At 57.6% G+C, this 60,948-nt stretch overlaps 2 protein-coding genes across 5 annotated transcripts in view; one reads left to right on the forward strand and one right to left on the reverse strand.

Annotated features, from left to right (window-relative positions):
• Positions 1-12,737, forward strand: part of SLC6A18 (solute carrier family 6 member 18) — a 20,262-nt gene extending 7,525 nt beyond the window's left edge. Inside the window, exons 3-12 of the mRNA XM_030813774.1 lie at positions 1-125; positions 2,717-2,898; positions 5,149-5,259; positions 6,315-6,427; positions 7,397-7,525; positions 9,290-9,446; positions 10,136-10,340; positions 10,800-10,959; positions 11,194-11,356; positions 12,440-12,737. The exon at positions 1-125 is cut by the window's left edge and continues 13 nt beyond it. Coding sequence (XP_030669634.1) covers positions 1-125; positions 2,717-2,898; positions 5,149-5,259; positions 6,315-6,427; positions 7,397-7,525; positions 9,290-9,446; positions 10,136-10,340; positions 10,800-10,959; positions 11,194-11,356; positions 12,440-12,634 — 1,540 coding nt within the window. The 3' untranslated portion in view covers positions 12,635-12,737. The remainder of the gene's footprint in view (positions 126-2,716; positions 2,899-5,148; positions 5,260-6,314; positions 6,428-7,396; positions 7,526-9,289; positions 9,447-10,135; positions 10,341-10,799; positions 10,960-11,193; positions 11,357-12,439) is intronic.
• Positions 12,738-19,556: 6,819 nt separating this feature from the next.
• Positions 19,557-58,113, reverse strand: TERT (telomerase reverse transcriptase). Of its 4 annotated transcripts, none has more exons than XM_030813885.1 (16): positions 57,822-58,113; positions 56,367-57,717; positions 49,120-49,315; positions 46,811-46,991; positions 45,940-46,123; positions 45,297-45,448; positions 38,232-38,327; positions 37,119-37,204; positions 34,499-34,612; positions 32,434-32,505; positions 30,205-30,393; positions 26,319-26,445; positions 24,872-24,933; positions 21,738-21,862; positions 20,740-20,877; positions 19,557-20,188 (listed from the first exon to the last, which is right to left on the reverse strand). In XM_030813885.1, the coding sequence occupies exons 1-16, from the start codon at positions 58,038-58,040 to the stop codon at positions 20,085-20,087; spliced, it is 3,396 nt and encodes a 1,131-aa protein (XP_030669745.1). In that variant the 5' UTR covers positions 58,041-58,113; the 3' UTR covers positions 19,557-20,084. The 4 variants fall into 4 exon arrangements, with proteins under 4 accessions (XP_030669745.1, XP_030669747.1, XP_030669744.1 ...); XM_030813884.1 differs by having other exon boundaries at positions 19,745-20,188; positions 45,297-45,452; positions 45,944-46,123; positions 57,822-58,040; XM_030813887.1 differs by lacking the exon at positions 30,205-30,393 and having other exon boundaries at positions 19,574-20,188.
• Positions 58,114-60,948: the final 2,835 nt, after the last annotated feature.

Below are 60,948 nucleotides of genomic sequence, written 5' to 3' on the forward strand. Positions count from 1 at the left end.
CACGCTGTCCTTCCTGATCAGCCTGTACTATAACACCATCGTGGCGTGGGTGCTGTGGTACCTCCTCAACTCCTTCCAGCACCCGCTGCCCTGGAGCTCCTGCCCACTGGACCTCAACAGAACAGGTGAGCTGGGCGCCGGCTGCTGTGTGGGTCTGCACACGGCCGAGAGAGGCATGCGCTGCAGTGTGCCCGGCATCAGAGCAGCTGCGGGTGGCGGATGCTCACCGCAGGGGGAGGGCTGGGAACCGGTTGCTCTGTGTGCACATGCACGTGCCTCAGTCTCCCCAGGAGCACACGTGCAGTCCAGTTATTATGACCTCCACGCTGTCCTGTGCTTCCCTGCCAGGTCTGGACCACCGAGGTCCCCTTGCAGCCCTGTGCACGGCATGGTCATGAGAGGGCACTGCCGTTGTTAGATTTAAGACTTTAGGCCGGGCGCGGTGGCTCACGCCTGTCAACCCAGCACTTTGGGAGGCCAAGGTGGGCAGATCACTTGAGGTCAGGAGTTCAAGACCAGCCTGACCAATATGGTAAAACCCCGTCTCTACTCAAAATGCAAAAATCAGCCAGGCATGGTGGCGGGCACCTGTAATCCCAGCTAGCTGAGAGGCTGAGACAGAAGAATTGCTTGAACCCGGGAAGTGGAGGTTGCAGATAGCCGAGATCATACCACTGCACTCCAGACGGGGTGACAGAGTGAGACTCTGTATCAAAAAACAATCGAACAAACAAACAAAAAACAGACTTTGGGTCCAGCCCTCAGCCAGGAGCTCCATCTGGGGAGATCCTCCAGACATGAATGACAGTTATATTTTCTTTTTTTTTTTTTTTCTTTTTTGGGACAGGGTCTCCCTCTATCGTGCAGGCTGGAGTGCAGTGGTGCGATCATGGCTCACTGCAGCCTCCAACTCCTGACTCAAGTGACTCTCCTACCTCCACTTCCCAAGTAGCTGGGACCACAGGCAAGTGCCTCCACACCCAGCTAATTTTTTTTTTTTTTGAGACGGAGTCTCGCTCTGTCGCCTGGGCCGGAGTGCAGTGGTGCTATCTTGGCTCACTGCAAGCTCCGCCTCCCGGGTTCATGCCATTCTCCTGCTTCAGCCTCCCAAGTAGCTGGGACTACAGGCGCCCGCCACCACGCCCGGCTATTTTTTTGTATTTTTAGTAGAGACGGGGTTTCACCGTGTTAGCCAGGATGGTCTCGATCTCCTGACCTCGTGATCCGCCTGCCTCGGCCTCCCAAAGTGCTGGGATTACAGGCGTGAGCCACCGCGCCCAGCCAACACCTAGCTTATTTTATTTTTTGTAGAGACGGGGTCTCAATATGTTGCCCAGGATGGTCTTGAACCCAAGGGTTCAAGTGATCCTCCTGCTTCAGCCTCCCAAAGCACTGGGATGACAGGCGTGAGCCACTGCACTCAACTGACAGTCATATCTTTCAATGACTTGCTCAGGAAGCAACTCTGCCTTTCTTTCCTTCCTGCCTTTTGCTAAAACTCACACTGGGCTGGTGCTGGATGAGGCCAGCCTCGGGGACCAACACTGAGTCTGCACCTGGATGTCCTGGGCCAGAGCTGGGCACCCTGGGGAGGCCAAGAGCCCTGGCTGTGCCGTCAGCCTCCTGGCACCTCTCTGAGTGTGGGTGGTCCTGCCAGGGTTCCTCCCAGCCACACTCCAGAAGTGGCCCCAGGACAGGCTATCTGCAGCCCGAGTTCCTGGGTGATGGTTTGTGGGTCCCAAATTCCTTCTACCTTGTCCAAGGTCACTTGGGGTCACTTAGACCAGCCTTTTGATTTTCAGGCAGGCCTAGAGGAGTTAAGTCCTCTCTCAATGCACACGGCAGGGCCCCACAACTGCCCTTCCCACATCTTCCCCACGCTCCACTGAAGGAAAATTTCCCAAGAAAAGGGCCCGGAGGGGCCAGCTCTGCCCACGCCCTTCCCTCAGCCAAGCGTGGGGCAGGCAATGCCCACTCAGAAATGGGCGGTGACAGTGCTTGGGTCAATGACTGGCAGGGCCTTAGAAGGAGACCTAGAAGAAGACTTGGGGCCAGAGGACAGTGTGGAGGGAGGAGCCCTGTGACATGGGCAGTGGCCCGGTCGGGATACCGGTAATCCTCAGACTTTTCCATGAGGGAGCCCCCACATTTGCCCAGTCAGGCGTCCCAGAAATGGGCTGCAGTGGGTCCTGAGAGACGTCGCAGGAGCCTGCTGTTGTCAGACGCTGCCTCTTGATCCCTGCATCAGCCTGTGGCCCCGTCAAGGAGGAAGTGGGAGTCACAGGACAATCTGCCCGCCTGGCCACAGCCTCACTTTCTCCCCAAGCACCAGCCAGTCACACACTTGACACATGCAGCCGCTCTCCATCCAGTGCTTCTGTGCCACCCTTGGGGGTCTGGGATGGTGGGTGGCAGGAGGAAGTGAGGGGACCAGCTTTACACGGTGACAGTGTTGTCCAAGGGGCTGCAGGCTGCCCCGGCTCAGCAGGGCTCATAAACCTTCGCAAAGTGGAGCTTCCCTTTGAGGTTCACTCAGCCTGTTCATTTTCACAGCCACATCTGTTTCTCCATCTCAGCCCTGGGCCCAGAAAGAAGTGAAAGGGCACCTCAGCCCAAAAGGGCAGTGTTGCAAGCAGCCCAGGGAAACTGAGCTCAAGAGCCACATGGTGAGGGTGCTACACTCCGTAGCCAGCCTGTGACAGGCCCCCGGTTTCAGGGTTCGTGGAGGAGTGCCAGGGCAGCAGCGCCGTGAGCTACTTCTGGTACCGGCAGACACTGAACATCACAGCCGACATCAATGACAGTGGCTCCATCCAGTGGTGGCTGCTCATCTGCTTGGCAGCTTCCTGGGCAGTCGTGTACATGTGTGTCATCAGAGGCATTGAGACTACAGGGAAGGTGAGAGCTGGCAAGGCCTGATCCCCTCTCTTGCTTCCTCCAGCCCCCAAGACCCCTCCCCATTGACCTGTGTTCGCTTTGTGTCTACAAGCTCTTACAAGGGGCATAAACATTTAGGATTGCAATGTCTTCTTAGGGAATTGATCCCATTATCACTGCGAAGCAAGCTTTTTTATCCTGGTGATATTCTTGGCTCTGAAATTGAGTTTGTTTTAAAATAGCCACTCTGGATTTCTTTGGGCTATGTTAACACAGTGTATTTTTTCCATCCTTTTTCTTTTAAACTTTTTGTATCTTTATGTCGAAAGTGTTTTTCTTGTAGACAGCATACAATTGGATCTGGCTGTTTTAACCAATCTGACAATCTCTGCCTTTTATTTGGGGTGTTTAGAGCATTTACATTTAATGTGATTATTGATATGGTTGGGTTTAGCTCTGTCCTCAGATGTGTTTCCATGTGCCCCATCTGTTTTTTTAATTCTCGTTTCCCTCTTTCTCTAGGTATTTTTCAGGATCCCGCTCTAACTCCTTGGTTGGTTTAGCTTTAACTCTCTCTTGTTATTCTAGTAACTGCTTTAGAGGTTACAGTCTACATCTCTAGCCTGTCACGGTCTATCATTAAGTGATCTTGGGGCATTCTATGGTCATTTAAGAATGTCATTGCATTTTATCCCATTTCCCTTCCCAGGCTTTGCGCTATTGTTGTCATACATTTTACTTATAACATGTTATATAAACAGCAAATGCACTGTTATCAGTTTTGTTTTAAACAAGCGATTATCTTTCAAAGAGGCTTAAATAATGAGAAAAACTGTATTGATGTTCACCCATGTGGCTTCCATTGGGAGCAGCAGAAAAGACCAATAGAACCTGAGCCTCCTACTTGCCTGGGCCCCTCAAGCAAGAAGAGTCCTCACCCTGTATTCTTGAGTGTGTGCTATCATCTCCAGTCTGGCATCACACATATGTGGATTCTTTTCAAATGACAGCGCTCAGTCCATGCACCCTGGACCGTGCCTCCTGACCTGTGGGCCTCAGACACGGGACCCCAATACCCCATGCCCTGTGCAGTGTCTCAGGACCCCAGTACCCCATGCCCTGTGCAGTGTCTCAGGACCCCAGTGCCCCATGCCCTGTGCAGTGTCTCAGTGTGCTGAGGTTGCCATTCCTCTTACGTGGAGGGCAGGGGCCTTCATGCTTGAGAGGACTGGAATTACTGAATTAGACAAAGCAGCCAGCCAGAAATTCCAAATAATCCTATTATAAAGGCCCTTAAAAATGCATCCCAAGCTGGACACAGTGGCTCACGCCTGTAATCCCAGCACTTTGGGAGGCTAAGGTAGGTGGATCACATGAAGTCAGGAGTTCAAGACCAGCCGTGCCAACATGGTGACACCCAATAAAAAAAAAATTAGCCAGCTGTGGTGTTGGGAGCCTGTAATTCCAGCTACTTGCGAGGCTGAGGCAGAAGAATTGCTTGAACCCGGAAGGCAAAGTTTGCAGTGAGCCAAAATTGGGCCATTGCACTCCAGCCTGGGCAAGAGAGTAAGACTCTGTCTCAAAAAAAGAAAATGCATCCCAGGTGATTCTGCAGTCAGTCTGTATTGGGGGAACTGAGGAGAGGAGTATCCATCTGTAGATGCTTTTCCATGTGGACGCCTAGTGTGCAGACCCTTGTCCACAGCTGATGAGAAGTGGGAAACAGCTGTATGTGGGCAGAAGGGGAACAGGGTAGGTGCAGCCAGGTGGGGGCATCAGGATGGGAGGAAGAGGACTCTGGCCACACAGAAGGGCTGAGAACTTGAGAGTGGACAGGAGGGAGGCCGGAGAGGGGACCAAAGAAGGGAAAGGATATAGTCAGAAACGAGGGTGGCCAGGAGAGAGGCAAGTGGAGGCGGTGGCTTGGGAGAGGGAGGCCAGGGAGGGGGTATGGCCCAGACCCCTCTTCAGGGCCCAGCCCCTTTGCTCAAAGGAGGCCTGAGTCTCCCAGATGGCCAGTGCTCCATGGGGCACAAACACGTAAACGAATGTGCATGTGACCGTCTCTGGTGAACCCCAAACCCTCCGAGCTTGCCCTGAGCCTGCACCCCACCATCCCCCAAGGTGCACCCCCATCCGTCCTGGTCGACCCCGTACCAGAGGCGGCTACTCTGACCACCAGGGCGGTGTCTGGAGCCTGCCTGCTTCTCTAAGGCTTGTGGACGGACCAGAGGCCATTCCAAGTCTCATGACTCAACCTTTTCTTTTAAGGTGATTTACTTCACAGCTTTGTTCCCTTACCTGGTCCTGACCATCTTTCTCATCAGAGGGCTGACCCTGCCGGGGGCAACAAAAGGACTCATCTACTTGTTCACTCCCAACGTAAGTGGGTCTTGGATCAAAGTTCAGGGCCTCCAGCACACACATTTCAGGGCCGTGGCCAGCAGCTCCCTCCCTCGCCTGGGAGCGTGAGAGGCCAGGAGCCACTCCAGCAGCTGGGCTGCCTGGTGGTCAGGGGTGAGGTTGGCCCAGGATGGCACAGGAGGAGGAGGGCCTTAGGAAAGAGGTCAGGTTTGGAGTGAGCCTGGGGCCTCAGGAGAGAGGTCAGGTTTGGAGTGAGCCTGGGGCCTCAGGAGAGAGGTCAGGTTTGGAGTGGGCCTGGAGGAGGACTTCGATCTGGGGCAGGTGGACTTTGGCACCTGTGGGACACCAAGTGGACATGGATGTGAGGGGTCAGGGGAGGAGCAACAGGGTTCAGGGAGAGGCTGGCTGGGGATCAGATGTCCCTGCTCTGAGCCCGACTCCACCAAGGGCCTTGTCCAGCTCCATGCACCCCACCAGGGAGCTACAGGAGCCAGAGCCTGCTCCAGGAGCCTGCACGGCTTCTAGAGCATTCCATACTATCCCAGATCACAGCACTCCCTGCCCAGCGTCCCGAGACAGTTTCCAGGGTCTGGTGTGGGAGTGGCCACCTGGGCATGGGCACGTATGCCCGGAGTCCTAGCAGAAGACAGAGGACACCTTCCCGGGTCCCCCAGAAGCAGAAAAGCCAGGCTCCGTGCATGGCATCCCTGCCTTCAGGACTTCAAATCACCCAGAACTGCCAGGTTAGAGAGGTCACAGTAAACATGCCCATGCAGGAGCTGCTCAAACCCATCTCCAGCCCCAAAAACCCTGCCAGCTACGTTCTCACGTGGGCCTGACCGCCACCGGCTCATTCGGCCACGTCCCGGACAGGGGCCTGGCATTTGCCGTGTCCAGAGCTGCCACTCCACACCTGCACCCCTGTATGGTCCTACCCTGTTCCTGGTGTCTGTACAGGTCGCACTTGCTCACAAGTGTCCCCAAAGCCGCCTTGGGAACATTCTGGAACAGTCAGGACCACCAGCTGGTGCGGTGTGCCTGCTGAGTGAGACACTCTCCCTGACTCATTCCAGATGCACATTCTCCAGAACCCCCGGGTGTGGCTGGACGCAGCCACCCAGATATTCTTCTCTCTGTCCCTGGCCTTTGGAGGACACATCGCTTTTGCAAGTTACAACTCACCCAGGTAGGCAGCCAGGTTCAGCTGTCCAGCCAGAGAAGCTTTGGGGAGACGCCCCGAGCACTTCCTGATCTCAGGATCACACTGTGGATCCAAGGGTGGCCTTGTGTGAACCTGAGATAAGAACCTCACGCCACGGCCTGGGGCCTCGCAGCAGCTCCCAGCACGTCCGGAGCTGGCTGCAGGAAGACAGCCTGGATAATCACACCCAGGAACCGGGGTGTAACTGGGCACGATACCAATCAAAATGCACATGACACATGGGGCCATAAAAGCCTCGATGGTCACCTGAAATAGACTCAAGGCCCATTGGTGGCGACGTGAGCAGGTACTGCTTTTATGATGTCATAATATGCACAGGGCCCTTCAAAGTGCAATTCCACGGATCATAAAATCCATAGCCCAGTGCACTGTGATGAACCTGAAACAAGCCTTATTTCCTGTGGCTGCCAGTATTTCTGCCCCCTTCAGAGGCAGGCAGTTTGCATGAGATGGGAGGGGCACGTTGGTCCCTGGGCAGCTCTGCCCGCTGGTGGCCTTTAGGGAAGGAAGTGCCAGCTGGGGCGCCAGGGAAGCTTTAAATTTTGTGATTGACACCTTACTTCCTTGAACTCACACTGGAGCTGCGCTGATGTGCGTTTCTCCTTTGGAGGTGATTTTCCAAAACATCTACATTTCAGATCCTCCATGAATGCCCTGCCTCTCAGCTTCCTGTGGGCCCAAAGGCCTTGGTCGGGGTGTGAATGGGTTTCAGACCCTTAGCAACCTTGAGCTGGGGCTGCTGGAGGAGACTGTGGGGAGGGGTCCGAGGCCATCCTGAGACTCCAGGACTGGCAGCAGCAGCCCCTGGGTCAGAGAAGGGGCACCCCAGGCGGGAGAGAGGGTCAAGGAGGGAAGCCCCCTCCTCACTTCCTCCCCTGGGTGAGGCCCAGTTACCGCCTGCAAAGCCCGTGATGAGCGTGTGTTTGTGCCCAGGAATGACTGCCAGAAGGATGCAGTGGTCATCGCCCTGGTCAACAGCATGACCTCCCTGTACGCGTCCATCGCTGTCTTCTCCGTCCTGGGGTTCAAGGCAACCAATGACTATGAGCACTGCCTGGACAGGTGAGCACAGGTGCCACGCCGGGCTCTGTAGGGCACAGCCACCAGGCAGGTGCCCGTCACACCGAGAATCCCACCGCATGAGGAAGGGTGGCGTGGGCACATTTCATTTCTGTAGGGTGTGGAGTGAATGGTGTCCCCAGAAGGTCACTTCCACCCAAAACGTCAGAATGTGACCTGGTTGGAAAAGGGTCTTTGCAGATGTAATTAAGTCGGATTGGTCCCCCTGGAGTAGGGTAGGCCCTAAATCCAATAACTGGAGTCCTTATAAGAAGAGTAGACAGACACAGAGGGGGAGGCTACGTGAAGACAGAGGCAGAGGTCGCAGCACTGTGGCCATGGCACCGGGACGCCTGAAGGTGCAGAAGCTGGAAGAGGTGGGAGGAGTCTCCTGTGCAGGCTTAGGAGGGGCGCGGCCTGGCCACACTGGGATTTCAGATGTCACAGTTCTCCAGAATGGGAGAGGATGAATTCCTGTGGTTTTAAGGCACCATTGCTGGTCGTTTGCTGCGGTGGTCCCAGGACCTGATGCAGTTAGGTTGTCCCCTGCACAGGCAGCTGCCTCGTCAGACCCACAGCCTTCTTAGAGCACCCGACCTGCTTGTGAACTACCTTCAGGCAGGTCCTTGAGAACCCACTGGGCAGATAGCATGTCCCTGCAACATGGGGTGACTCTGACCCCACCAGGGTACATGTGGCAGCATATGGAGACATTTTTGATTGGCCACACTTGTGTGAGGGGTGTGCCTGGCATCCGGCGGGGGGAGGCCGAGGATGCTACAGCAGCCTACAGTGTCCAGGACAGCCCCACCCAGAAAGTGACCGGCCCTGAGTGTTCCAACCCCAGCCTCCTGTGCTTGGGAGCAGGGCAGCACGTCAGCACTGCACCCGACGGCACTTTTCAATAGGGACGTCACCAAGAAAACGCACACAAAAGTGGAAAACATAGCATTCACAGGCCACAGAAAGGACAGCGCTTTACAGGATAAGCCGGGTCAAGAAGGCAGAGCTGGGCTTCGTTCAGCCCCAGCTGGGGACGTGCCTGGCGGGCAACTCCGATTTCTGCTCACTCTGAATGTCGCAAATAACCACAAAAGTGCACAAATATTGACTTGGGGTTACAAGCACATCTTAGTGAGCGGGTGGATAAGGACCAGCCACGCGCACAATGCCCTGCGCCGTGCAGCCCAAGCTGGCCTTGCATGCCACACGGGGCTGGAAGTGAGGGGAGGGAGGCCTCTCTCTTCAGGATTGTTCTAGGAACAGCTGGAGCCCCAAAAAGGTGTTTGCTGGTATAGATGTGCCCCGCCCTTGGCTGTCTGTGCTTGAACCTTAAGCCCCGAGGACAGAATGAGCCTTTGGCAGTGGAGACAGAAGGGCGGGCAGGTGGGCTGAAGTCCTCCCAGCAAACCTTCAGAAGCCCAGGTCCTTGTCTGCAGGGCAGCCCCTCACGGCGAATCAGGACCCACCTTTGAAGTGAGGAAGCTGCCACCACCCCCATCCCCTTTGCACTCATGGGGGAGTGCTCCCCTTCCAAGCCCAGGGGGGTAGAGAGCAGCTTCTCCCCCAACCCAGCAGTGTGCGTGGAGTAAACCGTGCCCCCACCAGTGCCGCCCTGTCACAGCACAGGCATCCACACGATCCCAACAGGGGCAGGAGGGGCCCAGCCTTCCCAGGGATGCTGTTCTTCCCGGCACCAACCAAGGGTTTCTCTGGATGTGTTTGGGAACCAGGGCCATGAGCCCACAGTCCTCTCTGTCCCCACAGAAACATCCTCAGCCTCATCAACGAGTTTGACTTCCCAGAGCAGAGCATCTCCAGGGACGACTACCTGGCTGTCCTCATGCACCTGAACGCCACCTGGCCCAAGAGGGTGGCCCAGCTCCCCCTGAAGGCCTGCCTCCTGGAAGACTTTCTGGATAAGGTACCTGCACACCCCCTGGGGTAGCCAGGCGGGGCCATCCACAGGAGCACCAGGGCCACGCTGGCTGTGCCCCACTGCCAAAGTCTACAAACAATTCCCACAGACCCAGGGCCAGGGCCTGTGAACCGAGGACCCTGGTCTGTCTTTGTCTCAGGTTGCCAGGCCTCCTGGAAATCCGAAGCCCCGGGGGCAGCTGTGTCCAGCAGACACTGCACCCAGCAGTCTTGGGGGTTGGGCTGACCCGAGAGAGTGGGCATTGCTGGTGCCCAGACCCCAGGAGAGGGGGGGGCCAGCATGAGGGTCACAGTGCCAAGGCATGGCTGGAGTCCAGCCACACTCAGGGCCAGTGGATGCCCAGACCTGGGGGCACAAGCGGGAGTGCACATCCAGGAGGCAGGTGTGGGATGCATCTTAGGGTACCTGACTCAAGGCATAAAAGGCCCTGGGTTCTAGGCCCAGCTGCCTGCTATGGGTTATTAAAGGGGAAGGACCCTCCCCTGCAGAGTTGCGCTTGCAGCCTGGTCTCCCAGAAGGCATGGCCAGCCCTGAGCCACCTCAGCCCGACACCAGGAGGGGTGATGTGCACTCGTGTCCTCGGCCTGGGAGAGTGTGTGTCCTGCAGGCAGGCGTGTGTGTGTGGTGGAGTGTGTGTGTGCATGGCCCGAAGCCTGGGGCTCTGTGTATTGCAGAGTGCCTCGGGCCCGGGCCTGGCCTTCGTCGTCTTCACGGAGGCCGTCCTCCACATGCCAGGGGCTCCTGCGTGGGCCGTGCTCTTCTTCGGGATGCTGTTCACCTTGGGGCTATCAACCATGTTCGGGACCGTGGAGGCGGTCATCACACCCCTGCTGGACGTGGGGGTCCTGCCCAGATGGGCCCCCAAGGAGGCCCTGACTGGTGAGTGCACAGCTCGGCCGCCCTGGAGGACCCGTCCCCGGCATCTGGCCGTCCACTCCCACCTGCTGTCCAGACGCCCCTCCTGGATGGAGAGCGCAAGGGGCTAAGCCTGAGTTCAGGGAAAGGCTGAGCCAGGCTGCTCCTTGCTGACAGCCATCATGGGAGAGCCGAGGGTCGGGTCGAGGGAGGGTCAGGGCTGCCCCTCCCCCACGGCCCCAGAGGCCACCTCCCCCATCCGCAGCAGTAAAGCAGGTCCTTCCTGCTCCTTGAGCACAATACAGGAAAGAGACTGGAGAGGGCAGGGATGGAGGGTGGGAAGCCCAGAGAAATCTCCAGCCCAGGTGCCCTGGCTCTCCCCGCTGTCCCAGGGCTGGTCTGCCTGGCTGGCTTCCTCCTGACCCTCCCCACACCTCCACCCCCCACCCCCTTACCCCCCACACCCCTCTCCCACTGCCCCAGGGCTGGTCTGCCTGCTCTGCTTCCTCTCCGCCACCTGCTTCACACTGCAGTCTGGGAACTACTGGCTGGAGATTTTCGACAGTTTTGCCGCTTCCCTGAACCTGCTCATATTGGCCTTCCTCGAGGTTGTGGGTGTCATTTATGTTTATGGAATGAAACGGTGAGCTGCTGCCCCACCGAGCACTCCTCTGGGACCCACCAGGGTGGGACGCGGAATGGCTGCCGGGCACAGGTACAAGCCGCAGCTACCCAGACCGCCGAGAATGTTCTGCCCTGGGGAGCTGCTGAGGCACCAGAGGGTGCAGGCTGGAACCCGGTTAGGGTCCGGTCCTCGGCTTGGAGTGGGTGGACCTTCCACAGGCCATGTGGAGCCTGAGCCCAGCATCTGGTGCAGGTTCTGCGATGACATTGCGTGGATGACTGGGAGGCGGCCCAGCCCCTACTGGCGGCTGACCTGGAGGCTGGTCAGTCCCCTGCTGCTGCTGACCATCTTCGTGGCTTACATCACCCTCCTGTCCCGGAAGCCACTGAGCTACAAGGCCTGGAACCCCAAATACGTAGGTCCTTCCGGTGGGAACCTGGGGAGTCCTGGGGCCCCTCGGGCTCGGTCTGGCCCCCATGGTGCCATCCAGTGCCCAATGACCCATGCGGTACACATTCACGTCCTAGTGACAAGGTGGCGTGGTCGCTTCTGCCTGGCAAACTGGGAAGTCGGGGATGTGAACAGGATGGGCTTTGTGCAGCGCCCCTGAGTGCCCACTGGGATCAGAAATGGCATCGGGGTGACCATGGGCAAGCGCCTGGTCAGTGGAGTGAGAAACTGAGCAGTGCCCAGAGCCCAGGGACCCCACACGGCCCTGGAGCTCCTTCTTGGGGATGTGGCTTCATCCTCCCTGACTGTGTCCTGCCCATGTGGCATGGGGACGGGCAGCTGGACAACTGCCCATTCCTGGTCTGTGACAAGAGATGTCATGCACAGACCCCTACTGCCACCCAGTGGGTCAGTTTGGCTGGAGGCCGTTTGCATACAAGAGCCTCCCAAGGAGGGATTGAAATGCCAGCCACCCTCTGAAAACGCCTCAGGAGCTCTGAGCAGCGCCGGCCCCTGACATACCGCGTCTGAGTCCCCGCTGGTGGCCGCTCAAAACCTCACCATGCCACCCCTTCTCAGGAACGTGGACGCCACTCCTCCCCAAACGTGTCTCGGAAAGTCCCTCCTTAGCAGAACACCAAGGACAGGTGAAGGAGGAGTGACCATGTATTTTTGAAGAATTTCCATGGTACCTGCAGCCGGGTGGGTGGTGCCACCCAGTGTATAGGGGAGAAAGCTGGGGACACGGCCTCCAACGATGCCCAGTGGGTTGAGGCCATGTAGCCCCTCTGGTTCCAGAACACGACACCTAGGCCTGCCTGGGGGAGTCCCCGGCCCCAGGAGAAGCTCAGCCCAGGTCCCCAAACTCCTGGCCCAGGGGAGCGGTGGTGTGCGGCCACAAGTCCTGGCCACTGCTCTGGCCGCGCCTTTTCCATTCCCACCCAAGTCCGGGTGGGCAGGTGGCTCTTGCCCCTTGATTGAGGAGCAGGGGGGTCAGCCTCACGGCCCAGGGTGGCTGGCGCCAGCTAGTGAGCCCGTGGTCCCACAGGAGCTGTTCCCCTCGCGTCAGGAGAAGCTCTACCCGGGCTGGGTGCGCGCCGCCTGCGTGCTGCTGTCCTTGCTGCCCGTGCTGTGGGTCCCGGTGGCCGCGCTTGCTCAGCTGCTCACCCGGCGGAGGCAGACGTGGAGGGACAGGGACACGCGCCCAGACACGGACACGCGCCCGGACACGGACATGCGCTGAAGCCGCCCGGAGCGGGCCGGGGGCGGGACCTGCATGGGCGGGTCTGTGGGTGGGCGGGGCCCCGCCCACAGGGCGGACCCCAATACACCAGCGACTCGACCTTGATGCGGCTGTGTACGCGTGGTTACTGCTTTCCCGACGCCGGGGCAGGGCTGCAGACCTAGCCCCCAGCGCTGCTGCTTGGGGCCCGCCCCTAGGGAGGTCTCGCAGGGCCCCGGCATCCCTGCTGAGCCCGCGGCTTGGGCGTCCGGCAGCGGCTGGGGTCCCTGCGCTTGACCGGGCTGGCTCAGGGATCTTCGCAGGTGCGGGGCTCCCCAGTCTCACAGACTGAACCTAGCCTGGCTGGTCTCTGGGGAAGAGCGGCCGCCCGGGTGGCCCAGGGGGGCCGCCTGCACCCCGGTTCCAGGTTCCAGGCGGGCTGTCCCCCTACAGCTCGCAGGCGGCAGGGGTACCCAGGACAGATGCTTCCTCCTGCCTGGAAGCAGGGCTGTGGGGTCTGGAGTCTGCAGTCTGGCTGACCCTTCCTGACATTTCTGAGAAACACTGTAGGTGTTTCCCAAACTGTCAAATTGTATTAAGGAGGTACCAAAAGGCTCCTGCTGTCCCGGGGCAGAGGGGCGACAGGCAGGAGCTCGCTCACGTGCGGCAGTCAACCGCGCCCCAGGCGCCAAGCGCACTGTGCAGCCCCGTCCAGCCCGCCCTGCTCCAGAGTACCCCGGCTCCACGCGCCACGCGCCTGCTTCCCTCCCTTCTCTCCCCCTGTTCCCTCCTCCCTCTTTCCTCCCCATCCTTTTTCCTCTCCTCCTTCCCCCGCAACAGCACCACGGAGCCAGGGATCAGGTCTCTGACTCGCCACACGGAGGGAGGCCCCACAGGTCCTGGCTTCCTGCCGCCGGGAGGGGCCCTGTGAAGACCCAAGACACCTGCTCCCGCTTTTGAAAAGGGCGCCAAGCCAGGCAGCACTGTCCGTGGTGCTGAAAAATCCCAGCATCAAGGCGCGGCCGCGGTTCTAAGCGTCCATTACACGCATTCTTGTCGGGAACCCGTCCTTGCCCACGGCCAGCCCAGAGTAAACAAAAGCACGTGCACCGCTACCCACCTGTAGATAAACTGAGTGCTAAACATGCAGTTAACGCTAGTGCACCCCACCCAAGCGCATCCTGAGCCCACAGCAGGGGAAGCTGCCCACCTAAGCGTGTCCCGAGCCCACGGCAGGGGAAGCTGCCCACCTAAGCGTGTCTCGAGCCCACAGCGGGGGGAGCCGCCCACCTAAGCGTGTCCTGAACCCAGGCAGTGGGGAGCCGCCCACCTAAGCGTGTCCTGAACCCAGGCAGGGGGGAGCTGCCCACCTAAGAGTGTCCCTAGCCCACGGCAGGGGAAGCTGCCCACCTAAGCGTGTCCCGAGCCCACGGCAGGGGAAGCTGCCCACCTAAGCGTGTCCCGAGCCAACAGGGGGGAGTTGCACTTTGTCCCTCCATCCTGCAGTCGTGATGCCCCCCACACCCGTGGTAAGGCAGGGGGACTTGAGGATGAACATGTCACAAAGGGAGTCAGTCCACTGGGAGATGGGGCTGCTGCAGAGGACAGTCTGGCATCCCCAGTTCAGCCTCACAATCTTGTCGCAACTCCATGCCTTGGGCCTAATAGCCAGCCTCTTCCATTGTAACTGACACAAACAAACTCAAACCAAATGGCCTTCACCAGCTCTCAGAACTGGCCAAGTTCGGGGTGGGCTTCCGGCCCTACTGGACCCAGGAGTTCAAGGATCCACGGGACTATATCCCCTCACTGTTCAGCTTTTTAAGTAGGGCATCTCCATGACCGTTCCAAAATCCTTTTGGTTCATGATCTGGGTGAGATGCTCCCCCTTCAGAGTCTAGACATCAAATTGCAGGGAACAGTGATTGCAGAGCCTGGAGGGTGGGGTGGAGGGAGGGGTGGTTCTCCAAAGGAAAGCCTCCAGAAGCCAAAGCAACAGCTGTGTTCCATAGTGTCACCAACTCACAGATGCAAAAGCTGGAGTAACCTGCTCAGAAGCCAACACTGCCAAGGGGCGTATGTCCCCAAAGGCAGCTCTTGGGACACCTTCCCCAACTCACTATAGGGCCTGCAAGTCCTGTCGTTGACCCGGACAAGAAAAACAGGCAGCTGTTGGCAGCAGTGGTGCTGACAAGCCACTCAGACCGAGGTTACATTTTGCGTCAATACCATACTTAGAAAATAACTAGGATGTGAGCAGGTGCCCCCTGCTCCCATCCTGGATCAGACTTTTGGGTGTAGCACATCCTAATGAGCGCTGGGGCTCTGCCTAGCACTCTGAATAGGGGGAGCTGGAAGCAGCATCATCTGTAGCCCCACCCTGAAGCTTCAGAGTCCTTGTCCAGCTGCCGAAAAGGGAAGGGGTGGGGGGCCAGGACAGAGAGGACACAGCGGACGCTCAGCCCTCCAGAAAATGCCATGACATCCATGTGCCTGATGCAGCCATGTATAAAAATGGGTAGAAAGGAGGAGGGACAGAGGTGGCCCAATAGGTGATGACGGGTGGACAGATGGACGCCCCAAAGGGAGGCAGAGGTGGTCTGTCCCATCCCATTGCCAAGGTTGTTCAGGGACAGGGGCTGAGGCCTCATGGGCTACAGAGGTACCCGAGCACCATCGAGGGAAGGGGAGACCAGGGCCAGGTGGTGAGAGCAGAACTGGATGGACTGACCCTGCGTGGCCACGCCCCATACTCAACACCTTCAACTTGTCCCTCACCCTTGGGAAAAACACTCCAGGGGCGGGTGTCTCAGACTGGCCAGTGTCGGGACAGGAATAAAATGCTCCTATCACCTGACCAGAAGTGGCTGGAGCAGAGGAGCTGTAGCTCCACCGAGCCCTCCCCTTCCAGGAGCAGCCATGTTGAACTGGAAATAAAGCCAGCTGCAAATGAGGCCAGCCGGCCCCGGAGATGGACACAGCTCCCGTGACTGTGGCGGTCACATGAGGACAGACTGTCCTGTGAGCTGGTTCCTGGCAGAGGGTGAACCCAGGGCTGCTTTGCCAGGCACAGAGGAGTCAGGGAGCACTTGATGGGAAAATGAGGTTCAGGGCCCAGTTTTCAAAAGCCGGATGGGGCTCATCCTCAGGGGAGAGCCTGAGGTCACCAAGAACCAGGGAAGAATGCACGAAGGACATAAGTGCAGAAGGAGAAGTGAGGTGGGAGGTCATGGAGGGCGCAGTCAGCACTGGAGCTGCCCCAGGACTTGCCCACCCGGCTCCAAGGGAAGCAGCCTCTTCCAGCAAGGGTGGGCCCTGACCTGACAGAGAGGACCCCACTGCCACGGCCAGGGAGCGTGAGTCTCCCATCCACACTGGGGGCTGGGGACGCACAACTCCAGGTGGCGAGCCCAGGGCTTCGTGCCGTGTCAGAGGAGAAAGCCAGTCAGGCTCCCTCCCGCAAGACTTGGTTCTTTCATGCCTGCATGAGGCTGAGGTGAGGCCCAGGCCTGTCATGATTCTTGCTCTCTGGGGCCGCAGAAGTGGGACCATGGAACCTGTGCATCCAGATGGCACCTTGGAGACCTGTCCGACCCTCCTGCAGGCCACAGCGGAATGCCCAACACCAGGCTCCACAAACCTGGGTGACCTGCACTCGCTGGGGGCTCTGGTCAAAGCTGGATCCAGGGTGAAGAGGCTCCATCCCTGCCCATCGTGTGAGGACCCCGCCAGCAGCCTCGGCCATTGGAGCTGGATGGGCACAGGAGCTCTGCTGCCCCAGCACACACATTTCATCATGACCCCAGGTGACCAGTACGAAGGGAGGCTAGAAGCCCCACTGTCTCTGTTCCTCTCTCCCTCTTGGCAGCAACTCCACCTGAGCTGTCCCACACGATCCCCAGGGGTGGGCTAAGAGTCTCATTCTGAGAACTGTCTCTGTACTCATTTTCCTGTGCTGGTATTCCATTTGCTGCTGTAACAAATCACTGGAGCTTAGTGGCTTAACACAAATGCATTATCTTACAGCTCTGGAGGCCGGAAAGCTGAAATGGGTCCCACTGGTCTGAAATCGAGGCGTGGGCAGGGCTGTGTGCCCTCAGGATGGGGAGGATTGCTTGCTTTTCCAGCATGGAGCGGCTGCCCCCATTCCTTGGCTGGGGGCCCCCTCCTCCATCTCAAAGCCAGCAGTGGCCAGTGGTCCTTCTCACGTCCCCTCTCTGACTCTCCCCTGCCTCCCTCTCTCACTTCTAGGGACCCTTGTGGTCGTATCAGGCCCACCAGATAATCCAGGATGACCTTAAGTTTGGCTGACTGGCAGCCGTGATTCCACCTGCAGCCTCCACCAGCCTCTGCCATGCGGGTGACACATTCACAGGTTCCAGGAGAAGGACGTGGGCATCTTTGGGGAGGGGCTGTAATTGTGCCTGCCACAAGTGCCTGGGCCTTCTGAAACCCACCAAAGTTTGGCAAGCCCCCTGCACAGCATCCTTCCCAGGCGAGCACCTGGCACCAACATCGAGGGTTATAGCGGGTGCAGGACCGGCAGGAGCGCGGGGCTGAGGCAGGAAAATAACCACTCCCTTTCAGGGGTCCTGGCTGGTGTCACCCACAGCCTCCACCCGTGCCTGCTTCTCCTCCCTTTCTGCTTTGAACTCACTCGCTCCATACACGCTTGTCTGTGGAAGGAAGCGGCTTGAGATGAAGTTCAGGCCTAAGGAAGTCCAGAGAGCTGGGGTTTTTCTTTCCCTTTAAAACTTTGTTTTCATTTTGCCCTGAGATTTGACAGTCTACCTAGCACCTAGCAGGCCTTCTTCTCCTTCTCCTTCTTTCTTCTTTCTTCCTTCTTCCTCTTTTTTTTTTTTTTTTTTTGAGACAGGGTCTCTGTCGCCCAGACTGGAGTGCAATGGTACAATCACAGCTCACTGCAGCCACGACCTCCCGGGCTCAAGCTATCCCCCCATTCAGCCTCCCAAGCAGCGGGGACTATAGATGCTGGACACCACGCCCAGCTAACTTTTTGCATTTTTTGTAGAGATGGGGTCTCCCTATGTTACCCATGCTGGTCTCAAACTCCTGGCCTCAGACAATCCTTCTGCCTCGGCTTCCCAAACTACTGGGATGACAGGTGTGAGCCACCGGGCCTGACCTTACATAGTGGTTTTTAAAAGTGCCAGGCAAGGGCAGTGGCTCACACCTGTAATCCCAGCACTCTGGGAAGCTGAGGCGGGAGGATCACTTGAGCCTGGGGGTTTGCGGCTACAGTGAGCCATGATTGTGCCACTGCACTGACAACCTGGGTGACAGAGTAGACTCCATCTCTAATAATAATAATAATAATAATAATAATAATAATAATAATAATTAATAAAAAGAGACCAATCAAAAAGTAGGTGCTTAGTGAGTTAAGCCACATCAAAGCAAATACCTTTTTTAAGGATCTGATACTTTAGCAAAAGATGTAAGTACTGGGTAAAATTTCAACAAGAAACACCTGGAGAAACAGGATTCTGGAGCTTCGTGGAAGGTGATAACTGAACAAGGGCCTGACCTGTTGGGCTCTGATTCAAACCCAGGTGTGCCTGAGCAGTGGCCTCTGCTCCCAGGAGTCCCGGCCCTGTTCTGTCCAACCTCCCACTGAGGTTGTCCGCCCACGGCGCCCGGGGCCGCTCCCTTCCGGTTTGCAGGGCAAAGGCGCCCCCAGGCCGGCTGCCAAGAGCCCCTCCTTCCTCACAGCTCCTATACGGGGGCTCCAGGCGCCAGCATGCATTTACGACAGTCTGTGGACTTGGGCCCACCATAAACACATTAGGTTCGGTCACTCATTCTCTGAAGCAGCAGCAATAAATGAGGCCATATCCAGCGGCCATAAGCCCCCACCCCGACACCAGGCACATCTGGGCTGCACTCAAAGCAGAGCCCTGTCCAAGGTGCACTCAGTAAGACCCGGCCATACCATGGGGCCCCACCAGGGACCTGCTGGAAGGCTCCGGGGCCGCTCACGCCGGGCCGTCGGTGTCATGTGGCCCAAGCCAACTTCTGAGGTGGGGCTGTTTCTTCACCCCAAGATTGCGTCCCTCTAAGCCGCCCCTCCTGTTCTCTGCAATCCTTCCAGTTCCTTCTGCCTGAGGAAGGACGTGTGTCCAGCTCCACTGCATGCCTGGCGCCCGCCCTGGGAGATAAGTCTGGATGAGACTGGGAGATAAGAGGATGAGAGACCATCAACAGCCCCACCTGGAAGCCTCCTGTGTCCACACCCTCCACTGCCCCACCCCACCCCCCTTCAGAGATCAGAATCCTGGTCCACACCCTCCACCGCTCCACCCTACCCCCCTTCAGAGATCAGAATCCTGGTCTACTCTGAAGAGAATAGCCAGAGGGGGAATGTGACTTTCAACCTGAGTTGGGGGGCTGAGGAGGAGGGATCCTGGATTTCATACAGGATGGTTTCATGCCCCGCCCCCCACCTCCATGAACACTGATGGCCTGGAGGGTGTGCACCAGGGAAGCACATCCGGATCCATGGCTGCAGGTGGGAGGCAGGGGAGGAGGGGGCCCAGCCAGGCTTCCCCATCTTCCCTGCCACCCAGACCAGCCCCCCCATCATCCCTGCCACCCCAGCTGGGCCCCCCTCACCCGTCACCCCAGCTGAGGCCCCCATCATCCCTGCCACCCCGGCTGGGCCCTCCATCATCCCCGCCGCCCAAGCTGGGCCCCCAGCATCCCTGCTGCCCTTTGGACCTGGACTTACTGTTCCCTCTTCCAGGGTGGGGGCTCCCACTGTCTACCCCCCACGCTCCTTCCCCTCCTGCCTCACAGCATCAGAAACCTCCCAGGCCCAGCCAGGCCATGGGCCTGCACTGACCACCACCCCGTTCACTCATACGCTTCTGTAAACGCATGCAGTGGTGTCTATGCAGTGCACATTAGGATTCAAACATGAGACTTTTTTCAAAACTGAAAAACTCAAATATTCAGTGTTTTACTCCCACAGCCCCCACAGTGTGACCCACAGGGACCCCCATCTGGGTGCAGGGTCCTCGCCTGTGTACAGGGCACACCTTTGGTCCAAATTCCCAGAGCTCCCAGGGTCCTTCTCAGGGTCTCCACCTGGATGGTGGGGGTGGAGGGCAGAGGAGGGCAGGGCGAGGGGTGGACAATGGCAAGTCTGGGGAGGGACTATTCCCGTATAGGGAGTGGAAGCCGGCTCCTGGCAAGGAAAAGCTGGCCCTGGGGTGGAGCCTAGCGCCAGCCTTTGGGGAAGTGAGGACGGCAGGTGTGCAGGACACTCAGGCCTCAGCCGGACACTCAGCCATCAGCCAGACATGCAGGCCTCAGCCAGACACTCACTCAGGCCTCAGACTCCCAGCGGTGCGGGCCTGGGTGTGGGCCGCCCCTCCCTCCCTGGGACGTAGAGCCCAGCGTGACAGGGCTGCTGGTGTCCACTCTCGGCCCTGCTGTAGGCGGGCGGCCATCAGTCCAGGATGGTCTTGAAGTCTGAGGGCAGTGCCGGGTTGGCTGCAGCCTCCAGGGCAGCCAGCGTCGTCCCCGGGAGCTTCCGGCTCAGCTGCGTCTGGGCTGCGGGGCCAAAATCAGACTCCGTTCCAGAAGAGGCCAGAGGTGGCATCCTCTAGCCCTCCTGGGATGTGTGGGCGGCCGGGCAGGCAGGGCCTGTACCTCGTGGCCCTGGCTGGTGGGAACCTCAGTGAAGGAACAGACACCCCTCCACCGGGGCGAGCAGGCAAGCAGCCCGGTGACGCTGGAGTGGTGGGGTGGGGAGAGAACTTAAAGACCCCAGGAGCTCAGGACCCCATGGGGGTATCAGGGCAGTAGCCAGGGCAGAGGCTGTGAGAGGACACAGGTCAGGGGTCAGAAGGCTCCCAAGGGTGGGGAGGCATCGCCCCTGAGATGGGAAGCAGGGGTTCAGGAAGTCGTGGACCCTACCAGGCTCCGTGGCCTGGGGACATCAGCGTTTAATCACTTAGGGCTGCCAGTGTGGCTCCAGGCCCCCACGGTCAGGCCCCGGGCGTCTGCACTTCAGCAGCATCTGAGGCTGCTCGCCCCGCACAGGGCGTTCGAGGATGACCCCTGGGCAGGTGGGGCCCGTACTGGCCTCCACCCACACTTGCCTGTCCTGAGTGACCCCAGGAGTGGCACGTAGGTGACGCGGTGTCGAGTCAGCTTGAGCAGGAAGGCTTGGTGGCACAGCCACTGCACGGCCTCGGAGGGCAGAGGGCCGGCAGCGCCCTTGGCCCCTAGCGACATCCCTGGGGGAAAACAGAGGCTGAGGAGTCACAGGCCCAGCCCAGCTCCCCTCCCGGGAGACACCGGAAAGCTGCCCACCCCCGACGGTCTGCGGGGCGGCTCCATCTCCGGCTGCCCCAACCCAACCACTGCAGGAGTCACGACTGAAATGTTTTCTTCGGCTTCTCCAAGTGAAATTTCCACAACACAGAAAGAACAGAAAGTAAAAGCTGTTAAGCTCAGGACCGAAGGTTCGACATGGCTTGAATTTCAGACGGATCAGAAACCTCCCTGACACTGGACAGAGTGTCTGAGGCAGAGGACGGTGACCGGGAAGCAGAGGACAGCCCGGGGCTGTGCGGTGGTGATACATGGCCTCTGCTCCTGGGAGGGGTGGGGTGGCCTGGGCCCGGCCTCCTCCTAAGCCCTCGGCCTGGGTTTGCACAGGGGCCCTAAGTGCCATGGACGGGAGACAGCCCAATCCCACCATGGGGCAAACAGGAGAGGCCAGGCCCCCCGAATCCCACCACAGGGCAAACAGGAGAGGCCAGGCCCCCCGAATCCCACCATGGGGCAAACAGGAGAGGCCAGGCCCCCCGAATCCCACCATGGGGTAAACAGGAGAGACCAGGGCCCCCAGCACTTCCCCAGGCAGAGCAAGGTGGGAAGGACAGCAGCTCCCAGGCAGCTCCTGTCCCTTCTATCAGGTGCTCTGCTCACCCCACAAGAGGGCGGGCAGACGGGCCACCCGGTGGTTGGGTTAAACCACTTCACGACGCGAAGAGGGGTGAGAATTTCCTAAGCCCAGATTCACTCAGTCTCCTGAAGCACTCACACCAGCAGGCAGGCACTGCTGCCACTGAGGCCAGGCACCTGCGCATACCTGCGTTCTTGGCTTTCAGGATGGAGTAGCAGAGGGAGGCCGTGTCAGAGATGACGCGCAGGAAAAATGTGGGGTTCTTCCAAACTTGCTGATGAAATGGGAGCTGCAGCACACACGCGTGGAACCTGAGAGGATGGCGGACAGCGTCAAGAAGAAAGGCCTCCTAAGCAGACAGTGCTCATGGGTGTGGGCATGGGCCCGCCGGTGCGTGGGTGCGTGCATGAATACACATGCATGGGTTTCCTTGTGGGCACAGGTGCACACACACGGATGCATGCATGCCTGTGTGTGCTCGTGTGTGCAAGTACCTGCGTGTCTGTGTGCGTGCACAGGTATACTGTGCGTTTCTATGCACCATCTGTATGAACACACATGTGGAGGCTGAAGCAGCTCCATCCTGGATGCTAACCCACCATGCTGGCTTCTGATTAGCCTGTTCGGGGAAGGCCTCTAAGGTTTCCAGTTTATCCGTTGTTCCTTTACCAGCAGGTACTTACAGTAAATCCTGCCCTTCATCAAACAACCTTGATGTCATCGTACATCAACGTCCTGCGCATCCCTTCTGAGCCACCCGCCCCTGTGGTGCATAAACCCTGGGTCTGGGGTGATGGTGTGAGGACCCATCATCTCATCTTACTGACACTGAGACACCGACTTGGCTTCTGTGCGTAGGTTAAGTCCCTACTAAATGTTTCTTTCCAAGAAACTGCATTTGTCAGTCTTTTTTGTTGTTGTTGAGACGGGCTCTCACTCTGTCACCCAGGCTGCAGTACAATGGTGCAATCTCAGCTTACTGCAACCTCCACCTCCTGGGCTCAAGCGATCCTCCCACGTACTGGAACTACAGGCGCACACCACCATACTCAGCTAATTTTTGTTTTTATCTTTCATAGAGATGGGGTTCTACTATGTTGCTCAGGCTGGTCTTAAACTCCTGGGCTCAAGGGATCCTCTCGCCTCGGCCTCCCAAAGTGCTGGGGCTACAGGTGTGAGCCACCACGCCAGCCCTGTCGGCCTCCTTCTTTGGCCTCTCAGCTTCCTGGGACTTTGGGGCAGGTGTGCATGGACCTGGCCACTGTGAAACAGCACATGTGCACATGTGCTCATATGTGCATGTGATCAGGGCACCCGTGTACGTGGTCTCACCCACTGCCTAAGCCCCTTCTGGAATGACCTGAGATCACACCAGTCAAGCCAGCACTCCAATTTCAGCCTCTCAATAACTCTGCTGAGGTGGGATGTCTTTTCCCCATTTAGCAACGAGGGAAGCCAGGCCCAGAATGTTTTTTAAACAAACAAATAAGCCTGAGGTCCCGGGATTGCCACAGGGCCACGCTCCTGACCCAGGAGGGAAATACCTAGCATGGGTGAGGGGCTCTCTTCCAAAGGGAGAAACACCTGCTAGAGGTCGGGGTGTCCGCCCCCAGCCAGTGTGGAGGTGCGGCCAGCACGGGCCAGGAAGGCTGAGCCCCAGCGGATTTGAATCAGACCCCACCCCCAGCGCCACGTGGCCCACCACAGCCTCACCCACTGCAGCCTGGCTGCCATGAAATTGGGGCCCAGCTCTCCGTTCTCCCACTCCTGCCTCGAGGGAAGGGGATTCCTGGGCCCTCCACGTGTCTGGCTCTGTGTTTGGAAACGGCCCGTGGCCCATCGCACCTCGGCCTCCTCAGGGCTACCCAATCAAGCAACTACCCAAGGGCCCCCACACAGGTGGGGAAACTCAGCCGCCCTGCCCTGAGCCCAGGCCCTCTACGGGAGCTCCTCAGAGCCAGGGACCCTGGTGGGGAGATGAGGACAAGGCTGACCTGAATATGGTAGGAACAGGTGGCAGGTCACATGGCCCATGCCTGGGAAAACTCTGACCTCATCATGGCCCAAGGAGGCCCCAAGCACGCCAGCTGGACCCTGGGGTCAACCACAGTGTCAGACACCTCCAGTCCTCAGTGGCACCTGTATCCAGCACACTCCAAGGGTTTCCAGAAAGGAGTCAAGCAGCTTGCACGAGGGCCCAGGCACGTGTCAGGGAGATGCAAACGAGGGAAGATTTGAGGCAGAGAGAGAAGGCAGAGAGGAGGGCGGTCTGAGCCGGATGCACCCTGGAACTCAGAAAGCCTGGTCCCAAGCCTCTGGAGCCGGCTCAAAGGCGGTAACACGCAGCTGCGGCTCTGCCCTCGCTGCCAGAGCATGAAGGCGCAAGCACTCGGGTTAAAAACCATTTTCGTGGTGCGACCTTGTAATGGAAAACTCTCCCGTGAGCCCTTGCTGGGTTTCCACAATAGACAACGACCTCATTTCACGTGAGGTGTGCACAGTAATCCGCGCAGCCTTGGCCCTGGGTAACACAAATGCTCACACTCATTCTCAGCCCTCATGGGGCGAGGGCTTCGGCCTACTGGCACTCGGCTCCCAGTGGCTTGGAGGCCTGTTCAGGGGGAGGCCTGGCCTGTGGTGCCCGACTGCCCTTTGGTACAGCCCAGAGGCTTGTGCCACCACCTGCCCTGACTCCAGGCAGAAGCTGGCCCTGTGGCCTCCACAGATTGGCCCTTCCCTCTGCGATAAAGTTGTCGATTCTTGGCAGGGGGGCCCCCTGACCAGCCAGGACAGGGAACGTTCCAGGAGCACAGCCGCGCCCAGAGCACAGGTGCCGGCTGGGCTGTGTGGGAGCCACAGCTCTGCTGCACCTTCCCAGGAGTGGGGCCAGTGACCCTCATCTGCACCCACCTCGGCCCTCTTTGCTCTCTGAGACCCCAAATCCTCCCAGCATCTGATCTCCCACCTACTGTTCAGACACCTTCCCAGCCTCCTCTGCTAAGACTCCCCATAAACATCTCCTTACCCCATGCCCCTCCTGCCCTGGGATGGCCTCCATGACGTCCCACAGCCAGTGCACAGGCACAGCAGGGACACCTGGGGCCACACCGGCTCCTACCACTACCCAGAGATGGAGAACAGGTGCTCTGCACAGAGCCACGTGAACACAGAACTATGCAGAGGCAGCAGCACCACCGAAAACCTAAGACATTCCTTGCCCCTAAAACCCAGGAGTTGCAAGGTGAAGCCCCGGGTCAGAGGCGAGCAGAGTGCGGAGGGTCCCTGGAGGCTGGGCCTGCATCCCGTTGCTGGCGACTCACCTGTACGCCTGCAGCAGGAGGATCTTGTAGATGTTGGTGCACACCGTCTGGAGGCTGTTCACCTAGAGTCACCAAGAAAGAGTGAGAAACGGCAGAAACCTCTCTGGGATTTTAAGTTTTTACTTTTTGCCTTATCATCCATTCAGATGGAACAAGAAAGAGGAACATTTTGACAAGAAACTATCCCTCTTCCCAGTGAAATCCGGCCTGGCCCTCACCCGGCAGCTGTGAACCACCCTGGGGGAGTCAGGACTCTGTGTCGTCTGCCTGCCCGAGGCTCAGCCAAGACAGGAAGGAACCAGGACGGGGAGTGGATGCAGATGCCCACAGGAGAGGGAGAGTGGACATGGACACCCACAGGAGAGGGGGAGTGGACACGGACGCTCACAGGAGAGGGGGAATGGATGCAGATGCCCACAGGAGAGGGGGAGTGGACGTGGACACCCACAGGAGAGGGGGAGTGGACACGGATGCTCACAGGAGAGGGGGAGTGGACGCGGATGCCCACACGAGAGGAGGAGTGGACGTGGACACCCACAGGAGAGGGGGAGTGGATGTGGACACCCACAGGAGAGGGGGAGTGGACGTGGATGCCCACAGGAGAGAGGGAGTGGATGCACATGCCCACAGGAGAGGGGGAGTGCACACGGACGCCCACAGGAGAGGGTGAGTGGACGCAGATGCCCACAGGAGAGAGGGAGTGGACGCAGATGCCCACAGGAGAGAGGGAGTGGACGCAGTTGCCCACAGGAGAGGGGGAGTGGACGCAGATGCCCACACGAGAGGGGGAGTGGATGCACATGCCCACGGGAGAGGGGGAGTGGACATGGATGCCCACGGGAGGGAGAGGGGGAGTGGACACGGACGCCCACAGGAGAGGGTGAGTGGATGCAGTTGCCCACAGGAGAGGGGGAGTGGATGCAGATGCCCACAGGAGAGGGGGAGTGGACATGGACGCCCACAGGAGAGAGGGAGTGGATGCAGATGCCCAGACGAGACAATGCCCTCAGGGCTGCAGCTTCAGAGCATCAGCCCACCAAGGCCTGGGACCCCATCTCACCCCGTAAGGAGGGGCACTGGTGCTGAGGACCTAGCGGGGTGAACACAAGGAGCCCTCAATACGTTATGTGCACGCATGCTACTCACACTGCACACCCACGCGCATGCACCTCACGTGAATGCCCACACGACTGCATGAACACACATGCGTGTCAGGTATGCATCTGCATGTGCACATTCACACTTGTGCCCTTGCACACCTGTGCACACACTGCCATGCCTTCATGTACACACATGCACAAATGTATGTGCTCACGTGCATATGCCCACATGTGCACTCTTACGTGCAGCCAGTCACTGTCAGTCTTGCAGGCAGGCACACACACACACATGCTTGTGCACATGCCTCCCGACCTCCAAACTCTGTGCTGACCGTCAGCCTGCTCACCTGCAAATCCAGAAACAGGCTGTGACACTTCAGCCGCAAGACCCCAAAGAGTTTGCGACGCATGTTCCTCCCAGCCTTGAAGCCGCGGTTGAAGGTGAGACTGGCTCTGATGGAGGTCCGGGCGTAGCTGAGACACAGGGGGCACGTCAGACACATATGCCTGCCCCACACCCAGCCTCCTCCTGCAAAGCTTGCTCCAAAGACCCTCCTGCCTTCCTCCCACTTCCTTGTCCTACCTGGGGCATGCGCTGCAGCCCGAGGGGGCTGGGTGCTCACTCCATGGACTCAAAATGCTACACGCCATCCGGACCCTGCACAACCAAACTCCACCAGGACCTGGCTAGTGATGTTGAGTGTATCCAAACCTCACACGGTCGTGTGTGTGCACTCATCATCTGCCCTGATGAGATCTGCACATAACTCGGCCAAAAACACATAATAAACCGTGGAGCCCTGGCTCCCGGGCGTCCCTCGAGTGGGCACGGGTGTGACTCAGGTTTTTTGTGGAAGAACACTGAGTCGGGCGTGGGGAATCTCACTGTGTTTGAATCTCAGGGATGGAAGAGCCAGGTGGCGCCAGCTAAACAGGGCTCCAGTGAGTGCACGTGGCACACACGGTGTCTCCAGAGGGGCAGGACGGAGGCACCCCATCGATGTCCTCCAGGGCCTCACCACCACTCACTGCCCGTGTACATCCACGTCCAAAGATGAACACACATGACATCCACGGCACGCTCCTGGGGTGTGTTCTTTTACATCCAGCTTTGAACACCGCTACATTGAAATAAACATTTTGTGCCATTAAACATTCTTCAAAAATTCTTTGAAAACTTGTTTAACGGCAAAGTAAGTTTTGCGATGCATAATATCTGCTGAGCTCTGTATTTGGGCAGGTTTGTGACTTGCTGTGGCAAGTCCCCCTGCCTGGAACACTGGAAATGGTAAATAAGACCCGTGATAATGTCTGGTCACTTCAGAAGTGGAATTACTGGGAAGACACAGGACATTGTAAGGACTTCCATGCAAACAAGCTGCTTTCCAGAAAAGTCTTTCCATCTTGCCTCACCCTGATGCTGGCTCTTGGCAAGCCCAGAAAAGGAGCCAGCATGAGGGACGGGGACGGGTCTCGCTGTCAGTTTCACATGCGTTTCTTTGAGGGATGGGTCTGTCAGTTTCATGTGCATTTCTTTGATGCTGCTGGTAGGACCTTCCCAAGTGTGCATCGGACGTCCATTTCTTCTTTCACAGCCATCCCCAACATGACCTTGGGCTCTGGCTCGCCCTGAGCCTGTGTGTCTGACTTGTGTGGGGTCCTCGGGCAAAGCAAGGGCCCCGAAGCAGGAGGCCAGGCTGTAATCACGCATGCCCCTTGCCAGCTGGGTGACCGACGGCAGCTGCTGCCCTGGAGCCTTTCCTCCTCTACCTCTCAGGTGGTTAGGAGAACAAAGTGAGAGGATGAATGTGCAAGACCTCACAGGGCGCCTTAAATAAATCATGTGCACAAACGCTCCAGGGAATGGCCATTTTCACTGTGGCTCAGGCAAGCTGAGTTTCTCTGCAGTGAAAGCAATGCCCATTGCCTCACTGGTTTCATCCGCCTCCCTGTGTGTCCTTCCCCAACATCAAACCAGGGAATGTTCACCTCCCTTCCCTTTGAGTCTTTTGTTTCTGTTGCTGGTGTTGTTTGCATGTATCTCCTCTTCTACCTAGAATCTGCTCTGGTCTATGTTGTAAAGACACAACTTATTTGCTTCCAGTCAGTTTTCTCAGAAAAAAAAATTAAACACACACTCTCTTTTCCATCAGCTGTGCCACATGCCACATTAACACATGTTTCTGAGAGACAGGGCTTCTGTTTTGTTCTATTGTTCTGTCCATCAGTTCTCACCACATTCTGCCATCTGAGCTGTGGTTTGGGAGACTAAAATCTGCACAAGAAAATTCCCATCTTACCACTCTTCCTTTTTCGCTTTTCTTAATCATTTTGCCTGTTTTCTTCTCCCAGATGCCCTTCAAGCCTTTGCTGCATGCTTCAGACACAGAGGATGTGAGTTCATCCTGAGTATAACGAACCACTGCCTCCGCTGCTGAGCTTTTAGAGCCACCTCTGCAAGCAGGCACTCTGACCAAGTGGCCTTTGGGAGCACAGAATATTCTGGCATTGAACCCACATCTGATGACCTGATGCCCACCCATCCTGCACTAGCCTCTGTGGCTTTGCAATGTGTTTAGAGAGAACCCATTTTCCTGATTTGTTTGTCTGTCCTTTGTCCTTCAATAACATTCACTGATGCCATGCCAGAGGTTGGAACCAGGGGTGCCTGTCCTAAAAAATACATTTCATGGGGAGCAAAATAAGCAGTGGACAGTTCACAGCTGACTGGTATGGCCAGTGCTGCAGAGGTGCCTGGGAGAGGTGAAGAGGTGCTGGGAGCCCAGGAAATCTGGAAATCACCCAGACAAAGCTAGTGGAGGCCAGGACCAGGTGAGGCTGTGAGAGGGAAGCAGGGACTGTGGGGAGCACAGGGGACCGGCATCCTTGTGGGGAGGGAGCTGCAACAGGGACATGCTGGGCACCATGCACAAGGGTGTCTGCACCTGCCACTCCCCCATCATGAGGGCATCCACACCTGCCGCTCCCCCATGAAGCAAACCCCAGGTAGCATTCTGGAAAGAGGCCAAGTCCAGATCCGGACTGTTCAACTCAAAATGACAGGACCCCAGCTTAAACCACTGGTTTAACAACCATCCACCACTTATTTCTCTTCCCATGAAGCTGTGCTTTTAGAGGAAGGCACCCCCAGTTCCAGCCTCTAGCACAGCACCGATGAATATTATTGAAGGACAGAATTAAAAAACACCTGTCCACTATGGTTTTGGAATGCTGATACTTTGTTTTTTTTTTAAGATGAAGTCTTGCTCTATTGTCCAGGCTGGAGTGCAGTGGTGTGATCTCGGCTCACTGCAACCTCTGCCTCCTGGGTTCATATGCTTCTCCTGCCTCGGCCTCCCGCACAGCTGGGACTACAAGCGTGCGCCACCAGACCAGGCTAATTTTTGTATTTTTTAAGTAGAAACGGAGTTTCACTATGTTGGCTAGGCTGGCCTCAAACTCCTGGCCTCAAGTGATCCACCCACCTCGGCCTCCCAAAGTGCTGGGATTACAGGTGCGAGCCACCTCGCCCTGCCTGGAATGTTGATACTTTTTACTTATACAAGAAACAGCACAGATTTCTGCATCTGTGTCCATCTTCAATCCATTTGTGTCTGAGCCTGAGATGGGGCCTTGAGCTCTTGGGCTCAGGGGAAACGAGACCCCAGAATTTTGTAGAGACCCCCCCACACCACAGCCCTGTCCCCTGATGGGTCACACGTGATCATGAACTCATGGCATCCTGTAGACTGTGGACGAGCCTCGGAGTGTGGGCCTCACAGTGGAGAGACTCACACCCAAAAGGGCCCTGAAGTCTCTGGGTTAGGAGAGACTCATGCCCAGCAGAGCCCCAGGGTCTCAGGTTCGGAGGGACTCACGCCCAGCAGGGCCCCGGCGTTTCAAGTTTGGAGAGACTCACGCCCAGCAGGGCCCGGGCGTCTTGGGTTCGGATCCAGACTGCTTTCTGAAGACACCTCAGTGCTCCCGGGTCTGGTGCACAATTTCCTTTTACCAAAATAGCACAGAAAACTGCTCCCCTTGTGAGTACCCTCACTCAGACAGAAAGACGCATTTTTGCTCAGCCCTGGATGGGACGAGGGGCACCCTGTGGCCTCTGACCCTTTGGGATTGGCAGTCACCTGCCCCACACGGAAGCAGGGGTGGACGGGATGGCCCTGCAGCAGCATCTGCCCTGGCCAGGCACAGGCTCCACTTCCGGCCAGGTGCGCTCACCTGGAGTAGTCACTCTGCACCTCCAGGGTCCGGGTGTCCAGTAGCAGGCCACACCAGGGGAACAGGCCGTGGGCCGGCAGCTGAACAAAAGCCGTGCCGCCCAGGGCCGCGTCTTCTACGGGGAAGTTCACCACTGTCTTCCGCAAGTTCACCACGCAGCCATACTCAGGGACACCTCGGACCAGGGTCCTAAGGCAGAAGGGCAATGTCAACCCCAGGATGCGGGGCTGTCACCCAGGAGGTGCCCTGACACCCTTGTTAAATGCTTTGGAAAACCCCAGAGAAGTGGTGATTTGGAGCAGGGTGCTGGGCCTGGAAGGAGCTCTGAGGAGCCTGGACCCAGCCCTGCTCCAGACTTCGGGGTGCTTGCCCTGTCTCCTGGACAGGACAGGTAGGTGAGCGTGCAAGAACCTGGCCTGGACCCGGGACACCCAGGACTCAGACGGGAGGTGCAGCCCCAGTGGCCTCTGTGATGGTCCATCTCATGTGTCCCCATGGCAAGACCACGATCCCGTTATAAAGACTCATCTGTGGTCCGGGGCAGACTAAAATCTGGACAAGAAATTGCCACCATCCCACCTTCTTTTAAGACATTTCTCAATGACTTTGCCTGTTTTCTCCTAGATGCCCTGAAGGCATCTGCTGTGCTTTAGTCACAGGGGAGGGTTCTGAGTTCATACTCAGGTGTGGGACCCGGCTGGGCTGTGAGCTGGGCAACACCAGTCATCAGCTTCATGTCAAAGAGGTTCCCTCACCGAGTCATAGCCTCAGCTTCACGTCAAGGAGGTTCCCCCACCAAGTCATGAGCCTCAGCTTCACGTCAAGGAGGTTCCCTCACTGAGTCATGACCCTGAACTTCACGTCAAGGAGGTTCCCTCACTGAGTCATGAGCCTCGCCCACCCAGCTCAGGGAGCTCCCCTGTGCCCGGCAGTGTCTGCTCCGGCCTGGGCATCCCCTTCCCTTCTTGCGGCCTCTGCTCTGGCCCCGAGCGTCCCCCTGCCCTTCCTGTGGCCTGGCCCTGGGACCTCGGCCGGCTGCTCAGCTCCCCTGGTGCATTACCAGCTCCCTGCGGCCACCACTTCCTGTTACATGGCTGCCGACTCATCTCCTGAGACAGAGTTCTGCCCCCGGTGGGACCCCAACATACACTCTGAGCCACTTCCCTGGCCAGCACCCTCAGGAACTTGCCACACAGAAGCAGTGTTCCCCATCTGCTCTGTCCCCTCAGCAGCCTCAGGACTCCTGAGCCCTCAGTTGCCTGGGACCTGGGCTCATCCTGAGAGAATCATAGTGGATTTAAATGTGTGCGTCCTGCTGTGATTTAAATGTGCGCGGCCTGCTGTGCCCCGGGCTGCGGCAGGAGGAACGCCGGGCGTGCCCGCAGCCCAGGGCGGTCCTGGAGGGCGGACTTGGAGGGTGGACCTGGAGGGCGGACTTGGAGGGCGGGTCCAAATGGGTTTTCACAAACACAGCCCAGCAAAGCACCCGAAACCACCCATGGCGGCCACATTTTCTGAGGGTTCTGTTTACAGCTTTAAAGGTTTCTCGTCCCTCGTCAAATCGCACTTTAAAGCAAGCCCACGGGCTCTGTGGGGCACCCTTGAGTGGGACTACATTCGACAATCCCCTGTGCTGAGGCCAGGTTCCCTGTGCCTGATTTTAGTTCGAGCCACAAAAATCAACTCTGAGACCCACTCCTCGCCACCTCTGTAGTTCAAGACAGCACCACTCAGCAAATCCAAATTCTCCCGCCGATCCCAAACAACCCCTGGCGGGAACGTGACGGTAGCGAATGCTGTGGGTCAGCTCACTCGGCAGCTGCTGCTCTCCGCAGGCTCCGGTGCACCCTGGGGAGGAGGCTGCCGCCTCGGCCCTACAGGCCCTGTGCACAGCTCCTGGGGGTCTCACTGGGGCCCCAAGAGCCGCCACACTTGACTTTCCAAAGAGCAGCAGGAGCTGGGTCACCGCCTGCACTCACCATGTGAGTAACCTGGGCGCCTCTCTGCAGGACCAGGGCCCGCACGGCTCCCACTCTCTCCCGAAGGTGCCCCTGTGCCCCCAGGCCCGGGTGCACGGCCAAGCGCCTCCGCTCTTGCACACCCAGCACTGGCAGAGAGAGAGGACTCAGCGGAGACAACGCTGCGGTGCCGGGGCAGGACACGGGGGGCTCAACCCTGCGAAGCCCACAGGCCGTGGAGGTCCCCACAGACACACGGCACGGGCCTCACCTGAGGAAGGCTTTCGCGTGGGTGAGGTGAGGTGTCACCAACAAGAAATCATCCACCAAACGCAGGAGCAGCCTAAAATAAAGGAAAATACACACGCAAGGTTAACTTTACACTTTTTACCTAGTATCTGTCTACAAGGGACTGAATGTCAAACAATTTACACAGGCAAAAATAAGTAACATTTTCCAAAGTGGTTAAATCAAAAACTTAAATTTCTTTCCAACAGACGTGCTCTCTACAGTTAACTGCTACAGCAATTCCTCATTCATTATAAGTAAGTACTCAATGTTTAGCACCGGCTTGTGCGATTCTGAGCCAGCTGAAGATGAACAAAGGCCATCAGGTGCGGCCCCAATTCTCAGACTGTTAGGGAAAAATAACTGAAGACGGTAAGAATGCTGGGGCCGGGAACCTCGCCCCTTCTGAGCCACGTGGTGCCCTTTACCAGCATGGCAGCTGGTTATCATCCGAGCATCATCCGAGACCCAGATCCTGTCCACAGGAAGCTGGGCATGGTGCACTGTGTGACCCTCAGGCCCAAGCCTGGCGCCCTGCGACCATGGACCAGAGGTATCCTGTCCCAGAGGGCTGACCAGTGTGCCGCCAGCTCGAGGACACTTCCCTGCAAGTCCCAGAGCAACCTGTGTGTACAAGAAATTTTTGTTTCTGTTACATAAACTTATTTCAATCTAGAACTTGAACCTTAATGAAGAAGAACCTTGATCCACTGTACATGCTATAATTGGAGCTAGAGTTTCAAAAGATGCACAGGAAAAGCCCGGAGACTTCGAGAGAAACGGCCGTGTGGCCTGCAGGCTTCCTGATGCATCCTTCACTAACTGTCTGCTTGTTCAATGATACTATTTTCAAAAAAAGTAACTGCTGTCCACATCCTCTCCAGCACCAGAACACTTTTACACTGTTGGTGGGACTGTAAACTAGTTCAACCATTGTGGAAGACAGTGTGGCAATTCCTCAGGGATCTAGAACTAGAAATACCATTTGACTCAGCCATCCCATGACTGGGTGTATACCTAAAAGATTATAAATCATGTTGCTATAAAGATACATGCACAAGTATGTTTATTGTGGCACTATTCACAATAGCAAAGACTTGGAACCAACCCAAATGTCCATCAGTGATAGACTGGATAAAGAAAATGTGGCACATATACACCATGGAATACTATGCCGCCATAAAAAAGGATGAGTTCATGTCCTTTGTAGGGACATGGATGAAGCTAGAAACCATCACTCTGAGCAAACTATTACAAGGGAAGAAAACCAAACACCGCACATTCTCACTCACAGGTGGGAATTGAACAATGAGAACACTTGGACACAGGGCGGGGAACATCACACACCGCGGCCTGTTGTGGGGTGGAGGGAGGAGAGAGGGACAGCGTTAGGAGAAATATCTAATGTAAATGACGAGTTAGTGGGTGCAGCACACCAACATGGCACATGTATACATATGGAACAAACCTGCACGTTGTGCACATGTACCCTAGAACTTAAAGTATTAAAAAAAAAAAGTAACTGCTGTCAACAAAAGTCAGCTGAATTGAACCACATTAGGTTGGCACAATATTTAGGTGTGTGCGTCCTTGGGCGTAGACCCCATGCAAGTGGGATGGGCAATGGGCTGAAGAGGCGCCCAGTCCAGGCCACCTGTCGAGGGCCTGCCACGAGATGCGGGGCCTCAGGCTGCACCAGCCCCATCTCCCTGAGGACCCTAAAGGAACCCGGGTGGATATGATGGAAGCTGGTGTGCTTCCTCGGTGTTGAATTCACATGCTCATCATGCAGGGCAGCGGCCTTCCTGCCTGCTGAGCCCTGAGGCCTCTGGCCATGGCTGCTGGACAGAGCCTGCATGGAGCCCACAGTCCACAGTCTGTGCAACCCCTCCCGTGCAGCTTCATACCCAGGAGGGGCTGCAACCTTGTCTGGTTCCTCAAGACAGAACAGTCATGGTATCCAGAGCACCAGGAATATTAACACTGAACGCGTCAAAAGTAAATCAACCCCCACCCAAGCCCCCCCCCCGGGGAAGAGGAGGCCTCACCCGTCCCGCCGAATCCCCGCAAACAGCTTGTTCTCCATGTCGCCATAGCACAGGCTGCAGAGCAGCGTGGACAGGATGGAGCCCTGCGGGATCCCCTGGCACTGGACGTAGGACCTGGGGTGGGAAGACACAGGTGAGAGATGGGCAGGGCATGTGCTGGACATGTGTACACTCAGAGCCACACACAGACACAGACCCTCATACACACCACCGATATGTCTACCATTCAGCCGGCAAACACCTCAGAAACACAGCAGACGAGACCTCTGAGCAAACAATCCCTGCTCCCCACTCTCACCGTGAACTGGGGCGGCTTAAACAGACCCAGCCACAGGTGTGACCACATCCTTGCTCTGAATCATCAAGGCTTTCTTTCATTAAGGTTTCTTAAATCTTAGAGTTTATTCACAGAACCAGACACTTAACCCAGAATGAATGCTTCACCGGACTCCTTTTTTTTTTTCAAGGAATTAATCCACAGGGAAAGACTCATGGCCCTACACGTAGCAGCTGTGTGCCAACAGATACAACCTTGCCCCTAGTTTCACCACGACCAACGAGATGCAGAAACTCTCCAAACAAACAAGGACGCCAAGGGTGCGTTTTCAGACAAACAGTGACAGCAGAATAGCCCCTTGGAACCTGAAGGTGCACGCAGAAGGCATGGCTGTCACGCGACCCTCAGCCATCCCCAGAGCCCATAGGACGCCACTCCTGTTGCTAAGAGACACTTGCAGCCTACTGCAGACAAGACCTGTTATTTTCGGGAAGCACTGTAGGTGGTCACCTTAAAAAGAGGCTTTCTGGCCGGGCGTGGTGGCTCACATCTGTAAATCCCAGCACTTTGGGAGGCCGAGGTGGGTGGATCACCTGAGGTCAGGAGTTCGAGACCAGCCTGGCCAACATGGCAAAACTCCCCTCTCTACTAAAAATACAAAAATTAGCCAGGTGTGGTGGTGGGTGCCTGTAATCTCAGCTGCTCGGGAGGCTGAGGCAGAAGAATTGCTGGAACCTGGGAGGTGGAGGTTGCAGTGAGTTGAGATCGCGCCACTGCACTCAAGCCCGGGCAGACAACAGTGAGATTCTGTCTCAAAAAAAAGAAAGAAAGAAAGAAAAAAAAAAGAGGCTTTCCTTGCTGGTGCAGATATCACACTGATGGGCAAGAGGACTGCGCTTTTTGCACAGAAGCACACGCACCAACTCTAGGACTCCCGCCAGCCCAGCAAGTCAATGCAAGCAGATACGCCCCTGTGAGCACACAGGATGGGAAACTCTCTCTGTTCTTAGTTTCTGGGGCAACAGGTTTTGAAGATGTTTTTATTCAGAGGCCAAACTGGACCACGATGGGGACTAGAGCTTCGGGCCTGTCCGTGTCCTCGGGACAGGACAGACACAGTCACCTCCTGTCTGTCAGGGCATGAGGATGCAGTCACCGCCTCACATTCCGCAAAGTCCTGCCACACACGGATGGCACAGGACTTGATCCATCTTAATAAAATTCATGGCCAGGAAGGAGGCCCGTGGTGGCTTCTCTGGGGAGGTGACTTTGTCAGCGGCTTCTGTGGGCCTGGGGGCTGCTTACACACATGTGCACACGTGTTCCTCGGTCAAAATTCACTCTGCTGCCATGTGCAATTTGTGTTTTTCCAGGATGTGTGTACTACTTAATATTTCTAATTATACTTTAATAAATATTATAATTGCTTATAACATTAGTGATTACTTATAATGCAATAATTAATGGTTATATTTTTAAATAAAAGCTTCCGAAGCTGTGCACAGTCCTGTATCTGCTGGAGACGATCCCAGAGAGAGGCCTCCACATTCCACCTGACTGCGGATGACCTTGAGTGTGCACGAATTTCCTCCGTGCTACCACTCTCCCCAGGCACACGCAGAGTCGCAGGCAGACGCCTGCCGGCAGGTGTGTGATTTTACTTAAAATCCAGAGGACGTGATGTGGCACCGGGCACCGTGGCTCTACCGCCGTGAGTGTGGCTCACCCAGTGGCTGTGTGACAGCAGCTCTCCCAGGCCGCCTGCCCCATGGCCAGCACAGGCCCCCTGAGAGGAGCAAACTACACGGTCAACCCCCCACTTTCCAGATGGGAAATTTAGTCACAGAGAGAAGAGCCCGCGCCCTCGCGGGGGTCACGCGACAGGGACGGGAAGTGAGAATCAGATAAAATCCTCTTGTATCGGGAGGGAGAGATACAAGCGTGTGAGGGCCGGGTGCCCAGCGTCAGTAGTAACTTGGAGCTGCCAAGCTGCAGGCTCAAACGCTCAGCCACACACCTGACGCAGACACACCCCCCGCCCCCTGTCCTCCACACAGGAGCGAGTCCACGTCCCGCTTGCCATTTCCAGGCCTCGCGCGGCATCTGCTCTGCTCCGGCTGCGGCAAGCCGAGCCACGTTCCCGGGGCCTCGGGAGCCTGCAGCCCAGGAGCCGGAGGGGGCAGGGGCCAGAAAAGGAGACTCTGGTGGCCCCAGGGAGGATAGCAGTGGGGAAGGGGCAGGACAGAGGTGAGCAGAAGCCCTGCCAGCCCGCCCACCCTCCCGCAGGGCAATGGCACCTGGCCACCCTCCCACAGGGCAATGGCACCTGGCCACCCGACTCACTTGCCCCTGATGCGCACAGCGTGGTGGCACACGAAGCGTAGGAAGACGTCGAAGAGGCCACTGCTGGCCTCATTCAGGGAGAAGCTCTGGGAAAGCAGACGGGAGACACGTGGGAGTGAGCCGGTGGGCGCCGAGACAGGCAGGACCACATGGCCAAGACCCTCCGTCCCTTTTGGGGTCAGTGTTTGTGATGAAGTGCGGGGCTGGAATGCAGGGCCATCGTGGGCTGGCCGGGCCAAGTCTCTGCAGACACACACGGGCTTAGGCAGAGCGTGTGACACCGAACATCTCCTCTGGGCCACCTGGGTGTCCAGCTGGGCTCACACCTGCACAGCCCACCGTGGCCCAGATGGCACACGTGATCCAGGAGTTGCTGCCCAGCTACCAGGCACAGGGTCTGGGTCCCAGGAGCCCATGCCACCCCCACCCCCACCCTGGGAGCCAAGGAAATTCGCCCAGAGGTCTCTGAGCCTCACTCGGTGGACACGACTATCCCCTAAAGTGGAACAAGTGCACAACAGGCATCTGCAAAGAGCCACAGGGGCCACGTGAACAGACCCAGCACTGAGGGGCCCACTCAGCGGGGCATGGCTCAAACACGGCCTGTCCTCCTAAGGGGGACACGTTTCCTTTGGCCTCAGACCCAGCACTGGGGGGCCAGCTCAGCGGGACGCATGGCTCAAACACGGCCTGTCCTCCTAAGAAGGGAGACATGTTTCCTTTGGCCTCAGACCCAGCACTGAGGGGCCAGCTCGGCGCGACATGGCTCAAACACGGCCTGCCCTCCTAAAGGAGGGGGACACCTTTCCTTTGGCCTCAAGATCAAAATTGACAGAGCAGACATTTAGCAAATCATGAACAAAGCCACTACGGAGCTGGAGAGAGGCCGCGCGGTCAAATGTGAGCAGGTGCCTGAATGCAGCCGCTGTCACAGCCTGGCATGGCCCAGCTCAGATTCCACCAAGGCACACAGCTCATCATGCCCCCACCACAGCTCATTCCCCCCACTGCCCCCCAGGGCCAACAGTCTGTCTGGTGATGAGCCCACTGATGCCCCAGGGGAGGACCCACTGCTGGGAGTCCGTGCCCAACCCTGTGGGGCAGTGCCCAGACCTGCTCGATGACGACGGCATCCCTCAGCGGGCTGGTCTCCTGCAGGTGAGCCACGAACTGTCGCATGTACGGCTGGAGGTCTGTCAAGGTAGAGACCTGCCGGCAGAGGAGAGGGCATGAGCCACAAATGTGGCCCGCCCTGGCCAGAGCTGGGCACTTGTTTCTTCCAACCAGGACGTGTGGACCTGCGGCCAAGCCCGGTGGCGGGATGAAGCCCAGGGAGCACCTGGGGAGCTTCTGTTTGGGAAAGGGGGACCGGGGGGCTGGGGACACAAAGTAGCTACAGACACACCTGGGACTCCAACTGCAGCCACCACCCATCAGACCCCCATGACCGACCGCCATCCACAGTCACCACATCAGACCCCACGACCAACCGCCATCCACAGTCACCACATCAGACCCCACGACCACCGCCATCCACAGTCACCACACACCAGACCCCACAACCCCATCCACAGTCACCACATCAGAACCCACGACCTCCATTCACAGTAACCACACCAGACCCCACAACCTCCATCCACAGTCACCACATCAGAACCCACGACCTCCATCCACAGTCACCACATCAGAACCCACGACCGCCATGCACAGTCACCACAACAGACCCCACGACTGACTGCCATCCACGGTCACCACATCAGACCCCACGACCGCCATGCACAGTCACCACAACAGACCCCACGACTGACTGCCATCCACGGTCACCACATCAGACCCCACGACCTCCATCCACAGTCACTACACATCAGAACCCCCACGACCTCCATCCACAGTCACAAATCAGACCCCACGACCGCCATCCACAGTCACTACACATCAGACCCCACGACCGCCATCCACAGTCACCAAATCAGACCCCACGACCTCCATCCACAGTCACTACACATCAGACCCCACGACCTCCATCCACAGTCACTACACATCAGACTCCACGACTGCCATCCACAGTCACCATATCAGACCCCGATGACCGACCTCCATCCACAGTCACGTGGCACAAGTGGCACTCGAGCTCCCGGGCCTCTCCAGCCCAATGCTGGAGGGATTGCAGGGATGCAGGTGCAGCCGCAGCACAGGCAGGAGAAGAGTCTGGAGATGGGGGAGAGAGACCGGCACCCCTACCTCCTGTTCTGCAGACTCCCCCAGGACACTTGCCATTTACCACAGGACCCGCCAAGCTCCTGAGTCCCCAAGATAGGATGTGACCAGGCACGCGACACACACTAACACAGACACAGGAGACCTTGAGCTTGTGAGGCATCAAAAGAGGTGCACGGTGACTTTGTGCTTTAGCATGTTCCCCAGCCCCCAGGAGCTGGTGGCAGGGCCATGGGCTAAAACCACATCGAGTACGATTCAACCCTGAGAACCAACCTGCAAGGCAGTAACAGGAAGGTACATGGGGCCTGCACCCTTCCCAACCCAGGAGCAAGCAACATGCCCACAAATAGCCCATGGGTCTGAGGTTGGCAGAAAGCATCACAGAAATCCATAATTATTCTGGACTCAATACAGAAAAGCCAATATTTCAAAACTGATGAGATGCTGCTGAAGCAGGTCTTTAGTGCAGGGTCCCCAGCCATTGTGGTACCAGGGACTGGTTTCGTGAAAGACGATTTTTCCACAGGACAGCAGTGGGGAAGGGGACGGTTTTGGGAGGAAACGGTTCCGCCTCAGATCATCAGGCATTAGATTCCTATAAGGAGCCCAGAATCTAGACCCCTCTCATGCACAGTTCTCAGTAGGGTGTGTGTGCCTTTGAGCACCGAATGCCACTGCTGATCTGAGAGGGGGTGGGGCTGAGGCGGGAATGCTGGCTCACCACACCCCACCTAGCCTCCCGCTGTGCGCCTGGTTCCTAACAGGCCCCAGACCCGTGCCACTCCATGGCCAGGGGCCTGGGGAACCCTGCTTTAGAGGGAAAACTGCAACTTCAGATGCTTGTTTAGAAAAGAAAGTTCAAACGTCCATAATCAAAGCTTTTCCTTCAAGGAGCCGGAAAAAGAACAACAAACAAAGCCTAAAGGAAATGGAAGGAGGCCATCGATAAACAGCAGACACCAATTACCCAGGAAACAGCCGGGAAATCAGCACACGTGAAACTCTTCTGTGAAGACAGTCACGAAACAGAAAGACCCCTAGTGAGGCCTGGAGAAGGAAAATGGAGGTTGTCAGCACCAACGCTGGAGGCAGCTATCGCTGCAGATCTCATGGAAGCTGCAGGAAGCGAGTCTCAGCCGGGCGCAGCAGCTCACACCTGTCATCCCAGCACTTTGGTAGGCTGAGGTGGGCAGATCACCGGAGGTCAGGAGTTCGAGACCAGCCTGGCCAACATGGAGAACCCTCGTTTCTACTAAAATTACAAAAATTAGTCAGCATGGTGGTGGGCGCCTATAATCCCAGCTACTTGGGAGGCTGAGGCAAGAGAATTGCTTGAACTCAGGAAGCGGAGGTTGCAGTGAGCCGAGATCACGCCAATCCACTCCAGCCTGGGCAACAGAGTGAGACTCCGTTACAAAAGAAAAAGAAAAAAAGAAAGAAAGAAAGTCTCCACCTCACAGGGGAATTCCAAGGACGGAGCCCAGCCAGGGCCACATCCAGGCCAATGAACACAGGGAGGCCCGGAAGCCCTGCCCACCGGCCACACAGCACAGTAGGCACCGCATGACCCAGGAGTGGAAGGAACAGAATGGGGAGCCCGGGGGAGAGGCCCCCCACACAGCTGACATACGATAAACCCACCCGTAATTCAAAGGAAGGTGTGGTCTCCTCAATAAAGCTGTCGGAGCAACTGCAGACCCACTTGAGGAAGAAAGCTCGCCTGAACTCTGTGCTACCCCCCGCATAAAAACCAATCCACAGATCCCACCTACCCCCGCATAAAAACCAAATCACAGATCCCCACCTACCCCACACATGAAAACCAATCTCACAGATCCCACCTACCCCACACAAAAAACCAATCCCACAGATCCCACCTACCCCACACAAAAAACCAATCCCACAGATCCCCACTACCCCACAGATAAAAACCAATCCACAATCCCCTACCCCACAAAAAAATTCCACAGATCCCACCTACCCCACAGATCCCCACCTACCCCACACATGAAAACCAATTCCACAGATCCCACCTACCCCACACATGAAAACCAATCCACAGATCCCACCTACCCCACACATGAAAACCAATCCACAGATCCCACCTACCCCACAATAAAAACCAATCCACAGATCCCACCTACCCCACACATAAAACCAATCCACAGATCCCCACCTACCCCACAAAAAACCAATCCACAGATCCCACCTACCCCACACATGAAAACCAATCCCACAGATCCCCACCTACCCCACAGATAAAACCAATTCCACAGATCCCACCTACCCCCACACCCCCCCCCCCCCCACACATGAAAACCAACTCCACAGATCCCACCTACCCCACACAAAAACCAATCCCACAGATCCCACCTACCCACACATGAAAACCAATCCACAGATCCCCACCTACCCCACACATGAAAACCAACTCCACAGATCCCACCTACCCCACACATGAAACCAATCCCACAGATCCCCACCTACCCCACAGATAAAAACCAATTCCACAGATCCCACCTACCCCACACATAAAACCAACTCCACAGATCCCACTACCCACACATGAAAACCAATCCCACAGATCCCCACCTACCCCACATAAAAACCAATCCCACAGATCCCCGCCTACCCCACATGAAAACCAACTCCACAGATCCCGCCTACCCCACACATGAAAACCAATCCCACAGATCCCCACCTACCCCACACATGAAAACCAATCCCACAGATCCCACCTACCCCACACAAAAAAACCAATTCCACAGATCCCCACCTACCCCACACATGAAAACCAATCCCACAGATCCCGCCTACCCCACACATGAAAACCAACTCCACAGATCCCCACCTACCCACACATGAAAACCAACCCACAGATCCCCCTACCCCACAAAACCAACCCACAGATCCCACCTACCCCACACATGAAAACCAACAGATCCCACCTACCCCACAAAAACCAATCCACAGATCCCCCTACCCCACACAAAAACCAACCCACAACCCCCCCCCACAAAACCAACCACATCCCACCTACCCCACACATAAAACCAATCCCACAGATCCCCACCTACCCCACAATAAAACCAATCCACAGATCCCACCTACCCCACACAAAACCAACCCACAGATCCCACCTACCCCACACAAAAACCAATCCACAGATCCCACCTACCCCACACATAAAAAACCCAACCTCCCACAGATCCCCGCCTACCCCACACATGAAAAACCAATCCCACAGATCCCACCTACCCCACCATCCACAGACCTACCCCACACAAAAAAACCAATCCACAGATCCCCACCTACCCCACACATAAAACCACCCCCCCCCCCCCCCACCCCCCCCCCCCCCCCCCCCCCCCCCCCCCCCCCCCAAAACCATCCACAGATCCCACCTACCCCACACATAAAACCAATCCCACAGATCCCACCTACCCCACACAACCATCCCACAGATCCCCCCCCCCACCCCCCCCCCCCCCCACCCCCCCACCCCCCCCCCCCACCCCCCACCCCCCCACCCCCCCCCCCCCCCCCCCCCCCCCCCACACATGAAAACCAATCCCACAGATCCCCCCTACCCCACACATGAAAACCAATCCACAGATCCCACCTACCACACATGAAAACCAATCCACAGATCCCACCTACCCCCACATACCACCCACAGATCCCCACCTACCCCACACATGAAAAAACCCAATACCCCACCAGATCCCACCTACCCCACAAAAACCATCCACAGACCCACCACACATGAAAACCAACTCCCACAGATCCCCACCTACCCCACACATGAAAACCAACTCCACAGATCCCACCACCCACACAAAAAACCCACAGATCCCACCTCCCCACAGACCTCCCCCCCACCTACCCCACACATGAAAACCAACCCACAGATCCCACCTACCCCACACATGAAAACCAATCCCACAGATCCCACCTACCCCACACATGAAAACCAACCATCCCACAGATCCCACCTACCCACACATGAAACAATCCACAGATCCCCACCTACCCCACAGATAAAAACCAATCCACAGACCCACCTACCCCGCACATGAAAACCAATCCCACAGATCCCCACCTAGGTTTGAAAACTGACACAGTAAAGGCTGTTCTAAAAGGAGACGCAGAAGCAACATCACCACGACCTCAAGCTAAACAGAGTTCCTGAAGAGAACACAAACAGCTTTGGCCACAAACAGCTGATAAAGTGGACTGCGTAGTGGACTGCATTAGAAGTACAATCTTCCAATCCTCAAAAGGCTTGACTTGGGAGCACAAAAGCAAGACACACACGGCACAGAGATTCACAGTGCACGCATCTGATGCCAGACTTGCACCAGAACACACAAAGAGCTCCTGCGAGCTGATGATGGGAGGCGGGTGCCCTGTACAGAGTGGGGCAGGACGGACAGGCACCTCCCGCAAGAGCCCCGGGGCGGCCAGCACGGGAATAGTGTGGGCACGTGGGCATCAAGAGAGCCCCCTGCACAATCCCACCAGGCGGCTTCGACACCATCAGGCCAGCGGCCACCGGAAGCATCGCCCTCGCAAGCAGCCAGCCGGGGTGTCACCGTCACTCCCCTGGAAACTCCCACAACATCCCTAAAGCACGTCTGTGACCCAGCAACCCCACCCCTGGAATTCACCCAGAGGCGAGGGCCTCTGACCCCTGGGACGCTCCCAGAACCCAGCAGGCTCACAGCAGGCGCAGCTGTGCAGTCCACACCCAGGAGCCTCCACGGAGGCAGGAAGGATACATCCACGTGGCGTGTTCCACAGCGGATGCCATACATGGACAGAAGGCGTGGCTGAGGCGTTCAGCACAGCTGAGGCTCGGACCCCAAAACCCACCTCCTGCCTGATCACACTCATGTGGAGACCGGGAGAGGGAGACCACGGAGGTTGAGGTCGGAACCAGGGTGACAGTGGGGGTGGCAGCTTCTGCTGCGGCGTGGGGGGGAGTCTCCTGGGCTCTGGTGACTTTCTACACCCGGGCGCAGGTGGTGGCCATCAGGTTTCCACGAAGGTAAAATTCTGCTGAGTCATACATGAGATTTGCAAATAGCTGCGATAGCCTCAAGAAGTCAGAGAAAGAGGTCCTTGCGGGTTTCCATGTGTGCCTCTCCCCAGACCGAAGCTCCAGGGACACTTCTTCACCTCTGCACCCCGGCCTGGCACGACTTTGGGGGCTTACCACTCCAGTGTGCTCGTGACCACTGGGTGGGAACCCAAGCCCAGGGCGCTTTCACCCCTGCCGAGCCCCAAGGCCCCCGGCCGCTCTGGGAGGAGTGCGTCCCAGGGAGCGAGGCCTGAATCAGCCTTCCTGTCTCTCATGGAGCCAGCACGGGCCAGGCTGGGGTCCTGGGGGTGCCAGGGGTCCAGGAAGGTACCACCAGCGTCCCCACTCTCCTCTCAAACCCGGCTTGCAGTCTCCAATGGCCAGCCCTGTGACAGGACAGGGGCACCTGTGCTGGAAGGGAGGACCCTGAATGTGGAGCTCACCAAACCAGCACCCGAGGGCGTGAGGACAATGGTGTGGATCATGCCCAGAAGAGAAATGAGTAAGGCCAAAGGGGCCGCACACACCCACGCCATGGACACGCATATGTCACAGACACACACACACACACACCACAAATATGCACATCACAGACATGCATGTGTCACAGACACACACACACGCACACCACAGGCACACACACCAGAGACACACCACGGACACACATGTGCCACACACACACATACACCACAAATATGCACGCCACAGACACATGCACCACAGACACACACGTGCCACACACGCATATCACAGACGTGTAAATCATGGAAGTACCTCCATCACAGAAACACATCACAGACACGACTGCATCCTAGACGCATTCATATCTCAGAGACACACATCCTGGACACGACCGTATCACACGTGAGCCTTACGTGGCTCTTGAAGGCCTTGCGGACGTGCCCATGGGCGGCCTTCTGGACCACAGCATACCGACGCACGCAGTACGTGTTCTGGGGTTTGATGATGCTGGCGATGACCTCCGTGAGCCTGTCCTGGGGGATGGTGTCGTACGCACCCGTCACATCTACCTGCGTGAGTGGAGGCGAGGAGGCTGACAGTGGCCACCCAGCAACTCAGACATCACCTCTGCCCTCAGGGCCTGGCCTGGCGGCGTCCCCCGCTCTCTCTCTGACCCCCACCCCTCCAGACCCCAAGGGCAGGGTGGGCTGTGTCTTCTCTGAGCCTCAGGACAGGAGGCCCCTGGCTCAGGACTGGGGTGCGAGACACCTGGGCCTGGTGGCTGAGCCGGTGCGGTTCCTTCTCTGACGGGAACTGGAATCCAGTGGGACCCTCCCTGGGAATAGGAGCCCGGGCAGTCAGGGTGCACAGTCGGGCCCACGTGATGCAGCAAAGGCTGAAGGTCTCCATCCCAGGGGCCGGGTGTGTCCCCAACAGTGACAGGGTCACCGGCACTCCCTGCGGCCCTCCCAGGAGTACCTCTTCCACCCCACACGAGGTGCCAATCAGGCAGCCACTCCCAAGGTCCAGCAGGGCTGCTCAAGGGGGCCCCGGCACCCACCTTGACGAAGTACAGCTCAGGCGGCGGGTCCTGGGCCCGCACACGCAGCACGAAGGTGCGCCAGGCCTTGTGGATGTCATCTAGGCCCAGCACAGAGGCACCCAGGAGGCCGGGGCGCCGCGCCCGCTCGTAGTTGAGCACGCTGAACAGTGCCTTCACCCGCGAGCTGAGACGCTCGGCCTGGCGGGGACAGCACGGGAGACAGTCAGCAAAGTGGACCCGGCCAAGCGCCCCGCCCCACCATAGGGACCCAGGGGAGAAGCAGCCCCACCCCAGTGTCCCCAGCCCCCCAGACCCGGGACCTAGACCCCCTCCCAGCTTCCCCAGACCCTGTTTGAAATGTGCTCCTGGCTGCATGTGTGTTGCACACGGGATCCTCATGCCACACCTCTGTCCACCTCACCCCACACTCCCCTCAGATGATGGGGTCACTGCAGCCACCGCAGCCACGGGTGTGGGGTGCAGGAGCGGTGGGGCGAGGCCCCAGGATCCTCAGAGCCTGGTGGGCTCCTGGCAGCCGTGGCCTGGTCCCCGGGCCCCACACGGAAGCACACGGTGCCTGAACACCACAGCAGGACACGGATCCGGGACCTCGGGCTCTGCTGTGTCCAGGCCCCGGCCCGGCTGCTTCTTGTGGTCCTCAGAGCCTGTCCCTGCCCCAGGACCTCCCCCCACACCCCCACGCTGCTTTTCTGGAGGCACCGGCACCTCAGCCGCCTCACCATGCCCACAAATGGGTTGGAGCCGTGCCGTGGCCCTGGCTGTGTCCCGTGGCCCCTCCTCCGGGCCCTTCATCTAAGCTGATACCAAATGTGGGGCGCGAATGCACTTCTGTTTAAAAAGGAAACGAAACCAAAGCACAGCCACCCTCTTTTCTCTGCGGAACGTTCTGGCTCCCACGACGTAGCCCATGTTCACGATCGGCCGGAGGCCGTCAGGCTTGGGGATGAAGCGGAGTCTGGACGCCAGCAGGGCGGGCCTGGCTTCCCGGTGCTGCCTGACCTCTGCCTCCGACAGCTCCCGCAGCTGCACCCTCTTCAAGTGCTGTCTGCAACAGAGAGCCCCTCAGGAGCCTCGCTCAGCCAGGCAACAGGCTGGGGGGAAGCTCACGGGAAGCCACAACCCCCATCGACTCAGTGAGGGCTCAGGGCACCCACGGCAGCACACGCTGAAGGCCTTGCCCGGGGCCACGTCCACCCATGCCAGCCAGACGCCTCCGAGAGCCCCTCTACTTGCAGGGCACCTGGACACCTGGTCCTATATTCAACCCTGGGGACGCCCAGTCCAGTGGTCAACCACCAGGGTGACTGTCCCACCGTCAGCACCAGGGAGCCTGGTCCCATGATCAACCCCCCAAATTGCCTGTCTGGTGGCTGCCACCCAGGATGGGGTGCAAGGCTACATCTGGGGCCCCATGAACCCATGCCCCCTCCACACAGGATGCCTGTCCCTCTGGTACAGCCACTGGGGTAGCCCAAGGCTGGCCCCAGGCAGGACCCCCAGGCAGAAAGAGCTGCATCCCTTCAGATGGAGAGGGTGGGAGAGGCTGCTTAGGGCAGCTCAGCCAAGGAGCAGAATCAGCTCCCGTGAGCCCACCGGTTTCCTGACACCTCTGCCCTTTGGCCTTTTCCCCCAAAACCACCCATGGGGGCATGGGGGGCTGGAGCGGCCACACCTGGACCTGGGCATCTGTGGCTGATGGCCTGGCGCTCCATGGCCACTGGGGCCGCGGGTGCTCCAGGGCTGGTGCCCTGACCCCAGGCCACAGGCCCAGCTGAGCGCAGAAAAGGCACAGTACCCTGTCCAGGGAGGAGGGGCCTCCGAGGCCCCCCAGGCAGAACAACAGTCCCAGTAGTGACAAGGAGCATCTTGGGGACCACCACGTCCGTCTGCTCCTTCCAGTCACCCCAATTAAATTCTTTCCAAAATACTGGTCAAATGACCATGTTGGGTAGCACACCATTAAATACGTGTAATGTCTAAGTAGGGTGCATTGTGTATTAACTCGTTCCCACAGGGAAAGCCCTGACCCTCCCCCAGATGCAGGAGGAAACGGCCCCAGCACCACGTCGGGGTCCCCAGCCCAGAGGCTGTGTTAACCTCTGATGAGGTCTGCTGCCAGCTCCCTCTGCAGACATCCTGATTTGGGGCATGGGGTGTGACAAGGCCCCCCAGGGACTCGAGTGTGCAGAGGAGCTGGGGAAGCCCTGACCTTGTGACTAAAGCCCTCCACAGTCAGCCTGGGCGGGACACGGAGAAGCTAATACTACGGCCTGGGCTCAGGCTGGCGTCTCCCAGACCAGCACTCCAGTCCCTCACTGATGCAAATCCAGCTTGAATCTGCCATAATCCTTCACACTCTTATCAGCTGAACAGTGCAGACAAAATCTCACAGCCATTCAAATGCAGCCACCTAGAAGTCAGCTCATGGTGGACCTCTCCTATCCCCAGGTGCTCCCTGCACAGGCGCTCCCTGCAGTGAGTCGCCAAGTGGGTGGGATTTTATCCTCTCATGACCTAAATCCAACAGATTAAAGATTCATACAGAACAGCATGAATTAAAAGAGAATCGGGGGCTGGGCACAGTGGCTTAGCCTGTAAATCCAGCACTTTGGGAGGCCAAGGTAGGTGGATCACCTGAGGTCAGGAGTTCGAGACCAGCCTGGCCAACATGATGAAACCCTGTCTCTACTAAAAGTACAAAAATTAGACATGCGTGGTGGCAGGTGCCTGTAATCCCAGCTACTTAGGAGGCTGAGGCTGGAGAATCGCTTAAACCTGGGAGGTGCAGGTTGCAGTGAGCCAAGATTACACCACCGCACTCCAGCCTGGGCAACAGAGTGAGACTCCATCTCAAAAAAAAAAAAAAAAAAAAAAACAAGAGGGAGTATCAGACCTACATCCCGAGGAGGGGCAAGCAGGCTAGTGGTAGTGTTTCCATCCAATATAAATCCCTTCTGCTTTACAAACTCTAGAGACCACTAGGCACAAACTCCTGATTTTACAGGTAAAATAACGTGAGCTCCAGGCAGTCAGAGCCTTGCACGGAATCCACTTGGACCAGGCCTGTGACAGGGCCCCTGGCTCCCAGCCCAGAGCTGCACAGCCAGGGAAGCACTGGCAAGTGGAGACAGGCGCACACTGAGAAGCAAAGGACTGGCGTGGGGATACACTACCTGATTCCAATGCTTTGCAACTTGCTCCAGACACTCTTCCGGTAGAAAAAGAGCCTGTTCTTCTGAAACGTGGTCTCCGTGACATAAAAGAAAGACCTGAGCAGCTCGACCACGTACACGCTCATCAGCCAGTACAGGAACTTGGCCAGGATCTCCTCCCGCAGACGGTGCTCCGCGGCCGGAACACAGCCAACCCCTGAAACGAGAAGGACGCTGCACAACCAGGTCGCCAAGGGCCTGGCGACCTCACCCCGGACCTGCACCATCCAGACACCGCACATCCAGATCACAGCAGGGCCTGGCGACGTCACCCCGGACCTACACCATCCGGACACTGCACATCCAGATCACCGAGGGCCTGGTGACCTCACCCCGGACCTGCACCATCCAGACACTGCACATCCAGCTCACCGAGGGCCTGGCAACCCTGGTCACCACCCCAGACCTGCACCATCCAGTACGACAGCCATGGCCATGGGAAGCCCAGCAGGTCCAGGCCGAGATGGCCACGCACGGGACCTACACACGGGATCCCGCAGACAAAGCTCAAAAAACATCAAATGTCCTGTGAGTGACGCTCCCACCAATGACACCCTAAAATGATGAGGTGTGGACACGCTGGGCTTCAGTAAAATCTATTATTACATTAATTTCACCTTTTCTTTTTTACTTTTTTAATGTGGCTACTAGAATTTTTTTTTTTTTTTTTTTTTTTGAGACAGAGTCTCGCTCTGTTGCCAGGCTGGAGTGCAGTGGTGCAATGTCAGCTCACTGCAACTTCCAACTCCCTGGTTCAAGCGATTCTCCTGCCTCAGCCTCCCAGGTAGCTGGGATTACAGGCACCCGCCACCACGCCCAGCTAATTTTTGTGTTTTTAGTACAGATGAGGTTTCACCATGTTGGCCAAGATGGTCTCGACCTCCTGACCTCATGATCCACCCGCCTCGGTCTCCCAAAGTGCGGGGATTACAGGCATGAGCCACCACGCCCAGCCTAGAAATTTTAAAATTATCCACGTGGCTCACGTCATGCTCCTGTTGGGCGACAACGGCTCGGAGCCTCATCCTTTGTCCTGGTTCCCAAGCAGAAGGGAGGAAGCAGACACTCCCCTGCCAGGCAGCACCGTCAGAGCTGGCGCCACACCGCGGGCTTGCGCGATTTCAAACTCGACACCACGGAGCCACCAGATCCCGACATGCCTGGGGTTTTCCAGGCTGAACCCAGGCCGAGCGGACGTTGCTGTCACTCACTGGCTAAGGAACGCTGGCCACGTGGTGCTCCAGACACTCACAGGCCAAGATGACCGCCCTCCTTGTGGTCTCCACATCTTCATCTGTGCATCATAAGCAGAGGTCCCCGGACGTCGCTAGATGCCATGGAGGCCAGCACAGGTAAAGCTGGGGTTTACCAGCAATAACAACACAGAAGAACCACGCAAAGGACAAGGAAGGGGACCCCAGACGGCGGGCCCGAGACAGAAGACAGATGGGAAACAAAGAGGAAAAGCAGGGCAGGGGCAAAGCTAAAGAAACACTGAACACGGAAAACAATATTAATAATGCTTAGCTTGTGGGGGTGTCAGGATGCCTGAGATAGAACTAAGTCAGCAGGGAAAACAGCACACAGGCTGGGGGTGGTGACCAGAGTTAAAATACGCTAAGGGTCTTATTGCTCAGGACAAGGCTAGCAATGTTTCAGACTTCATTGTAAAAGATCAGGGTATGCCGGGCACGGTGGCTCGCACCTGTAATCCCAGCACTGTGGGAGGCCGAGGCGGGCAGATCACTTGAGGTCAGGAGTTTGAGACCAGCCTGGCCAACATGGTGAAACCCAATCTCTACTAAAAATACAAAAATTAGCCAGGCGTGGTGGCGGGCGGCCTGTAATCCCAGCTACTCATGAGGTTGAGGAATGAGAACTGCTTGAACCCAGGAGGCAGAGGTTGCAGTGAGCCAAGATTGCACCATTGCACTCCAGCCTGGGTGACAGAGTGAGATTCCGTCTCAATAAACAAAAGCAAACAACGACAACAAAAAGATCAGGGGGTAACACTAAGCAAAAGGAAATAAAAGCAAATGCCCAGTGAGCAGGAGGCAACGACAGGATCAACACACGCTCGGCAGGACACGCACACGGCAACCCAAGAGGTGGTGAGAAGCAAGGGAAAGAGGACACGCAACAGGCAAATGGAGAATCAGAGTGCACCAGACGGGTCTCTAGTGACAAAAAAACGAAAACAAGTCAGGTTATCCAGTTAAACAACGACTGTCAGACTGGACTGGAAATTCACCTACATGCTGTTAATAGGACATACCTACACTACAAGAATATAAAGTGTTGAAAATTAGGCCAGGCGCGGTGGCTCACGCCTGTAATTCAGCACTTTGGGAAGCCGAGGTAGGTGGATCCCTTGAGTCCAAGAGTTTGAGACCAGCCTGGGCAACATAGCAAGACCCTGTCTCCAGAAAAAATTTAAAAATTAGCCAGGTGTAGTGGTGCATGTCTGTAGTTCCAGCTACTCAGGAGGCTGAGGTGAGAGGATGGCTCAGGCCAGAAGGTAAAGGTTACATTGACCTGTGATCACACCACTGCACTCACCCTGGGCGACAGAGCAAGACTCTGTCTCAAAAAAAAAAAAAGAAAAAAAAAAAAAAAAAAATATATATATATATATATATATATATATATAAATTAAAGGCAGAAAACAGACACAGCAAGAAAATACTAATCAAAAGAAGCCCAGTGTGGCAGCACTAAGAGCAATTTAAAAAAAGAATTACTAGATTACTAGAGACATAGAAGTCTACAAAAGATTCACGCATCAGGAAGATAAAAATTCTACCATGTGCATGCACCTAATAATGCCTCACATAAATGCTACCAAACGAGAAGAAATGAACAGACCCATCCCCCAGGTGAGGGACTGTAGCCTCCTTCTTGGAATTTCATGCATCTAGAAGGAGACAGAAGCTTTGCACAGGACCTTAATAAGCTGGATATAGTGAACATGCATGCCCACTATTGACAGGATATCAAATTTACAACGGACAGTTCTGGAAACCATCCACACACTAGATCACAAAGCAAGGCTCCACAAACTTCAAATAATTGGTATTATACAGACCACTACACAACTGAGTTAGAAATCATAACAAAATGATAACTTAAAATACTCGACATATCTTGATACTCTACATATCTTGAACATAAACAATGTTCAAATAACTCACTGCTCAAAGAAATCACAGAATAAGCTAAAGAATACTTAAAAGTGACTGATATCAAAATGATTTCACATCGAAACACAGGGTGCACAAAGAAAAAAATCACAGAATAAGAATACTTAAAAGAAGTATTAACACTTTTAAGTATTTTAAGAACACTTAAAAGTGGCTGATGTTGAAATTACTTCACATCAAACCACAGGGTGCAGCTAAAGCAGCACTTAGAGGGAAAGGCATAACTAAACTAAGAAGCTAGAAAAGGAATGAAAGAATAAACCAAAAGAAAGCGTACAATGGAAAGATAGAAATGTCAGAGGTAAATCAGTGAAATTCAAAACTAAGACCCAAGAGAGAAGTCTGATGAAGGCCGGCGGAGACACTGGCCCTCCACCTGGGTCTCAGAGCAGGAGACAGAGGGGGTCACCCCAACCTGTAGCTGGATGTCAATCCATGTGAAGGGGCGACTGGAGGCAGAGCCCAGCCTAAGCAATGAGCGGCAGGTACCCAGAATAAGGTGACAAGCATTGCCACCCACCCAAGGGGGCCAAGCAGAGGGGCAGCTTGGGAGAAAACAGGACAAGTGAGGGGGCTGGGGTGCCTTGCTTTCCTTCAGGCCACAGAGAACCCTTTCTGGGATGTCTCCAGCAACACTTGGCAGCAGACACAGGCAGCCCAGAGTCCAGCCTCGGCATGGGACAAGCTGGGAGAGGAGTATTGGCAGCATGCGTGTGGGCACGTGGTGGGCAAGCCAGGCCCAACAGAGGCAAGCGGACCTGAAGCTGTGGCTGCAGTGCCTGGCAGGCGGGAGGCAAGAGCCTGCAGTCCCGTGTCCCTGTAGCAAAATGGAATGGGGAGGTGACCAAGAAGAGCCGAGCATCAGAAAAGATAGGCTTGGGGACCAGCACTGTGCCTGCAGCATCTACCCAGGCAATGGGCAACCGGCACAGCTGTGGCTATAGAAAGAGCAAATATTCAGGAGCAAGCTCAAGTGAGCAAAAGCCAAGGACACCCCGGGGCCACGCCTCACTCACTCTGCATATGACAAGGACACCCAGGGACAGCGCCGCACTCACCCTACACATGACAGGGACACCCGGGGACAGCGCCTCACTCACCCTACACATGACAGGGACACCCGGGGACAGCGCCTCACTCACCCTACACATGACAAGGACACCAGGGGACAGCGCCTCATTCACCCTACACAGGACAGGGACAAGGGACACCCGGGGACTGCACCTCACCCTACACGTGACAGGGACACCTGGGGACCGCACCTCACTCACCCTACACGTGACAGGGACACCCGGGACTGTGCCTCATGCTACACATGACAGGGACACCCGGGGGCCGCACCTCACTCACCCTACACATGACAGGGACACCCAGGGACAGTGCCTCACTCACCCTACACATGACAGGGACACCCAGGGACAGTGCCTCACTCACCCTACACATGACAGGGACACCCAGGGACAGTGCCTCACTCACCCTACACATGACAGGGACACCTGGGGACCGCACCTCACTCACCCTACACATGACAGGGACACCCAGGGACAGTGCCTCACTCACTTTACACGTGACAGGGACACCCGGGGACAGCGCCTCACTCACTCTGCATATGACAGGGACACCCGGGGACAGCGCCTCACTCACCCTGCACATGAGAGGGACACCCGGGGACAGCGCCTCACCCTACACGTGACAGGGGCACCTGGGGACCGCGCCTCACTCACCCTACACATGACAGGGACACCCAGGGACAGCGCCTCACTCACCCTGCACATGAGAGGGACACCCGGGGACAGCGCCTCACCCTACACGTGACAGGGACACCCGGGACTGTGCCTCACTCACGCTACACGTGACAGGGACACCAGGGGGCCGCGCCTCACTCACCCTGCACGTGACAGGGACACCTGGGCACCGCACCTCACTCACCCTACACATGACAGGGACACCCGGGGACAGCGCCTCACTCACCCTACACAGGACAAGGGACACCCGGAGACAGCGCCTCACTCACCCTGCACGTGACAGGGACACCCGGGGGCCACGCCTCACTCACACTACACGTGACAGGGACACCCGGGGCCCACGCTTCACTCACCCTGCACGTGACAGGGACACCCGGGGGCAACACCTCACTCACCCTGCACGTGACAGGGACACCCGGGGACAGCACCTCACTCACTCTGCATATGACAGGGACACCCGGGGGCCGCGCCTCACTCACCCTGCACGTGACAGGGACACCCGGGGGCCACGCCTCACTCACCCTGCACGTGACAGGGACACCCGGGGGCCACGCCTCACTCACCCTGCACGTGACAGGGACACCCGGGGGCCGCGCCTCACTCACCCTGCACATGAGAGGGACACCCGGGGACAGCGCCTCACTCACCCTACACAGGACAAGGGACACCCGGGGACAGCGCCTCACTCACCCTGCACGTGACAGGGACACCCGGGGGCCATGCCTCAGTCCCTGCACAAGCCAGGGGCAGATTGTGACCTCATCTGAAATCAGAGAACAGCAATAATGACAGGCAGAGTCCTGATCAGAGAACTCAAACTCTCTTCGACGAAGGAAGCTGGAGCACAAAAAGCAAAAATGGGTTGCATGACGCTTATCTGACTCGGCGTGGTCCACCTGAGCCGCAGCAGGTGTGAGGCAGCTGCTGTTCGATGGGTAGGGACTTCCAGTCACACAAGACGCCGCATTTCAAGCAACCTGCTGTAAACACGGCCGAGTTAGCAATTCTGCACTGTACACAGAAAACCGTGTTAGGACTGCCAATCTCATGTTATATGACTTTTGCCACCACAAAAAGAAAAAAAAGAAAAATAAAGAGCCCCGGGAAGGTCACCCTCCTTGTCTGCATGGCCGGAAGTCTCACGTCTTGGGAGTTTGTGGGGAGGGGGTGAAATCGGGACTCCTTCTAGCTGCCACTGTAGGGCCGGGGAGCACTAGGAGCCAAAAGGGGGCTGGCGCGGAGGTGCCTCAACATCAAATCCAGAAAAACAGGGCGGGGACACGGCAGACCCAGCAGCACCAACCCCTGAACACCCACAAACACTGTCCCTTCCTGAGCAGGTGGAGCCATCTGCTGTCCTCTGCTCCCACATGGCCCTCTTCATACCTAAAGATGGGACCAGGATCTGTGCTGGAGGATGGTCTTACCTCCCTCCCTCTACCCTGTCCTGGCACAGTCGACGAACGCTTTTTTTTTTTTTAAAGACAGAGTTTCACTCTTGTCGCCCAGGCTGGAGTGCAATGGCACAATCTCAGCTCACTGCAACCTCCGCCTCCCGGGTTCAAGTGATTCTCCTGCCTCAGCCTCCCAAGTAGCTGGGATTACAGGCATACACCACCATGCCCAGCTAATTTTTGTATTTTTAGTACAGACAGGGTTTCACCATGTTGGTCAGGCCGGTCTCAAACTCCTGACCTCAGGTGATCCACCTGCCTCAGCTTCCCAAAGTGCTGGGATTACAGGTGTGAGCCACCGCACCTGGCCGTCAACACACAATTAAATCTTAAACACAAACCTGCATATTGGCTGACCACGTGCACCTGCAAAACCCTTACCTCCCACCCCCCGGAAGACGGGGTTCTCCTCCCCACTTCTCATTCCCACCCTTGAAATTGCGAAGAGGATTATAGGTAACCTGCAGGCACCCTCGCCAGAGCGTCTGTGTTCCAGACACTTCTGCCCATTGCCGGCAACCCGGCTCCACTGCCGCGCCCAGCCTCCTCTGTTCACTGCTCTGGCCTCAGCGCCTGGAAACTGCGTGTCCATCAAAACGTGAAGGTGAACCTCGTAAGTTTATGCAAACTGGACAGGAGGGAGAGCAGAGGCAGAGATCACCGTGTCCACTCGACGTCCTGAGCGAGAAGCCACCTGTGCCCACGTGACGATGGAGACCGGAGGACCAGGGCTCTGCCTGCCCCCTTTTCTGAGCCCCTACTGCATTCAGCTCTGGGGCCTGGGCCCTCGACGGCCACCACCTCCTCACCTGGGCTCCTGCGCAGCCAAGCGCAGTCCCGCACGCTCATCTTCCACGTCAGCTCCTGCAGCGAGAGCTTGGCATGCTTCCCCAGAGAGATGAACTTCTTGGTGTTCCTGAGGAAGCGGCGTTCGTTGTGCCTGGAACCCCAGAGGCCTGGGGGCACCAGCCGGCGCAGGCAAGCCCGCACGAAGCCGTACACCTGCCAGGGGCTGCTGTGCTGGCGGAGCAGCTGCACCAGGCGACGGGGGTCTGTGTCCTCCTCGGGGGCCGCCACAGAGCCCTGGGGCTTCTCCCGGGCACAGACACCGGCTGCTGGGGTGACCACAGCCCGCAGCGGGCAGTGCGTCTTGAGGAGCACCCCGTAGGGGCACTGCGCATGGTTCCCAAGCAGCTCCAGAAACAGGGGCCGCATTTGCCAGTAGCGCTGGGGCAGGCGGGGCAACCTGCGGGGAGTCCCTGGCATCCAGGGCCTGGAACCCAGAAAGATGGTCTCCACGAGCCTCCGAGCGCCAGTCAGGCTGGGCCTCAGGGAGCTGAGTAGGAAGGAGGGCCGCAGCTGCTCCTTGTCGCCTGAGGAGTAGAGGAAGTGCTTGGTTTCGGCGTACACCGGGGGACAAGGCGTGTCCCAGGGACGTGGTGGCCGCGATGTGGATGGGGGGCCCGCGTGGTGCTGGCGGCCCACGGATGGGTGGGAGTGGCGCGTGCCAGAGAGCGCACCCTCCAAAGAGGTGGCTTCTTCGGCGGGTCTGGCAGGTGACACCACACAGAAACCACGGTCACTCGGTCCACACGTCCTGTCCGGGTGGGCCCAGGACCCCTGCCCAACGGGCGTCCGCTCTGGCTCAGGGGCAGCCCCACGCCTGGGCCTCTTGGGCAACGGCAGACTTCGGCTGGCACTGCCCCCGCGCCTCCTCGCACCCGGGGCTGGCAGGCCCAGGGGGACCCTGGCCTCCCTGACGCTATGGTTCCAGGCCCGTTCGCATCCCAGACGCCTTCGGGTTCCACTCGCGTGTGGCGGGGGCCGGGCCTGAGTGGCAGCGCCGAGCTCGTACAGCGGCGGCCCGCACACCTGGTAGGCGCAGCTGGGAGCCACCAGCACAAACAGCGCGCAGCGTGCCAGCAGGTGAACTAGCACGTCGTCGCCCACGCGGCGCAGCAGCAGCCCCCACGCCCCGCTCCCGCGCAGTGCGTCGGTCACCGTGTTGGGCAGGTAGCTACGCACGCTGGTGGTGAAGGCCTCGGGGGGGCCGCCGCGGGCCCCGTCCAGCAGCGCGAAGCCGAAGGCCAGCACGTTCCGCGCGCCGCGCTCGCACAGCCTCTGCAGCACCCGGGCCACCAGCTCCTTCAGGCAGGACACCTGCGGGGGAAGCACCCTGAGTCCCCTGCGCTGCTCTCCGCATGTCGCTGGTTCCCCCCGGCCGCCCTCAACCCCAGCCGGACGCGGACCCCGGGGAGGCCCACCTGGCGGAAGGAGGGGGCGGCAGGGGGCGGCCGTGCGTCCCAGGGCACGCACACCAGGCACTGGGCTACTAGCGCGCGAAAAGCCGCCGGGTCTCCGCGCTGCACCAGCCGCCAGCCCTGGGGCCCCAGGCGCCGCACGAACGTGGCCAGCGGCAGCACCTCGCGGTAGTGGCTGCGCAGCAGGGAGCGCACGGCTCGGCAGCGGGGAGCGCGCGGCATCGCGGGGGTGGCCGGGGCCAGGGCCTCCCACGTGCGCAGCAGGACGCAGCGCTGCCTGCAACCCGCGCCGCGAGGAGAGGGCGGGGCCGCGGAAAGGAAGGGGAGGGGCTGGGAGGGCCCGCAGGGGGCTGGGCCGGGGACCCGGGAGGGGTCGGGACGGGGGCGGGGTCCGCGCGGAGGAGGCGGAGCTGGAAGGTGAAGGGGCAGGACGGGAGCCCGGGTCCCTAGTCCCTCCGCCACTTGGGAAGCGCGGTCCTGGGCGTCTGCGCCCGCGAATCCACTGGGAGCCCGGCCTGGCCCCGACCGCGCAGCTGCTCCGGGCGGACCCGGGGGTCTGGGCCGCGCTTCCCCACCCGCGCGCCGCTCCCGCTCCCAGGGTGCAGGGACCCCAGCGAGGGCCCCAGCGGAGAGGGGTCGAATCGGCCTAGGCTGTGGGGTAACCCGAGGGAGGGGCCGTGATGTGGGGGCCCTGGGAACAGGTGCGTGCGGCGACCCTTTCGCCGCTGGCCTGATCCGGAGACCCAGGGCTGCCCCCAGGTCCGGGCGCGGGGCGTCGGGCTCTGGGCACCGCGAATGCCGGGCGTGAAGGGGAGGACGGAGGCGCGTAGACGCGGCTGGGGACGAACCCGAGGACCCAGCGCTCCCTGGACGGGCACGCGGGGCCTCCCGGAGCGCCTCCCTGCAACGCTTTCCCGCGACTTGGGCTCCTTGACACAGGCCCGTCATTTCTCTTTGCAAGTTCTCAGGCGGCGAGGGGTCCCCACCATGAGCAAACCACCCCAAATCTGTTAATCACCCACCGGGACGGTCCCGTCGAGAAAGGGTGGGAAATGGAGCCAGGCGCTCTTGCTGGCCGCGCACCGGGCGCCTCACACCCGCCACAACGGCCTTGACCCTGGGCCCTGGCGCTCTATCCGGCAGATGAGGCCAACCTCTGGTCACATCGCGCCCGCACAGGGAGGACGGCAGCCTCGGGGTCCAGGCACCTGGCTCCAAGCATTGGACTGCAGAGTTAGGAGGCCCGACTTCCAGCCCAGCAGTAGAAGCCACACGGCCACTGGGCCCCTCCAGATCTGGGGCCCCGGCACAACCGCAGGACAGCTGAGGACTTCCCAGGAATCCAGACTCCGGGTTGCTCAAGTTTGGATCTAAGGGGCGAGAAACTTCTGGGTCTCCCGAGGCCTTGCAGGGATGCTGTAGCTGAGGTCGGCAAACACTGAAATGCTAACAAATGCAACCTTAAATGTAACCTTTCCTACCTTCAGAAACTGGCGGAGGAAATTGCTTTATTTATGGAGCTAGCATTTGAACAGGCCTCGCACCCTCCCTGGGCCGTCACACTCGCTGGAGGTTAGCCTCGTCTTGTAAATACTTAGGATTACAGGTCGCTCTTCTAGAAATCCCCTTAGTGAACCCTAAGCCTTTTTAAAGGGCTGTGTTTGTGAATTGTCTCTGCCACTAGGGCAAAGGGGCGGTTTGGAAAATTTGTTCCAGCAAAAGTTAAGTTGTAGCTTACTCTGGTTCTCTGCAGAGAAGCCAACATAGAAAACATAATTTTAAAAGAGGGAATAGAAGAAATGAAGGCGGAAGATTACACTGGAGTAATTAACACCACGTGCCTGGTGAGGAAACGCCTCCCAGCACTCAGTGAAGATCGCTGATACCCAGAAGACACCCCAGTCTTATGGGTGCAGTTAGTCCGTCTTTGAAAAGCTGATGATGTCTCAGTCATCACAGTGTAAAACATCAAGAATGTTCTAACAACAACAACAAAATTCTATCATTGGCTTAAAACACCACAACACTTGAGTGGGGTGTGCTTCCTACCTCAGACCCAGATGTTTCTAAACAGAGTAAATTCTGAGCTGGGCATGATAGCTCACACCTGTAATCCCAGCACTTTGGGAGGTGGAGGCGGATGGATCATCTGAGGTCAGGAGTTTGGGACCAGCGTGGCCAACATGGTGAACCCCCCACCCCCACCCCCGTCTCTACTAAAAATACAAAAAATTAGCTGGGCATGGTGGCGCGTGCCTGTAATCCCAGCCAAATGGGAGGCCAAAGCAGGAGAATCACTTGAACCTGGGAGGCAGAGGCTGCAGTAAGCCAAGATTACGCCATTGCACTCCCTGCAGCCTGAGCAACAAGAGTGAAACTCCCTTCTCAAAACAAAACAAACAAGCAAACAAATGAAGCAGTGGATTCTGTACCAGCAGTGAAAAATAGCAAAGTATCATTCCTTCCTCCACAGGAGTGAAACTCCTCTGCCCCTGGTGGCGGGGCGGGGGGAAGGGGTTCAATCCCGGTAGAGTGGGAGGGATGGACTTTAATTTCTACATGTTTCAGCACGCACTGAGACATTGAGATTCAGGACGGTGTCCACACTCGCGCCCTGATTCTACATCAGGTTTCTACTGGCAGATGGCAACCCCACTGGGACCTGAGGCCTGCAGCCTCCCAGCTGCTGGCAGGGTGGGGGCATCGCAGCCCGTGCTGTGGGTCCCATGGCGTAACAGGTGGTCACAGAAACTGTGAATATGTCGAGACGGTGTATCCCCAGTCTACGAAGAATTGCAGAAAATATCAAAGGAGGGTAACTCCTGAGTAAAGGGGAAATTGAACTCCATGAACTCCTAACCAGTGGGTGTGACTTGAGCCCAGGGAAGTTTTAAAATGGTTAAATAGGCCAGGTGCAGTGGCTCATGCCTGTAATCCCAGCACTTTGGGAGGCTGAGGTGGGCGGATCACCTGAGGTCAGGAGTTTGAGATCAGCCTGACCAACATGGTGAAAGCCCATCTCTACTAAAAATACAAAATTAGCCGGGTGTGGTGGTGCACGCCTGAAATCCCAGCTACTTGGGAGGCTGAGGCACGAGAATTGCTTGAACCCAGGAGACGGAGGTTGCAG

The sequence above is a fragment of the Nomascus leucogenys genome, chromosome 6 (genome assembly GCF_006542625.1).
Source record: "Nomascus leucogenys isolate Asia chromosome 6, Asia_NLE_v1, whole genome shotgun sequence".
Lineage (NCBI taxonomy): Eukaryota > Metazoa > Chordata > Mammalia > Primates > Hylobatidae > Nomascus > Nomascus leucogenys.

Coding starts and splice junctions, on each gene's coding strand:
- TERT (XM_030813885.1), bottom strand. CDS start 58,040: ATGCCGCGCGCTCCCCGCTGCCGAGCCGTGCGCTCCCTGCTGCGCAGC. Junction 38,328..45,296: donor GCAAGGCCTTCAAGAGCCAC/GTAAGGCTCACG, acceptor CTCTGCCGGCAG/GTCTCTACCTTGACAGACCT. Junction 20,878..21,737: donor CCTGAAAGCCAAGAACGCAG/GTATGCGCAGGT, acceptor GTTTTCCCCCAG/GGATGTCGCTAGGGGCCAAG.